The sequence below is a fragment of the Cajanus cajan genome, chromosome 1, assembly GCF_000230855.2.
Source record: "Cajanus cajan strain Asha chromosome 1, NIPB_CcT2T_4, whole genome shotgun sequence".
In the NCBI taxonomy this organism is placed as follows: Eukaryota; Viridiplantae; Streptophyta; class Magnoliopsida; order Fabales; family Fabaceae; genus Cajanus; species Cajanus cajan.
In genome coordinates this window covers 90,353,681-90,425,074 of record NC_138517.1, presented here as the reverse complement: position 1 = coordinate 90,425,074, position 71,394 = coordinate 90,353,681, and the positions used below count along the sequence as shown (strand labels likewise).

General features: G+C 35.6%; 6 protein-coding genes and 1 non-coding gene across 11 annotated transcripts in view; 5 read left to right on the top strand and 2 right to left on the bottom strand.

Moving 5' to 3' along the window:
- Positions 1-3,455, top strand: part of LOC145956187 (uncharacterized) — a 5,196-nt gene extending 1,741 nt beyond the window's left edge. Inside the window, exon 1 of the mRNA XM_083071755.1 lies at positions 1-3,455. This exon is cut by the window's left edge and continues 1,741 nt beyond it. Within this exon, the coding sequence (XP_082927881.1) occupies positions 1-3,455 (3,455 nt within the window).
- Positions 3,456-22,724: 19,269 nt separating this feature from the next.
- On the top strand, positions 22,725-28,656 carry LOC145953829 (uncharacterized). The gene is made up of 2 exons (XM_083067592.1): positions 22,725-25,399; positions 26,029-28,656. The coding sequence occupies exon 1, from the start codon at positions 22,753-22,755 to the stop codon at positions 23,641-23,643; it is 891 nt and encodes a 296-aa protein (XP_082923718.1). The 5' UTR covers positions 22,725-22,752; the 3' UTR covers positions 23,644-25,399; positions 26,029-28,656.
- LOC145956182 (uncharacterized) lies at positions 28,176-30,901 on the top strand. Its single transcript, XM_083071747.1, has 3 exons — positions 28,176-28,332; positions 30,129-30,442; positions 30,689-30,901. Exons 1-3 carry the CDS (start codon positions 28,176-28,178, stop codon positions 30,899-30,901), a joined length of 684 nt encoding a protein of 227 aa, XP_082927873.1.
- An 8,057-nt stretch (positions 30,902-38,958) lies between these two features.
- On the top strand, positions 38,959-46,390 carry LOC109793909 (BRASSINOSTEROID INSENSITIVE 1-associated receptor kinase 1). The gene is made up of 11 exons (XM_020353374.3): positions 38,959-39,476; positions 40,199-40,331; positions 40,411-40,482; positions 41,544-41,687; positions 43,003-43,074; positions 43,186-43,257; positions 43,343-43,422; positions 44,132-44,260; positions 44,353-44,694; positions 45,030-45,424; positions 45,784-46,390. Exons 1-11 carry the CDS (start codon positions 39,383-39,385, stop codon positions 46,099-46,101), a joined length of 1,851 nt encoding a protein of 616 aa, XP_020208963.1. The 5' UTR covers positions 38,959-39,382; the 3' UTR covers positions 46,102-46,390.
- Positions 46,391-48,759: 2,369 nt separating this feature from the next.
- On the bottom strand, positions 48,760-55,821 carry LOC109804893 (protein RAE1). 4 transcript variants are annotated; one of them, XM_020366811.3, is made up of 11 exons: positions 55,663-55,821; positions 55,506-55,592; positions 55,358-55,435; positions 55,015-55,208; positions 54,581-54,722; positions 53,288-53,368; positions 52,672-52,800; positions 51,340-51,417; positions 51,160-51,231; positions 49,153-49,233; positions 48,760-49,066 (listed from the first exon to the last, which is right to left on the bottom strand). In XM_020366811.3, exons 1-11 carry the CDS (start codon positions 55,711-55,713, stop codon positions 49,016-49,018), a joined length of 1,044 nt encoding a protein of 347 aa, XP_020222400.1. In that variant the 5' UTR covers positions 55,714-55,821; the 3' UTR covers positions 48,760-49,015. The 4 variants fall into 4 exon arrangements, 2 of the variants coding, with proteins under 2 accessions (XP_020222400.1, XP_082923717.1); XM_083067591.1 differs by lacking the exon at positions 48,760-49,066 and adding an exon at positions 50,937-50,986; XR_014431073.1 differs by lacking the exon at positions 48,760-49,066 and having other exon boundaries at positions 49,155-49,233; positions 52,652-52,800.
- An 8,791-nt stretch (positions 55,822-64,612) lies between these two features.
- On the top strand, positions 64,613-69,046 carry LOC109805257 (aminotransferase ALD1, chloroplastic). Of its 2 annotated transcripts, XM_020367277.3 has the most exons (10): positions 64,615-64,766; positions 64,909-64,955; positions 65,048-65,115; positions 65,713-65,829; positions 66,187-66,249; positions 66,475-66,579; positions 66,670-66,720; positions 66,939-67,259; positions 67,938-68,144; positions 68,566-69,046. In XM_020367277.3, exons 1-10 carry the CDS (start codon positions 64,693-64,695, stop codon positions 68,869-68,871), a joined length of 1,359 nt encoding a protein of 452 aa, XP_020222866.1. In that variant the 5' UTR covers positions 64,615-64,692; the 3' UTR covers positions 68,872-69,046. The 2 variants fall into 2 exon arrangements, with proteins under 2 accessions (XP_020222867.1, XP_020222866.1); XM_020367278.3 differs by lacking the exon at positions 65,713-65,829 and having other exon boundaries at positions 64,613-64,766.
- A 1,080-nt stretch (positions 69,047-70,126) lies between these two features.
- Positions 70,127-70,526, bottom strand: LOC109813017 (uncharacterized). The gene is made up of 2 exons (XR_014431072.1): positions 70,369-70,526; positions 70,127-70,218 (listed from the first exon to the last, which is right to left on the bottom strand). It is a non-coding gene; the product is annotated as an uncharacterized LOC109813017 (transcript).
- Between the last annotated feature and the right edge of the window lie 868 nt (positions 70,527-71,394).

Sequence of the window (71,394 nt, the reverse complement as noted above, 5' to 3'; positions counted from 1 at the left end):
CATCTTACAGCATACTAGTCGGTAGACCAACACTAAATAAGTTGGGAGCGGTCGTCTCCACGCCTCATTTGAAGCTGAAGTACCCTTTGCCCAGCGGAAAGGTGGGTGTCGTCTGCGTCGATCAAGATGTAGCGAGGAAATGCTACGAAGACAGTTTGAGGGCGAGGCGACAACTATATGTGACACAGGTTGATCGGGGTGTTCAGTCAATAGAGTTGGATCCGAGAATGAATCATTTCGATACCCGACCAGCCCCAGCGGAAGATGTAAAGGAGGTTACCCTGGCCGAGGGGAAAATCGTCAAGATTGGTGTATCTCTAAACAAGGAAGACGAGGAAGGTCTAGTCACCGTGCTAAAGAGAAACATATCGGCCTTCGCGTGGAGTGTCGGGGATATGCCGGGCATTGATCCCGATTTCTTATGTCACCACCTCATGGTCGACCCCAAGGCGAAGCCCGTGATCCAGAAAAGGCGAAAGTTTGGAGAGGACAAAAGGAAGGCCATAGTGGAGGAGACGAGAAAATTGATGGCAGCTGGTCATATTCGGGAAATCCAATACCCGACGTGGCTGGCGAACGTAGTGATGGTACGAAAGAGTAATGGAAGTTGGAGGATGTGTACCGACTTCACTGACCTAAACAAAGCTTGCCCGAAAGACTCATACCCACTCCCCAACATAGACTGCCTGGTCGACGGCGCCTCGGGGTACGAGCTGTTAAGTTTCATGGACGCCTACTCCGGTTACAATCAAATCCGAATGCACCCAGCTGATGAGGACAAAACGGCCTTCATAGCCGATCAGGCTACTTGTTGTTACAGGGTCATGCCTTTTGGTTTGAAGAACGCGGGAGCGACATACCAGCGGCTCATGGACAAGGTCCTGGCAAAGCAGCTGGGAAGGAACGTTGAGGCATACGTGGACGATATGGTGGTAAAGTCGGACAACTTCTCTCGGCATTACGCCGACTTGCAAGAGAGCTTCGACACTTTAGCGCGTTATCAACTCAAGTTGAATCCCGCGAAGTGCTCCTTCGGCGTCCAAGCAGGAAAGTTCCTCGGTTTCCTGCTGACCCATCGTGGTATTGAGGCAAATCCCGAGAAGTGTTCCGCGATCATCAATATGAGAAGTCCGGCGACGGTAAAAGAGGTCCAGCAGTTGACAGGAAGGATGGCTTCCCTCTCTCGGTTCCTCTCCAAGGCGGCGGATAAATCGCTGCCTTTGTTCCAGTGCTTGAGGAAGAACAACCGCTTTGCATGGACAGATGAATGTGAAAAAGCGTTCGGTGAACTCAAACAGTCTCTCACCTCGCCACCAATACTCTCTAAACCGCAAGCCGGTCTCCCTTTACTGATGTATTTGTCGGCATCTGATAGCGCCATCAGTGCAGTCTTAGTACAAGAAAGAGGTAGTTCTCAATTGCCTATTTATTTTATTAGCAGGGTGTTGCAAGGCGCGGAGACTCGTTACCAAAAGATGGAGAAGCTAGCCCTCGCGATACTGGTTACAGCACGCAAACTGAGACATTACTTCCAGAGTTACGAGGTGGTAGTTCGAACAGATCACCCGATTAGGCAAATATTGCAGAAGCCCGACCTGGCAGGAAGGATGATGAAGTGGTCCGTGGAGTTGTCGGAGCATTCCATCAAGTACGAACCGAGAGGAGCAATCAAAGCTCAGGCGCTGGCTGACTTCGTAATGGAACTAACCTCACCAGTGGGGGAAGTTCGAACTGAAGACACACAGTGGATCCTGTCGGTAGATGGAGCCTCGAACCTTGGAGGAAGTGGAGCGGGGATTGTCTTGGAAGGACCGGGAGGAATTTTGTTGGAACAGTCATTGCGATTTGAGTTCCGGGCAAGCAATAACCAGGCCGAGTATGAAGCATTGTTGGCCGGAATGACATTGGCGAAGGAAATGGGGGCGACAAGCTTATCAGCACGAAGTGACTCCCAATTAATCACAGGACAGGTAGCCGACACCTTCCAAGCAAAGGACCCTCAACTGGCCCAATACCTAGAGAAGGTTAAGCACCTTTCGGAAAATTTCCGAGAATTCACACTTAACCATGTACCACGAGAGCAAAACTCCAGGGCCGACCTGCTCTCCAAGCTTGCAAGCACAAAGAAACCAGGAGCTACTCGGTCAGTCATCCAAGAAACGCTGTCACGGCCGAGCATAAACGAGGCGCAAGGAAATATCCTATTCATCCAGGAAGAGCTAAATTCTTGGATGGCACCATACATTGCATATCTGACTCGGGGGGAACTACCGGAAGACAAAAAGGAGGCATCGTTAGTGCAAAGGGAGTCGGCCAGGTTCGTTGTCATCAACGAAAGGCTGTACCGAAGGGGCTTTAGCTCTCCTCTCCTGAGGTGTTTGACCACGTCGCAAGCGCAGAGGGTGATGGACGAGGTACATAGTGGTATGTGCGGCAGTCATATCGGAGGCCGAGCTCTAGTGTACAAGGTCGCCCGCGCAGGTTACTTCTGGCCATCTTTGAGAAATGACTGCGTCAACTGGGTCCAGAAATGTGATGGATGCCAAAGACATGCTACCCTGCACCATTCCCCCGCCGAGCGACTACATTCGATCCTGTCTCCTTGGCCTTTCCACAAATGGGGGATTGACATTCTCGGTCCATTTCCGATCGCTGTGAGGCAACTGAAATTTTTGATAGTAGCAGTAGACTACTTTAGCAAATGGATCGAGGCGGAACCGGTTGCAACCATCTCAGCAGAAAAGGTCAGAGCATTTCTTTGGAAGAATGTGGTGTGCAGATATGGAGTCCCTCAGATGCTTGTTTCCGATAACGGGACACAGTTTGCAAGCGCGAGAGTTCGTGATTTTTGTAAAGAGGTCGGAATCAGAATGGCATTCACGTCCGTCGAACACCCTCAATCTAACGGCCAGGCCGAGTCGGCCAACAAGGTAATCCTCTCAGGCTTGAAGAAACGTGTACAAGACTCAGGCGCTTCATGGGTGGAAGAGCTTCCCCGAGTACTTTGGTCGTACCACACGACTGTTCACTCAACGACCCAAGATACCCCCTTCAATCTGGTATACGGAACCGACGCCATGATCCCGATTGAAATTGCAGAGCCTTCAGTACGCACTACCGCTTTTTCTGAAGAAGAATCTGACCAGGGACGACGAATTGATTTAGACCTGATCGAAGAAACAAGAGAAAGAGCAAGAATAAATCAAGTAGCGGCGCAGAGAAGAGCAGCCTTCAAGTACAACACTAAGGTAAACCCAAGAGATTTTGTCGTAGGCGACCTAGTTTTGAGGCGCGCTCAACTTACACAGATGAAAAACAAACTATCGCCTAAATGGGTTGGCCCTTACAAGATTGATGATGTGGTCGGCAAAGGGGCCTACCGACTTAGAACTTTGGATGGAGGCAGGATACCGAGAACGTGGAATGCTGCAAACCTACGCTTCTATTATAGCTAGACTTTTCTCCCCCTTTGTATTAGGTGCACTCTTTTCCTAACTCAGTATTTTTTTCCCGTAAAAATATGAGGGGTTTTTGCTGAGGAGGTTTTTAATGAGGCACCACCCTCCCCAATTCTAATAAATGTCATCTGACTGTTTCCTTTTCATGAGCTTTTTCTCTTTACATGGATAAAAACTCGTGATTGTCGGCAAAAGTCCGACTGGGCGAGTATAAATAACTTGAAGAACTCGTGATTGTCGGCAAAAGTCCGACTGGACGAGTATAAATAACTTGAAGAACTCGTGATTGTCGGCAAAAGTCCGACTGGGCGAGTATAAATAACTCGATTGAAAAAACTCGTGATTGTCGGCAAAAGTCCGACTGGGCGAGTATAAATAACTCGATTGAAAAAACTCGTGATTGTCGGCAAAAGTCCGACTGGACGAGTATAAATAACTTGAAGAACTCGTGATTGTCGGCAAAAGTCCGGCTGGGCGGGTATAAATAACTCGATTGAAAAAACTCGTGATTGTCGTAGTCCGGCTGGGCGAGTATAAATAACTCGATTGAAAAAACTCGTGATTGTCGGCAATAGTCCGGCTGGGCGAGTATAAATAACTCGATTGAAAAAACTCGTGATTGTCGGCAAAAGTCCGACTGGGCGAGTATAAATAACTCGATTGAAAAAACTCGTGATTGTCGGCAAAAGTCCGACTGGACGAGTATAAATAACTCGATTGAAAAAACTCGTGATTGTCGGCAAAAGTCCGACTGGACGAGTATAAATAACTTGAAGAACTCGTGATTGTCGGCAAAAGTCCGGCTGGGCGAGTATAAATAACTCGATTGAAAAAACTCGTGATTGTCGGCAAAAGTCCGACGGGGCGAGTATAAATAACTTGAAGAACTCGTGATTGTCGGCAATAGTCCGGCTGGGCGAGTATAAATAACTCGATTGAAAAAACTCGTGATTGTTGGTTAAGTTCCGACTAGGCGAGTATAAATAACCCAGAACGAGCAGTTCACACAAATCAGTGACAACAATGAATCAGTGCTTAGTTGTAGGTTCAAATTACCACGACTACAGCTTAAAGTTTTTATAACAAGAAATGCTTTAGAAGTACTCCTACTTTGAAAATACTGATCGACCACCGATTGCAAGTCATCTGAATCCACGGACCAAGATTAACATCAACCTCGGCCCCCTCGCATGATTAGGGTGGTATATAGGAACGGGTAGTTCAATCAATACATTCAAGTTTAATACTTAGTTTAATTTCTGATGTTTATGGTCGGTATTTGGACGACCAGTATTCTCAACTGTGTTTTTCATTTAAGTAAATTATCGGCGTATTCAGTCGGTATTGGGACGACTAGATAGTTTGAAAGTTGATTCAAACTTGGAGTTTTCTACTTGGCATTTGGACGACTAGCTAATTTTACTCGGTATTTGGACGATTAAACTCGTTGAAATTCAATTTTTAACTTAGAAAAAATACTTGCATCTTTCCGAGTCGGTTTTTTGACGATTAGATAGTTTGAAAGTTGATTCAAACTTGGAGTTTTCTACTCGGCATTTGGACGACTAGGTAAATTTACTCGGTATTTGGACGACTCGGTGATTTTACAGTTATTTACCCTAGTCGGTTTGCTGGCGATTAGACGGAAAATTCAATTTTTAACTTAGAAAAATATTTGCATCTACCCTAGTCGGATTTTTGGCGATTAGATAATTTAGATAGTTGATTCAAACTCGAGGTTGTCTACTCGGCATTTGGACGACTAGGTAATTTTACTCGGTATTTGGACGATTAAACTCGTTGAAATTCAATTTTTAACTTAGAAAAAATACTTGCATCTTTCCGAGTCGGTTTTTTGACGATTAAACTCGTTGAAATTCAATTTTTAACTTAGAAAAAATACTTGCATCTTTCCGAGTCGGTTTTTTGACGATTAGATAGTTTGAAAGTTGATTCAAACTTGGAGTTTTCTACTCGGCATTTGGACGACTAGGTAAATTTACTCGGTATTTGGACGACTCGGTGATTTTACAGTTATTTACCCTAGTCGGTTTGCTGGCGATTAGACGGAAAATTCAATTTTTAACTTAGAAAAATATTTGCATCTACCCTAGTCGGATTTTTGGCGATTAGATAATTTAGATAGTTGATTCAAACTCGAGGTTGTCTACTCGGCATTTGGACGACTAGGTAATTTTACTCGGTATTTGGACGATTAAACTCGTTGAAATTCAATTTTTAACTTAGAAAAAATACTTGCATCTTTCCGAGTCGGTTTTTTTGACGATTAGATAGTTTGAAATTCAATTTTTAACTTAGAAAAAATACTTGCATCTTTCCAAGTCGGTTTTTTGGCGATTAAATTCGTTGAAATTCAATTTTTAACTTAGAAATTGTACACAGTATATAAAGAACGAAGCAAGTTCTTGAAACACGAAAGTCAAAATGGTTACACGTTTAAGAAACACGAAATTAAACAAGTGCAAAAAAGACAAGTGCAAAAAGCAGGAAAGTGCAACATAGACTTAATCATCCTCGGGAGGATCCACAAGTTGCCCATCGACAATCTCTTTGAAGTAGCCCATGCCCCCGATATCGAGATCGGTATACAGAATTTTTATTTGGGAAGTCGCCGCGTCGAAGCCTTGAACATATTTCTTCATAGAATCCACCTTTGCGGCTTCAAGGTCATTCTCGAGTTTCTCGACTTCCAGCTTCGCCAAAGACAAGTCGTTCTCGAAGACACTCGCGGCATCGGCTGATTTATCTCGAGCTAGGCGCGTCTCGGCCAACTCGTTCTCCAGCGCCACCTTCTCGGCGAGCCATGCTTGCTTCTCATCTTCGAACGTACGGCGACCTTCCAGTAACCTATCTCGCTCACTAGACACCCACTTGCACTCGGATTTGCTCTTGTTCAAATCATCCTCCAAGGATGTGATCCTTTTCCCCTGCAACTTAGTCTCCCTCACTAAGCCGCGAATTTTGTCCTCGTTGATCAACGAAAGAGCAGAGAGACGATTTGTAAGTGACTCGACCCCCTTGGCAATGGTAAAAGCACTCATTTTTTCCAAGTCGCCTCGGTCGCCCTCAAGCCAGTCGGTATTTCGAAGGTGCGCGCTATGATTAAACTTCTCATCCCAGAAAGAGGGGAGGTCGCTGCGACTAGCCCCATGGTCAACTGGTTCCCAATTTTCGCCAAGACATACACTCACGGTCCTCTCGGCAGATTGAACTTCCGTATCGCCCTTGTCCATCTCCGCGGCTACGACCGTCTCAAGGTTAACTACCGATATAGGTTTGTCGGCTTCGCGGCGACGCTTCTGCGGGTTCTCGCCAGCAGTTCTCGACTTCCCCACTGGACTATCGGTCTCCGCCACCTTCTCGGTCGCCGACTCATCCACCGCAGAAGCTTGGAGCCCCTTTTGTCGTTTCCAGAGTTTCATCATTTCCCGATTGCTCATGCTCGCCATTTTCGCTACAAGACATAAACAAATTATGATAAAAGTACAGGTTTAAACAGACAAAAGGAATTCTCAACATTCAAAGCGACATTATACCTATATATATTTTCAATTCTTGAGGCCTACTCTCTAGGTCTAGGAGTTTCCCAGTGTTGAAAAAGGTTTTCAAATCTTCAATTTTCTTAATGTCGGCCTGATCGCTCTCGGAAAGCTTCTTGGAATCTAGTCCACCAAATGCTATTGTTCCCCGATTCCAATACAAAGGAAACCCTTCGAACACACTCTCATGACCCGGTATACTACGCACTCGGAAAAATGATTTCTTGAAATCCTTGTAGGATGACTGAAACAATGACAACAAACCCCGACCTGACACTCCGCTAACGGACACCCAGCTCGTACGTTTGCTAACCCTACTCTCAAAAAAGTAGAAAAACTTATCTGCAGTCGGAATTATCCCGATCCCCTCACACAAAATCTCAAAACCCCGTACAAAAGCCCAACTATTTGGGTGTAGTTGGGTTGGGGCGACATTCAAAGCTCGAAGTACCCCTTTTTCACAGTCGGTTAGGGGCCATCTCACTCTAATCTTAGAAATGAGAGTGGTGTAACAAAAGGTAAATTTTTCGGTTGGGGGAGGACAAATGCATACTGGTTCCTTATCAACACAAGGCTCACACGCGACCACTTCATCCCCACCCCGGCAAACTACATAGTCTCTACAGAAGCTATCCATGGCTTCGCAGGAATTTATCAAAGATTCGCATTTCAATGCATCATCCTTAACCCATCCATATAATTCCCCATAAATCGCGTTAGCCATTGTGAATATAACCTTAGTTTTAACCTAAAACTTAAAGGCTTGCAAGAAAAATCCACTAAGAGGGTAAAATAAATACGAGCGTACCTAAAGGTTTCCTCTCACAACTCCACCTACCAAAAGAGGGGCACAAAACCACCGCCAGCCGCCGTAGATTAGAACGGAGGAGAAAGCCACCACCGGAGGAAGAAAAGCTATGGAAAGGGAAATGCAAAATTTTAACAACATAAGGGGCCACCCCTATTTATAGCAACGAAGGGCCGTGTGTGAGGAGGTACTCCCAAGAGTCACAACGCGCATGAAAAAATACGCTCAAGAGTCACGAAGCGCGTGGGACGTTTTGGCATTTAATATTTCGTGATAAATGCTGCCACGTGGCACCACCTTTACTAACGCCTCTGCAACGCCGGCTTCGCAATAAATGCATGTCCCACCTCGAGTAAGGTGAAGAGACATGACTTGTCAGACCATATGTACCGTCTCGGCTATTGGCCGAGACGTTCTCTCAATTTATGTTCGGAACGACTCAAGTGTGCCATCCAGGTAATGGCCCGACTTGATCTCTTTTGGATCGGATGCCGCTTGGCCCACGACCGAGTTCATCTCTCCGATCGACTCGCCCCTAACCCAACTCCACTCGCCTATAAGGAGGGTCACTCGGTTTTTTGCCTGATGGGATCTTTGGAAACATATGACAACTCGACTTCAAGCCCTCTCGCCTCATGAGGCTCAGAGCTGAAGGGCAAGTGGACCGTTCAGGTCGTTTTCCGACCTGATTCCCTTCTCGGTCATAGGACGTTAGCGACCCTTCTCTTGGCAAATAACCGACCAGGTGGCCATGTCTTGAGCCCTATCGCCTTTTAGGCTCAGGGCTGAAGGGCAAGTGGACTGCCCAGGTCGTAATCCGACTAGCACATCGTCTAGGCAAAAACCCGACTAGCACATCGTCTAGGCAAAAAACCACCGACTAGCACATCGTCTAGGTAAAAACCCGACCAGCACATTGTCTAGGTAAAGACCCGACTGGACCTTCTACTCGTCTAACTCCCGACTGGACCGTCACGGGGTGTGGCGACTCGGCTATAACGCCAAATTACATGCACCCGAGAGGGGATACGCCTTTTTTCCCGATAGGTCCTCTTGTAAAGGCATTCTCGGAAAAATACCGATTTGGAAAACAACCACTCACTCCCTTGGCTTCAGGATAAGAGCGGTTAAGGAGAATCCCGAAAATCGCGGGGTCCACGAAGCCCATAAACACAAAAGTATAAAACCTAGAACCCTAGAGCTAGGACGACAGATTACACTTTTGAATGCTCTGGCTTCGCGGCTTGACCTAGAGAAAACCCTAGTTCGTCCCGTGGCCGGAACAATATTATATATCACACTTTTCTATTTATATTTAACATAATTGATTTATTTTTAAAAAATTACAAGTAGATTTTTATTGAGAAATAGAAATATTTCATATCAATTGATTAATTTTTTTTTATAATAATATTCTTTATATAATTTAATTACATAATTAAAAATTATTTTTATATTTTCTATAAATTAAAAAAAAAGTTGGTGCCCTTTTAAAAATAAAGGCCTAAACGATTGCGTACCTTAATGGTGTTTAATGTCGTCATATTTATGTGTATTAAAAAGGAAGTGTTTGTGTTTGTATTTCCGAGGTTCGAATAATATTCAGACAATAAAGTTATCGACGTGCAATATATATGAAAGGGGGAGGGTTAGTTATCAAGTGTTTCAATGGTTATAATATTTACTGATTAACTTGTGAAGAAACCGATTTTATAAGTCTTTACTGCATAGGGTTAAAAGTCATTCCCTCTGCTTGCAATTCAGAAATTAATAGACTAAACCGACGTAATTGGTCAATCAGAAAACTGATGTACGACCCTACACATTTATATATATATTAGTCTCATTTTAAATCGATATAAATACTCTTAACTTTTTATATTTAATTATGAAAATGTCATCGTATTTTTTTTATTACGTTGTTTTTGTTAAAATCAATGTATAATTGTCATCATGGAATAGTATTAATTCTCTAGTTGTTTAAAGGTGGCAGGCAGTAGACTTATTGAGCCAGAGCAAATTAAGCATGTTCTTAAAGACCATTTCGAAAGGCATTTTCAAGATTGTAAATGGAATCGACCTTACTTTCAGGGGCTGGATTTCAAAACTTTAAATCCAACAGAATTTGAGATGTTGATAGAGCCATTTTCCTTACAAGAAGTCAAGGCAGCAGTGTGGGATTGTGAAAATACAAAGAGCCCAGGACCAGATGGCTTCAATTTTTATTTTATAAAAGATTTTTGGGACATAATGCAGGCTGATTTTATGTCTTTTTTTTACAGATTTTCATGATCATGGTAGATTAGTTAAAGGTGCGAACAACTCATTTATTGTCTTTATTCCAAAAAAGGACAGCCCACAACGTGTAGAAGACTATCGACCAATATCTCTCATTGGTTGTATGTATAAGGTTTTATCTAAGGTCTTGGCTAATAGGCTGCGAAAGGTGATTGGAAGTGTTATATCTGATTCTCAGTCTTCTTTCATCAAAGGCAGACATATTCTAGATAGTATCTTGGTGGCTAATGAAGTGGTGGAGGAAGTGAAGCAAAAGAAGAAAAAATGCTTGATGTTCAAAGTTGATTTTGCAAAAGCCTATGACTCGGTGAACTGGAATTTTTTACAACACATGATGCTCACTATGGGGTTTCCTCCTAAATGGTGCAATTGGATTGCAGAATGTTTACAAACATCTAGAGTATCAGTTTTGGTAAATGGAAGTCCTACAGAAGAATTCAGTATGTCAAAAGGATTGAGACAGGGAGACCCTTTAACACCGTTTCTCTTCCTAATTGTTGCCGAAGGATTGAATGTGCTCTTCAAAAAAGCTAGTTGTTGAGTGTCCTTTTTTGTAGTTTTGCACTCAATTTTTGGCAATCTTTATATATAATTGTAGATAATATATATGTATTTCACCCCTTTAATTTATAGAATTAAGTCATACTATAAGAGTAGAGGAGTAGTAGCAATCTTAATGAATTTTCTCATTTTGTGCAGGATCTTTTGGCTAGGCAGAGATCCACAGCCATAGCTGTGGATCTGGAGCTTGAGTTGTGGAAGTCTGGGAAGGATTTAGAGGTCCAGAGACTTGCAGCTATAGCTGTGGTTCTGCAGCTATAGCTGTGGAAATCTGGAGTGCTCATTTTTGGTTCCAGAGACTTGAAGCTACAGCTGCAGGGTCCAAGGCTTGAGCGTTGAGGCTTGGGAAATCAAGAGAAGCCACAGAGACTCACAGCCATGGCTGTGGTTCCACAACTACAGCTCAGGAAGTTGCTTAATAATGAAGGAGTCTCCACAGCCATGGCTGCAAAGCTACAGCTGCAGCGCTAGAAGTTACTTCACCTTGAAGGATTCTCCACAGCCATAGCTGTGGTTCTACAGCTGCAGCGGTGGAGTTAAAAATTTCACTTTTTGCCCAGTTTTAGAGCTGATATAAAAGGGAAAAAGGAGGAGAACCTAAGGAAGAATAGGGATCACGAATTTAACAGAGAAAAACAGGGGAAAAGCTTGGGAAGAAGGAAGAACGAAGGAAGAACAGAGACTTGGAAGCTGGATCCTTTGGGAACGAAGATCAACTCCATTTCTTCATCCTTTGCTTTGTAATTTCTTCTTTTCACTCTTTGATTCTGTAATGGCCATGGGTGGCTAAACTTCTTAAGGATTGGTTAGATGTAACTACTAACTCCTCTTCTTCTTAAATATATGCATTTTGATCTCATTATTTGTGTAATGATTCTTCGCTTAACGCTTATATCGGCTTGATCAACCGTTGTATGATTTTTGGCTTTTGAATCCAGTTGGAAAACGCTTTCGAAAACCCGAACTGAATCTTGCACCTAATCACCTCTTGTTCTAGGAATAGACTTGATTCGGTTAGTCACATTGTTCAAGTTATTGTTCTTAATGCGAAGTGTTAGACTCAAAACATTGAGGAATCATGTTTTGAGCTTAATGACTTTAGGATTCAACCTTGAGGAATCTTGTTGGATTATTTAATGAACGTGGAAATAATGAAATTAGAATTGCATTTATGCTAAGAAGATCTATGAGTTAGCAAGTGCATCTGAGCCAATCCTTGTTTCTTAATCATTATCTTTACTACATTTGCCTTATTGTGTTGTTTGAATCTGTTTTCACTCAATTGAATTTTTAAACTCATTCTCTTTTAAATCATTTGAGCGAGAGTTACTAAACACGCAAATCCCTGAGGACGATCTTTAAATACTACTTCGAAACTTGGTTCACTTGCCAAGTGATAGGTTTGCGAAAATCTTCATCAAGTTTCTGGCGCCGTTGTCGGGGATTTGGTGCTATTTAGTAATTCTTAATCTTGTGATTTTGTAATTGTGTAGATAATTCATTTTGTGAATATTTATAATATATAGATATTTGTCTTGTTGTGTTTTGTGGACTTACCTTGCTGTGCAGACTTCTTTAAAAGTGTATGCGAGGAAAAACTCCAGCCGAAGAATTGCATTTTGATCCCGAAATTGAAAGAACGGCAAGGAGAAACAACAGTAGAACAAGAAGGCTGAGACAGTTAGAGAGAATCCAAAAACAACAACAAGATCTTCTAAGTTCTTCTACTTCATCAAATCAACCTCACTTCGAAACAGAAATGGTTGAAGAGGGAACAGGTGGACCAGGTAGGCAGCCAAGAAGAACCCTAGGTGATTATGCACAACAACATGGTCCTAGGCATTTTTCTAGTATTGCAGCTCCAAATACTTCTAGAGCAATGGAGATGAAGCCTGCCTTCCTTACCTTGGTTAGCTCACAACAATTTGCTGGCCTTGATCATGAAGACCCATACTCACACCTTTCAAATTTCTATGAGTTATGTGGAACTATGGGAATTCCTGAAGGCGATGAGGAAGCTGTATATTTGAGGTTGTTTCCATTCTCTTTAACATGAAAAGCTAAAGTTTGGTTACAATCTCACCCAAATCAGAGTTTGACAAGCTGGGGTGATGTGGAAAACAAGTTTGTGAACAGATTCTATCCATCATCCAAGTATATTAAGGCCAAGTCAGAAATTACTACTTTCAGGCAAGGTGCAGATGAACCATTTTGTGAAGCCTGGGAAAGATTTAAGTCATTGCTTAGGAAATGTCCTAACCACGGGTTTGAAGATATAGCTCAACTCAATTTCTTTGTGAATGGAATCAAGCCTGAGGTGAAGATGTTATTGGATGTTGCAGCTGGTGGCACTATGATGACTGTGAGTCCAGAGGAAGCCACTCAAATCATAGAATCTCTGGCATCTTCTGATCACCAAGCAGAGCATGGGAGACACCAATCTCATAAAAGAGGAGTTCTTGATCTTAGCACTAATGATGCAATCCTTGCTCAGAATAAATTGCTGTCCCAACAGATTGAAGTATTGACTAAGCAGATGGCCAAGATTCCACAACAGCTTCATGCTATTGCTTCTTCTTCAAATCAACCAAATCCTTCTCTAAAATGTGATTTTTGTGGAGGAGATCATCCCAATGGTCACTGTGCAGAAATTCCAAATGAAGAAGAGGTCAACTATGTGGGGAACCAACAGAAAGGAGGTAATTTTAATTCCCATAATTATAATACTAACAATTATATGCAGGGGAATCAAGGTTGGAGAAACAACAATAACAACCAAGGATATGGATGGAGGAATGAAGCTAGACCATCCAATAGGCCACCACCACAACAACAACAACAACATCAGCCTGCTTATCCTTCTATGCATGAAAGAACCAGCAAGTTGGAGGATACTCTGAACCAGTTCATGCAGGTGTCTATGAACAATCAGAAGAACACAGAGGCATCTATCAAGAACTTGGAGGTGCAGGTGGGTCAGCTAGCTAAGCAATTAGCTGACATGTCTAAAGGCCCATTTTCAGCCAACACCAAGACCAACCCCAAGGAGTATTGCCAAGCCATAACAACAAGAAGTGGAAAGGTGGTTGTAGACCCCTAAAATTGTCCGGGTCGGAAATAAAACTCGAAGACCCTCAAAGATCGAAGGAAAGTCAGCCAGAAGGACTCCTAGAAGACCATAGGATGGCTATCTGTAGATTTAGAGGTCTTAGAGTAGCTTAAAATAAGGAAGTGGAGGGAATGAAGCCCAATACGGCCGTACTAAACTTAATACGGCCGTATTGAAGCTTCAACACGGCCGCAGTGAACTCAATACGGCGTATTGAAGTTTCTGAAACTTCAATACGGCCGTACTGAAATCAATACGGTCGTATTGAAGCTTCAATACAACCGCAGTGAACTCAATACGGGCGCATTGAAATTTCTGAATTTCAATACGGCCGTATTGAACTTCAATACGACCGTATTGAAGTTCAAAAATTTCAATACGGCCGTATTGATTCTGTAGCCCGTATTGCGCCTATTCCCTATAAATATGACGTCAATTGGACGTCATTCCACACTTTTACACACAGTTTTAACCCTCTTCTTGAGTATTCTGGGTTTTTTTGAGCAGTGCTCTGCCTAGAAATCACTCGGAGAGTTGATCCGACGAAGTTTTTGAGTTCTGAGCATTTTGCTTGAGTCTCAAACTAAGTCGAAGGGAAATCCATCGGATTTCCAAGTCAAAAATTATTTTTTAGGAAGGAGTGAGCGGGCTTGTAGAGCGAGGGAACGCCAAAAAGCTTCCCAGTTTTACGAAATATATAAAAGCACGCTTCAAGAGGTTTCTTTTCTAAAAATCCCTTCTTTTACTGCTTTCTGTGTGCATATTTAAACTATCATCATGTAGATAGTTAATTTATAATTGCTTAGAATAAATAGGGGTAATTTAGTAATTTTACACTGTTATTTTAGAAATAATCTGTCATAGGGAACCCGAAAGGGGCGCTGTGGGGTGCTAACACCTTCCCCACGCGTAACCGACTCCCTTACCCAACTCTGGTTGTAATGGCCAAAGTTGATTTATAAAATCAATTGCCTTATCCCTTTTTCCAATGTTTTGAGTAAAACATTGGTGGCGACTCCACGAACCCTCCTTTTGCGAAAACCACTAATCCATGGAGGGTCCCGCTTGGGATTAATATGGATTGGTGAGACATTTAATAAATAAATTGGATAAGATCGACAAGGTCTCAGTTTGAGAACAAGTCGTTCTAATAATCCAATACATTTTCAAAACTAAAATAAAAGCGAGCCCGACCGTCTTCGCGACCGCCGAGGCCCGTTTGGGCCGGTGGCGACAGATGGCGACTCCACTGGGGAAGCCTCGAGAGTCAGTCCCATTTAGTGACAGATTGTTTTTAACAAATAATAGTTAAAAATTACTTCGTTACCCCTTGCTTGTATGATAACATGATTTATTATATGGCTTTAAATAACTGTTGTATGTTTAAATTCCGCAATTGTTTGAAATACAAACTGTACACAAACCTTTGCACACAACAGTTCCCTCTATACCCGGGGGCATGAGTGATTAACCATAGGGAGTGGATGTTAGTACGGCCGGTTGTCGAATGGGTCTATAGGTGCCCGTAGACCGTTGTCGGAAAACATCACTCAAGGTGATAACCATGAACTTGAGTCCGACGGTGCGTTGGAGCTTTCCATCGACCTACGATGAGAGGAATTGGGTCCCTATAATGGGGGCACCTTGGGGGCCTTGGACTGGTGAGAACAGTTAGAACCACCTTGAATATGCACCATTTCTGCAGGATACCCCTACCTCGTGATTCGCTCGTGACTGTTCGTGGATGAGTGAATTGTGTGTGCATTTTTTATGTGACATTGTATGAGCATATATTTGCACCTTTTAAACATACAACATTCTTGTTTACAATAAAAAATAAGAATAAACAGAAATAAAGATTTTCTAGTACATGGTGTTAACATCTGCCTCCATTGCATTCATATAGGTAGTTTCCCTTTTCACCCAAAATATACAAAAAGAAAAAATACGTATTTATCCAAACCAAGCAATATCATGCATCATCTTAGGGACATCCCGAAAACATGATAATGCTTAGTTCAATAAACACAATGCATGCATATTCAACCTCATCATCTCATATCATGCATTCTCATCAAAGATCATGGAGGGATCTAGATTTGCATTTCATACATCCCTCCTAGTAATTCATTAATAAACGTTAATAAAAAGAAAGAAATAATCGATGCGTATGTTCAAGATGGATCGCACGCCATTTGTTATTAACTGTAAGCCAACAACCGTGCCAAGCGAGCGCACATCAACTCCGTTGTTGGTAATCAAGACGAATAAAGGGGAAGGTCCAACACCATTAAGGATCACTGCTCCAAGACCTTTCCCCTACGAATCGAATAAGGCTGTGCCGTGGATATACGACATCCATTTTTCTGCCGACAGCGATATCTCTAACATCGCTGGGCTTGGGGGCATGACTAGGAGTGGCAGGATCTACACTCCCGAAGATCTTCATGATAAAGCCCCCAAGAATAAAGAAAAAGAAGAAAAGAAAACCGAGGAAAAAGAATCCGAGGAGGAGACAGACGAGCTGTTAAAGTTTATCCGACAGAGCGAGTACTCCATCATGGATCAACTTCATAGGACGCCAGCAAAGATTACGCTGTTGTCGTTGATCCTAAGTTCCGAACCGCATCGGCAAGCTCTGTCGAAAGTCTTGAACGAGGCATATGTGTCGCACACTATCTCCCAAGACAAGTTTGAGGGGATTGTTAGTCACATCACGGCTAGTGATCACCTCACCTTCATCGATGAAGAAATCCCCGCCAAGGGATCAAACCACAACAAGCCCTTGCACATCTCTATAAAGTGCAAGGAGTATCACATCGCTAAAGTCTTGGTAGACAACGGATCTTCCTTGAATGTGATGCCAAAAAGAACGCTCAAGCAATTGGCAATCAAGGGAGTCCAAATGCGCCCGAGCAACATGATCGTTCGAGCTTTCGACGGATCTAAAAGAGAAGTGGTGGGAGAGATCAATCTTCCAATCCAAATTGGACCCACTATCTTCAACGTCGAATTTCAAGTGATGGACATCACTCCCGCATACAGCTGTCTCCTCGACCGACCTTGGATTCATGATGCGAAAGCTGTTCCTTCTACGCTCCACCAGAAAGTCAAGATGGGTGACAAGCTGGTGACCGTGCAAGCTGAAGATGACATACTCATCAGCAAGCCATCCACCATACCTTATGTGGATGCAGCAGAGGAAGCTTTGGAAACCGCCTTCCAAGCATTGGAAATTGCCAATGTTGAAACGTTTCCCCGAGAAATGAAGAAGGTAGCTCATATGCTCACAAAGAACGGATACTTGCCAGGACAAGGATTAGGCAAGGACTCCCAAGGAATCCCGGAGCTACCCATTATCAAGGACAATCCGGGAAAACAAGGGTTAGGATACAACCCTGTTAAAGATCAAAGAACGAAGAGGAATCAAGATCCTTCTCGACGTTCTTTAAGCCAGATCTTTAGGAAGGCCGGTTCACAAGCGTCAAGGCCGGTCGTCGTCGTCAAAATGTTTTTCTCCTTCCGATAGGGATGTATAGACTCAGTGACTATTAGAGATCACTCCTCGGGGACAGCCCGACCCCCGAGCCTCGATAGGGCACATGTTTCCGCTGCGATTATAATAAAATCATTCTTCATTAATTCTTTATTGCTTCTTTTCTTGCTTGCAATAAAATTCTAGACCACATTATTTTAACCCTGTTTGAATAAGCATAAATGAGGTTAAAATCATCTTGATAACAATAAACCCGCATCATTTTTATGTGGAAATGTGCATGACAGCTTGGAGCACCTTTTCTTGGCATCAATAAGTGCCATCATGGATAAAAGAAATCCTAAAGATAATAAGCTCGGCAGGAAACCCAAAAAGGGGACTGCGCAAAAATAAGAGCAAAAGACCCGCTAGGAATCCCACAAAAGGGTGACCTAGGCAAAAGTTAGGGTTACAAAATGAAGACAAAAACCCGCTAGGAATCCCACAAAAGGGTGACCTAGGCAAAAATTAGGGTTACAAAATAATGAACAAAAACAAAAGCCCGCTAAGACATCACAAATGGGTGTTTTAGGCAAAAGTTAGGGCCGTCAAAAAAAAAGAAAAACAAAATAAATCCATGATGGTACCATCAATTGAATTCAACAAGGGGCTCAAGAAAAGCTATCCAAGTTGTCAAAACACAATCATTAATAACAAAGATGTGCTTAACCTCATAAGTGTTTAATCGAACAAGCCTAAACACATAAGCCTACCATGGCCAGCCATTCTTACAAAAAACATTTTTCAAAAATAAAATAATCCCCTCTAAAACACAAACTTTTGAAAATATATCCTTTCCTTCTTTTCTCTCTTGTCCCAACGATTTTTGAATAATCTAGTGGAAACATGGAGATATAGTGGTCAATAGGAGGGTTGACACATCTTCTAAAGAAAGGGAAGAATCATTTGGTTGATGACACCAAAATCAAAATACGCATCATTCCTCGGTAACAGAAATCGGCAGAGCACAGTCCGTCTGGAGGAATGGCAAAATCCAAACAGAGAAACGCATCGGTTAATTCTTTTGAAAAAAGAATCAAATAGAATTAGGTGCATCATACCGCATACATGCATACAGATGATAGGTGTACTGGAAGATCACTTATTCTCTGTTTATTGAAAAAACAACAAAAAAAAATATATATATAAACTTCAGAAAAACAATACGCCCGTATCATGTTCAGTACGCCCGTACCAAAATTAGGGTTATGAACAAATTTTCAATTCAATACGGGCATACTGAAATGGATACGGCCGTATTGGCCATAAAGAAATTTTCAAAGACCTCGTCATGAGGCAACTACATAAATTAGAAAAAATAGGAAAAATTGCTTGTGTATGACAGCAGCAAACAAAATGCAAAGATTCAGAAAATCAACAGCGTCATACAGAATAACTAAGCCTGGAGAGGCTTGCCGAAAGAATACTCTCAGAATAACTGAGCCTGGAGAGGCTTGCCGAAATAATACTCTCGAAATAACTGAGCCTGGAGAGGCTTGCCGAAATAATACTCTCTCAGAATAACTAAGCCTGGAGAGGCTTGCCGAAAGAATACTCTCAGAATAACTGAGCCTGGAGAGGCTTGCCGAAACAATACTCTCAGAATAACTGAGCCTGGAGAGGCTTGCCGAAAGAATACTCTCAAAATAATTGAGCCTGGAGAGGCTTGCCGAAACAATACTCTCTCAAAATAATTGAGCCTGGAGAGGCTCGCCGAAATAATACTCTTTCAGAATAACTGAGCCTGGAGAGGCTCGCCGAAACAATACTCCCTCTTAGAATAATTGAGCCTGGAGAGGCTCGCCGAAATAATACTCTCTCAGAATAATTGAGCCTGGAGAGGCTTGCTGAAATAATACTCTTTCAGAATAATTGAGCCTGGAGAGGCTTGCAGAAATAATACTTCCTCAGAATAACTAAAGCCTGGAGAGGCTTGCAGAAATAATACTCCCCCAACTGTACAGAGTAAATAAGCCTGGAGAGGCTCGCAGAAATAATACTCCCCAGAGAAACCTCAACTCAAGCTCACGGAACAAATCCCCAGCGAGAGCTATCAAAGCAAAATCGTCAAAATCCCCAATGGAAGTACGATCGCCCAAGAAGAATATCCAAGTCAAAGGACTTTAAAACTTCCTCAGTGAAGATAGCTCTCTGACTCAAGCGCTGAGTGAGGCTAAGCCTGCAGAGGCTTCCTAAATAATACTCTGGGATACATAAGATCCCCAAATCCCCAATCGCCTACTCAAGAGGCATCCCTGCAAGAGGAGAAAAATCAAAAAAAATATATCAATAAATATTCCCCAAGCGGAATCCGGCACTCAGCCGAACACTGAACCCCATTCCCCAGTCGCCTACATAAGAGGCACTCCTTCAAAAGGAAAAATCATAAAAAACATCAATAACCATTCCCCAAGCGGAATTTGGCACTCAGCCGAACACTGAACTTCAAATCCCCAGTCGCCTACTCAAGAGGCACCCCTTCAAAAAGAGAAAAAAATCAAAAAATATCAATAAATATTCCCCAAGCGGAATCCGGCACTCAGCCGAACACTGAACCCCATTCCCCAGTCGCCTACATAAGAGGCACTCCTTCAAAAGGAAAAATCATAAAAAGATCAATAATCATTCCCCAAGTGGAATCTGGCTCTCAGCCAATCATTGAACATCAAGGTGATATGCCTAACAGAAGAGGCTAATCAAAATCAACGACAAAATCCCCCAGTGGATAACAGCCTACACAGAGGCAGCAAAATCAGAAAATCAAAAAGAGACACCCGAACAAGGATAACCGGGATACTCCACCAACGTCGAAAGGACGTCAGCCAATCATAAGGCACCGCTCACATCAGAAAGAGCATCTTTGTGTCTGCACCCCAAAGGAATCAGAAATTCCCCAGTGGGCACCAACTACGCAATGGAAAGTTGGGACACAAGAACCTATGAGTAACTGGATATCCCCTAGACGGATCCCTGCGTTATCCAGCCCTCAGTGGCACAAAAATCAAAAAACAACCGTCGAAGCAGCATCGTGGACTGTGGAGACAAAATCATCACAAATCCCTGGAAAGGAGATATTCACGCTACCCCGTCGTCACAAACACGGAGGTATGCAGCTTCCGGCTCGAGCAATGAGCGAAGCTATCTCTGGAAAGGAGGTACTCACTGCTTACCGTTGTCACAAGGGTACTTAGCTTCCGGCTCGAACAAAGAGTGAAGCTAAGCCTGGAGAGGCGGGTACTCACAGCTTCCAGCTTGGGCAGCAAGCAAAGCAAAGCCTGGAGAGGCGAAACTCACACTGCTCACCGTCGTCACAAAGGTGCTTAGTTTCCGGCTCGAACAAAGAGCGAGACTAAGCCTGGAGAGGCGAAACTCACACTGCTACCGTTGTCACAAGGGTACTTAGCTTCCGGCTCGAACAAAGAGTGAAGCTAAGCCTGGAGAGGCGGTACTCACAGCTTCCAGCTTGGGCAGCAAGCAAAGCAAAACCTGGAGAGGCTACTCGACAATTTTCCACCGGAAGACGCTACAAGTCAGAAGGTCGGCGCATCACCCGGACAATTGGGTCAACTCCTTTACTTGTCAGCCGGTACACCAAAAGGCCGTCCGACTAAGTAAAGGGGGGGCAGCTGTAGACCCCTAAAATTGTCCGGGTCGGAAATAAAACTCGAAGACCCTCAAAGATCGAAGGAAAGTCAGCCAGAAGGACTCCTAGAAGACTGGCTATCTGTAGATTTAGAGGTCTTAGAGTAGCTTAAAATAAGGAAGTGGAGGGAATGAAGCCCAATACGGCCGTACTAAACTTAATACGGCCGTATTGAAGCTTCAACACGGCCGCAGTGAACTCAATACGGCGTATTGAAGTTTCTGAAACTTCAATACGGCCGTACTGAAATCAATACGGTCGTATTGAAGCTTCAATACAACCGCAGTGAACTCAATACGGGCGCATTGAAATTTCTGAATTTCAATACGGCCGTATTGAACTTCAATACGACCGTATTGAAGTTCAAAAATTTCAATACGGCCGTATTGATTCTGTAGCCCGTATTGCGCCTATTCCCTATAAATATGACGTCAATTGGACGTCATTCCACACTTTTACACACAGTTTTAACCCTCTTCTTGAGTATTCTGGGTTTTTTTTGAGCAGTGCTCTGCCTAGAAATCACTCGGAGAGTTGATCCGACGAAGTTTTTGAGTTCTGAGCATTTTGCTTGAGTCTCAAACTAAGTCGAAGGGAAAATCCATCGGATTTCCAAGTCAAAAATTATTTTTTAGGAAGGAGTGAGCGGGCTTGTAGAGCGAGGGAACGCCAAAAAGCTTCCCAGTTTTACGAAATATATAAAAGCACGCTTCAAGAGGTTTCTTTTCTAAAAATCCCTTCTTTTACTGCTTTCTGTGTGCATATTTAAACTGTCATCATGTAGATAGTTAATTTATAATTGCTTAGAATAAATAGGGGTAATTTAGTAATTTTACACTGTTATTTTAGAAATAATCTGTCATAGGGAACCCGAAAGGGGCGCTGTGGGGTGCTAACACCTTCCCCACGCGTAATCGACTCCCTTACCCAACTCTGGTTGTAATGGCCAAAGTTGATTTATAAAATCAATTGCCTTATCCCTTTTTCCAATGTTTTGAGTAAAACATTGGTGGCGACTCCACGAACCCTCCTTTTGCGAAAACCACTAATCCATGGAGGGTCCCGCTTGGGATTAATATGGATTGGTGAGACATTTAATAAATAAATTGGATAAGATCGACAAGGTCTCAGTTTGAGAACAAGTCGTTCTAATAATCCAATACATTTTCAAAACTAAAATAAAAGCGAGCCCGACCGTCTTCGCGACCGCCGAGGCCCGTTTGGGCCGGTGGCGACAGTGGTAGGTAGTGATGTTGGGGTAAGTGAGAAAAATGAAAAGAAAGAAAATGTTGAATTGAGGGGGGTTGAGGAAGAGATTGAGAAGAATGAGGAAGGAAGCAATAAAAATGAGGGTGTAGATAGTGAGAAAATAAAAGAGAAGAATGGAGTAAAGAAGGAGAAAAATAAAAAGAAGGGCAAGGAAGTCATTTCCACTGTTCCTATTAAAGACTTACCTTACCCTCATGCCCCATCTAAGAAAGAGAAGGAAAGACAATTTGCAAGGTTTCTGGATATCATCAAGAAGCTCCAGATAAATATTCCCTTCACTGAAGCCATGGAACAAATGCCTACTTATGCTCGGTTCATGAAGGATCTCTTGACTAAGAAGAGAAGAATTCTTGAAAAAAAAACTGTGGAGCTTGAGGCTGGGTGTAGTGCCATCATACAAAAATCTTTGCCTCAAATATCCAGAGATCCGGGTAGTTTCACTCTCCTTGTATCAATTGGTAATCTTTTAGTGGGTAAGGCACTATTAGATCTTGGAGCCAGTATCAATTTAATGCCATTATCTATGCTGAAGAAGATTGGAGATGTAGAGGTACGACCCACAAGGATGACCTTGCAATTGGCAGATAGATCCATCAAGCTTCCATATGGTATAGTGGAAGATATGATCATGAAGGTTGATAAGTTCATGTTTCCAGTTGACTTTGTAGTGATGGACATAGAAGAGGATGTAGAGGTTCCATTGATATTGGGCAGACCCTTTATGAAGACAGCTCGAGTTATCATTGACATGGATGAAGGAAAGCTGAAGGTGAGGGTCCAAGATGAGGAAGTGAGTTTCAATGTATTTGAAACAACGAAGTTTCCAAAAGGCAACAAAGAATGTTTTAGAATTGATGCATTAGCTGATGCGTACTTGGAAACTCAAAATGATTTCAAGAGCTCATCGCCACTAGAGAAGACTTTGCCTATCTCTAACAAAGAATTGGAAAAGGTCATGGGTAAAGCCTATCATCTGCCAGTGGAATTGGAACACAAAGCATTTTGGGCTTTGAAGGCCTTAAATTATGATTTGAAGGCAGCAGGGGAGAAAAGACAACTTCAATTGCATGAATGGGAAGAAAGGAGATTGAAAGCTTATGAGTCTTCTAAGTCCTACAAGCACAAAGCCAAGATATACCATGACAAGAAGATTCTGAATAGGAATTTCCAACCTGGCCAGCAGGTATTATTGTTCAATTCCAGGTTGAAACTCTTCCCTGGGAAGCTCAAATCTAAGTGGTCAGGTCCTTTCTCAATTAAGTCTGTCACATCCTATGGAGCCATTGAACTTGAAGATCCTGCTTCTGGAAGGACTTGGTTGGTTAATGGTCAGAGGCTCGAGCACTATTTGGGTGGTGAAGTTGAGAGATTCACTGCCAGCACACATTTGAAGGAGCCATGAACAAACCAAATTGTCAAGCTAAAGACATTAAATTAGCACGTTTTTGTTTTAATTTCTGTTTTAAATTCTTCTTCAGAGAGTTGCTTAATTTTAGACTGATTGTGCTTGATGATTTGCATGTGTGGAATATGTTAACATTTCTGGTTTAGTTTAAGTTTTGTTTATGTGTTGTGTACTAGGATTTTGGATGTTATGTTGTTTGATAGTGGTGTAGTTTGATAGTGGATGATGGGTTTGTGAGTAGTTTGATAAATTGTAGTGTGGAGTGGAAGGTGGTGTTTATGGGGATGCTTGATATCATGCTTGCTGTTGATGTTTAAAGTGTTTCATGATTCTTCTGAAAATTGATTATCATGATGACTTCATTTTTGATGCATGGTATGGAGTAAGACATGTTTGTCATTTGGTGTGTTTGATTTAATGTTCATGTCTTACAATTGATGCTTGTGTTTACTTCATGATTGATATGTTGCTATAAAACACTGGTGGATGTACATTTTATAGGTTGTGGTGACTGTGGTGCTAGGAAGTTCAAGAGAGATGTGATTGTTAATTTTGTTCCTAAGGAGGGTGTTATGTGTAGATGTTTAGAAAGTTCATATGGTTTAAACTTGAAGTGATCTTGTTAGTGACATGGAGTTCTATGGGTACCTGATGTTTAATATACTGAATCAAGAGCTGGGAATGTTAACTGGAAGGAGACGTGTTGTGTGTGATGTATGCAAACATAGAATTTTATTCCAGCGCTGCAGCTTCAAATCTGACGCTATGGCTGTACCTTTCTGTCTTGTTCTCTTTGTGTAATTGAAACTCCAGCGCTCCAGCGCCATAATCTCAGCCATAGCGCCAACTCTCTGTTGGTGTTTAGAGTCATTATTTTTCTCAGCGCTGTAGCGCCAAACCACGCCACTCAAGCGCTAGCCCTCTGGAGCTAATTTCCTAGTTTAAAAATTCCACAGCTCAAGCGCCAGGCTCCACAACCATGGCGCCCACTCTCTGTTCAAGCCAAATTGCATTGTTAATGTCCACAGCTGAAGCCCCAGGACCACGGCCATAGCGCCAACTCTCTGGTCCAGTTTTTGATATATTCTAATGCCACAGCTCTAGCGCTGGCTTCACAGCCATAGCGCCAAGTCTCTGGAGATCACCCTTGATCTCAAAATTCCACAGCTGCAGCGCCAAATTCTACAGCTAAGGCGCCAATTCTCGGGTTGATCAAATTGTATAACCAGTTCCAACGCTCAAGCGCCACAATCTGCAGCTAAAGCGCCAAGTCTCTGCCAAGCTTTTTATGTGATTTAAATTCCCAGCGCTGGAGCGCCAGTTTCCACGGCCTTAGCGCCAACTTTCTAGTTGAATGTTGACTATCCAGCGCTCAAGCGCCCAATTCCAGCGCTATAGCGCCACCTCTCTGGATTCCTTGAGCTTAAAAACTTCACAGCTGGAGCGCCAAGCTCACAGCCATGGCGCTAACTCTCTGGTAGCATATGCAATCCCCAGCGCTCAAGCGCCAAAACCACAGCCTTAGCGCCAATTTTCTGGCGCCAATTTAAGACCAGGGAACTCCACCATTTGGTTCAGTTTTAAAACTGAACCCCTCTATCCACTCCTTTGTTTCTCTTCCTCTCCCACTCACGAAACTCATTAACCTCCTCACGTTTCATCTCTTCTCTTCATAATCTCCATAAATCCTTTGTTCTTCATCATCCATTTTGCACATAAACACGAAAGGATACATTTTTATTAGCATTACAAGGTACAATCTTCATCTTTCTAACTTCCGTGTGTAATGCATGAAACCTTTGCTTGCTCACTTCAACTTTTTGGAACCTTAAGCATGATTTTGTTATCTTTTTGAGTTCTTTAAAGCATGATGATGGCATCAGTTGTGATGTAGTTCACTTGTGGAATGCAATGCTTGAATTTGGGTGTTTGATTCTTCAATATTGCACATGCATGATCCTTCTCATTTTCTGCCTATTTTGTGTTTGAAGAATTTCCTGAATGAGAAAAGTATTTGATTTGAACATAATGAAAGCTTTGAAAAAGGTGATCACTGAAATGTTTCATTTTTGTGAAGAAATGTAAACCTTGCATGGCAAGAATTCACATGCATTTTGCTTTTCTTTCTCATGTACACCACGTGTTTGGTTAAATGCTTGAGTGAATTTGTGTTCTTTATTTAAAGTGTAAAATCATTGTGGTTGATTGATCATGGGAGCTAGTAGGAAATATTTGCTTGTTCATTGGTGGCTTTGAAATAACTTTAGTGTTTCACATGTTAGAATGTTTATTGATCATTCCTTATGCCCCATGAAGAATTGTGTTTTGTTTGATCAACTTGTAGACTAACTTGGTTGCAAGAATTGGTTGTAAAATTTTCAGATAGTTGTTCAAGAGGTGGCGGTTCAAGCGGAAGCTCTAACGCCACTCATAAAATCCCAGATGCACCAACCTCACCACCACCATCTGAAGTGGCCTGGGGACAGTCCTATATTTTCTGGAGGGGGTAGAGATCAAGGAGATCAAGGTGAACAACTTCATGGTGGAGAGCAGGAGCATGAGCAAGCAATGATGAAAAGGAGAGAATGGAGGGTCGCTGTCACCCTCGTTTTGAGGAAGAGAAGTTCCACTTTAATTTTATGCCATTTTAAATTCCAGTCATTTTAAATTCCAGTTGTTTTAGGTTCTGTTTTGTTAATTGTTTGAACTATGTGGTAGTTTATATACTTATTGTGAAAAAAAAAAATTGGAAAAATTGAAAATCATTTTTGAAAGGTAGTAAATGAGATGGCTTTTAGATCAACAAGAGTGAAAACACATCTTTTGATTCACCTTAAAATGGTTGTTTTGAGACTTGTTTTGAGGTTGCACTCACCCAACTTTGTTTGATCATGAAATTGTGAGTTATTTGATTAGCATGGCATGAAAGATCAATAATTGAACATTTAGCCAAGCTGGTGAGTGAGAGAGACCAAACAGTGCATATATCATATATTTCCACTTTTGAGAGCCATCATCATAATATATGTGTTTGCATTGGTTGAATCTTGAATGATTGTTCTTGTGAGAAAGTTTTGGACAGGATCAAGGCATTCCATTGTAAATAATTGAAATCTTTTTAAGCCTAGAGCTAAACAGTTAGCCATAATTGAATCCATCCTTTAAAACCTGTTTGAGCCTTAACCTTCAAATCACCTTAAACCTTTCCCAAATACCAACTCATCACCCTGACCAAACTCTTGAGAGTAAATGAAAATGAATTGGGGATTAAGTTGGGGTAGTTGGTAAGAATTGCCAAGTGGAAAGAAAATGGGGAAAGTAAGCCAATGCAAGTTGAAGGGAAGAGTCACCCCTCCATCATTTTTCTCTGTTCACATTCAAGTGTGCTTGTTATTTTCATTCTGTCATTATTTTGATCTCAAAAAAAAAAACAAAACAAAAAACAAAAAAAAAACAAAAAAAAAAACAAAAAAAAATAAATAAATAAATCAAATCAAATCAAGAGCAAAATAAGCAAGCACCTGTATAAAGAGTCTTAAAAGAGAGAGGGAGCTCTTGAAATCTAGGCAAAGAACCTTACGGAAAAAGGGTATGTAATTAGAGGAAGATTTTGGGCTGAGAGATTTGGTTGGAGTTGAATATTAAGAGTGAGCAAAGTGGAGTGTTTGGTTCATGTTCATTTTACTCTCTTGAGTTTAAACCCTGTTAATCTGAAAAACCACATTCCTTTGTTAACCAAGCCTCAGTCAACCCTCAACTTTCCAAAAAAAGTCCTTGTGATCCTTAATTTCTCTCAAAGAGTAGTACTGAAGAGATGATATCAATGCTTATGTTCATAGAAATGATGAATGGACTTGAGAGAAACACTCACCCTGGAGAGCCATTGTTGAGAGAGTATGTTCAGATATTGGTTTGTAATGTTCATGCTATGATTTGCCTTGCAATTTTTGTGTTTGGGCATGGTTGTTGTTGTGGGCACCTCAGTGAGTAGAAATTGGTTTTTGATGGTGAATTGATTGAGTGTTTATCTATTGTTGATCCAGAAGAAATCTCATGATGGGAAATATCTTTTTGGTTTTGATTGGTATCTTGTTGGGGACCAACAAGAGATTAAGTTGGGGTAGTTGTTGAGTGTCCTTTTTTGTAGTTTTGCACTCAATTTTTGGCAATCTTTATATATAATTGTAGATAATATATATGTATTTCACCCCTTTAATTTATAGAATTAAGTCATACTATAAGAGTAGAGGAGTAGTAGCAATCTTAATGAATTTTCTCATTTTGTGCAGGATCTTTTGGCTAGGCAGAGATCCACAGCCATAGCTGTGGATCTGGAGCTTGAGCTGTGGAAGTCTGGGAAGGATTTAGAGGTCCAGAGACTTGCAGCTATAGCTGTGGTTCTGCAGCTATAGCTGTGGAAATCTGGAGTGCTCATTTTTGGTTCCAGAGACTTGAAGCTACAGCTGCAGGGTCCAAGGCTTGAGCGTTGAGGCTTGGGAAATCAAGAGAAGCCACAGAGACTCACAGCCATGGCTGTGGTTCCACAGCTACAGCTCAGGAAGTTGCTTAACAATGAAGGAGTCTCCACAGCCATGGCTGCAAAGCTACAGCTGCAGCGCCAGAAGTTACTTCACCTTGAAGGATTCTCCACAGCCATAGCTGTGGTTCTACAGCTGCAGCGGTGGAGTTAAAAATTTCACTTTTTGCCCAGTTTTAGAGCTGATATAAAAGGGAAAAAGGAGGAGAACCTAAGGAAGAATAGGGATCACGAATTTAACAGAGAAAAACAGGGGAAAAGCTTGGGAAGAAGGAAGAACGAAGGAAGAACAGAGACTTGGAAGCTGGATCCTTTGGGAACGAAGATCAACTCCATTTCTTCATCCTTTGCTTTGTAATTTCTTCTTTTCACTCTTTGATTCTGTAATGGCCATGGGTGGCTAAACTTCTTAAGGATTGGTTAGATGTAACTACTAACTCCTCTTCTTCTTAAATATATGCATTTTGATCTCATTATTTGTGTAATGATTCTTCGCTTAACGCTTATATCGGCTTGATCAACCGTTGTATGATTTTTGGCTTTTGAATCCAGTTGGAAAACGCTTTCGAAAACCCGAACTGAATCTTGCACCTAATCACCTCTTGTTCTAGGAATAGACTTGATTTGGTTAGTCACATTGTTCAAGTTATTGTTCTTAATGCGAAGTGTTAGACTCAAAACATTAAGGAATCATGTTTTGAGCTTAATGACTTTAGGATTCAACCTTGAGGAATCTTGTTGGATTATTTAATGAACGTGGAAATAATGAAATTAGAATTGCATTTATGCTAAGAAGATCTATGAGTTAGCAAGTGCATCTGAGCCAATCCTTGTTTCTTAATCATTGTCTTTACTACATTTGCCTTATTGTGTTGTTTGAATCTGTTTTCACTCAATTGAATTTTTAAACTCATTCTCTTTTAAATCATTTGAGCGAGAGTTACTAAACACGCAAATCCCTGAGGACGATCTTTAAATACTACTTCGAAACTTGGTTCACTTGCCAAGTGATAGGTTTGCGAAAATCTTCATCACTAGTCAGTTGGGCACTTTCACGGGATATGAAGTCGGGAGAAACCAACAGGTGGATGTTCTACAGTATGCAGATGACACTATCATCTTGGCAAAAGCAAAAGAGTCAAACAATTGGGCTATCAAATCCATCTTAAGACTTTTTGAACTTGCATCTGGGTTAAAAATCAATTTTTTAAAAATTCAATTACTCGGATTTCATGTGGATACTCTTTGGCTACAATCAATGGCAATGTTTTTGCATTGTCAGAGATAGGGAGTCTACCTTTTACTTATCTTGGGCTACCAATCGGCGCCAATCCGAAACGATTAGATACGTGGCAACCTGTAATTGAGAAGATCCAAAAGAGATTATCTAGTTGGAAGCGTGATTCCCTGTCCTTTGGTGGTAGAATTACTCTCCTAAAGTCTGTACTACATTCAATTCCGATTTACTTCCTCTCCTTCTTCAAGGCTCCGAGAGGAATAATTTTGCAACTTGAATCTTTATTTAAATCTTTTTTATGGGGTGGGGATGCTGATCATAAAAAAATATATTGGGTAGCATGGGATGATGTATGTAGAGAGAAGAACAAAGGAGGTCTAGGGATTAGAGATCTAACTGCTTTCAATTTGGCATTACTGGGAAAGTGGAAATGGAGGATGTTAGTGGAGACTAATAGTTTGTGGGTAAAGGTAATTAATTCCTTGTATGGAGACCATTTGTCCCTTTCAAGTGGGTCAAGGGTGAAAGGTTCTAGATGGTGGGCTGACTTGTGTAGCATTGAAAATGATAATATGGTTACCAACAATTGGATGACAAATAGGTGTAGAAAGGTGGTTGGGAATGGGAAAAATACATATTTCTAGGAGGAAGATTGGTTGCAAGGAGGTAGGTTGTCACAAAGGTATAATAGATTGTATCTCATTGCAGAAAATAAGAAAGCTAAAATCTCAGATTTGTTAGTTTGGAGGAATGGAGGCCCTGAGTGGTGTTGGAGATGGCGTAGAGAGTTATTTCAGTGGGAAAAAGATCTATTGAATTCTATTACAACAGAAATCAGTGAGCTAAATCTGAAGGTTGAAGTAGAAGACTGTTGGAGTTGGACTGCTGATCCTAGTGGCATTTACTCTGTCAAGTCTGCATATAAGGAGATTAGAAATGAAAGGATTTTTGCGTCCAATAAAATCTTTTCAAAAGTATGGTCGCAAGTAGTCCCAACAAAGGTTACAGCTTTCGCTTTGAAGGTAATTCTTAACCGAGTTGCTACTAAACAAAATTTGTTTATTAGAGGCATCTTGAACAGTTCACAGGTCGAATGCTCTCGCTGCACGGGCCACATGGAGACTAGATCACATATGTTTTTTGAGTGTCATGAATCTTATCGAGTTTGGATGGAATATTTTAACTGGTTAGGTGTTAGCACAGTTATGCATAACAATTGTGCAATGCACTTGGAACAATTCTCTGGTCTTTCTTTTTGTAACTCTTAGAAAAAGGATTGTTGGATATCTATTTGGTTAGCCATCATATGGACAGTGTGGTTGGCTAGGAATGAAGTGGTCTTTTCTTCCACTCAAATATCTGCAATGGAGATGGTAGATTTGGTTAAAATTAGAACCTGGAACTGGTTAAAGACAAGGCATAAAAATTTTAGGTACGACTTTACTTCTTGGTCCATGAATCCAGCAGCTTGCCTCACCTAGATAAATGTATTCAGGTGGTAAACGAGTTTATTAGAGAAATCTGATTCTGCAATTTTTATTTCAATGTTGTGGGCTGGTTGTGATGGTCTAGCTTAGGTTCCTTGTTATGGAACGGTAATTTTAGTTCACATGTAGTATTTTATAATGGATTGGAGTACCTCTTGTACTTCCTTTATTTTTAATTATTTGGCTTATAAAAAAAAATTAAAGTGAAACTTCATAGTACTTTATTATAATATAGTATTTTGTGTTCTCACATTTAATATGATTAGATGAATAATTAGAATTGACCAAATAATTAATGAAGAAATATGATGATTTAGATTTGATTTTTATGATTGTGGTAAATTTTTTTATAAATTTTTATATTAAAAATAATCATGTTTAAGTTGGATAGGATTATGGACAAAAAAATTTACTTTTTTAGTTTTTAACATAACTACATATTTAATACCAATCACTATAAATTATTGTTGTGATTAAATCACCTTTTGTAAATCAAATTTTAAAAAAATAATTGAGAAAATTTATAAAATATGATTATTTTAATAATAATGTGTAATGATTTATCAGATTGCTACACTTGTTACGATTTAACTACTATGTAGCAGAAAATTAAACATATCTAGGTAATCATGTAACAGCTATGTAATTAACATGTAAGTTATATCTATATAAGGTAGAAGAATAAACTATTAAAAATAAAAACTCTCATGGGTTATATACATATCATGTATAAACACAAGTATAACTATATAAATACATATACATGTATAAACCCTAAACCCTAAAATACCAATCAAACACCTATATATACTCAACCTGACTACATCAGAGTAACCATCAACAAAATGGAGCCATCGCCAACATGACTTACCAATAACCACACAAATTGTTCTACTAATCATGTCCTACTTCCATGAAGAATCATGATCATTACAATCTCGGCCACAAGAAAAACACATGGTAAGCTTATGAAAAGATATCAACATAAGATTACAGCTTCAACTTCAACATGTAACTTTAAAATTAAGATTACATCATACTGCATTTCAATCAACATTCATTTCAACAAGCATCACATCATAACACATCAATGAACAACTCACAACTTAAAACAACATATCATCATCACTTAAGCAACATTGATAACATCACATCCAACATGTCAACAATACTACTCATACCACTTAATGCACAACTTGACATTTTCGTCTCAACAACATAGTCATGAATACAATAATATACAACTAATATATCGTCGCACATATCAACTTATGGAGATCTCTTACAATTGACGTGAGCAGTTTAAGTGATTAAACCCTACTAAATCACATCGTTTGACCTACCTTAACCAAGTCAGGTATAGACAATGTTAAGTCTCATAGATTGTTGGTATAGACAACTTAATTTGACTTCTCAAGTTTTATCACTTAAACTATAAAGTTTAGTAATATTGTCAAGGTAGAATAGTTGGGTATGAACCTACCACAACATTAATATGCAACACTAAACCACACTTATGAGATTAGTTCATTAACTATCCTCTAATTATTATGCTCCTCTGATACTAGGTTAGAAACTAAGTCTTTAACTCAATATTTTACTCGATTAGTCATCTTATACATGTGTGTCGCGACCTTGCTCATACATGGATACCACATAAAACCTAAAGGGGGCAACTGAAAATAACTTATACACAATGGGATATTATAGTTTTTAAAAACAATTTTACTCCCTCTAATTTTTATGTATCTTAATTAAGACATATATATCTAACTCGCATGCCTATAGCATAATAACTTAACAACTTTAACATACATCTTATATAACGTTGAACTTTCAACTTTATAACATATTAGCTTGAACAACTTAAACATCGCACATTTGTACAACACGAGCAACTTTCATCAATCAACAACTACAAAACAATTATAAACAAGTTTTCAACATGCAACTCACACTTGGGGCCACTCATAGGACACATGGTTCCAAGTGCTTGACTGACTTATGCCTAGTGTCACTCCATTAGTGCTTGGCATGAATCCAGTTAGAGACGAGTTTTTCTCCTCACGTCCAATGTCATTCAAATCACATCTAACATGATTTTAACCTAAGATAATTCTCTCCCCTCACACTTTCGCAACCGATCCTATGTCCGGTGTGAGCAAGAGAGAGACTCCTCTTTGGAGTCACGCTTAATGTGATATCATTTTTGCACTTAAGCAGAATATGAATTCAACCAAAACACCTAAAATTTCAACACATAACAACATGCAACCAACAACACAATATATATAATTTTATTTTTAAATTTATAATTTTTCACGTGTACCTATTTATTTTTCTTCAATTCTCTACTTATTTCGGTAAATTGTGATTTTAATATTTGTAAAACTATAATCATTAATTTCTTTTATTTTTTTTTATGTTAAGACTTATTTTATTGTCCAAATATCAACATTTTTAAAAGCAATTATACTTATTTATTTTTTCATTTTACAATGATTTTTTTATCCAAAATATTAGATTTTATTTCATGAATAGAAAAGATTATTATAATTACAACATAATTTAATTATTTGTACTACTTAACTTTTCACTACTCGTAGAATGTATGAAATACTTGTTGATAACTTGCATTTGTTTTTTTTTATGGTTGTTATAAAAACTTAGAAGTATTTAAAATTGTTGGTGAAATAATAAAAGGCAAACAGGTAGACTCATTAAATAGATTTTAGATGAAGCAATTTATGAGATGGCAGAGGAACAATGTGGTAATATGAGTGATCAAGGATCTCGATTAGCTACAATTCATAAAGAACTATACTGCTATTCAAAATACTCTTTTTTTTTTTGGCGAGAATCAATGCAGCTGAATTTTTTTTTGTTTTGGGTCAATTTAGCTGAAACTTCCACGGTAGCTCAGCCCACGGCTTATTAAATAACATATTTGACAATGGTCCAGAGATGGATCGTCCAACAGGCCGGCCCAATAAAAACAATAACTCTAAAGGTGTGCAATTGAAGCCTGATATATATTTTTTAAAATATTTTTTTATCAACATTTTTTAAAAATAATTTGAAACCTGGTATTTTGAATGAAATTCAATTGTTGGGGTTTAATATCCGTCTCCCTTAGCAAAACACTGTGTATGAATGGAATGGCTAGGTGATTGTTCATAATCTGACACTAGGATTTATCTACTTTTATAGAAACCAACATGTTATTCATTAGGGTTTGCCCTCAACTCCATTTCCCACAAGTTCATGGTTTCCCTGATACATTTATATTTAGTTATTACTTCTATTTATTTTCAGTGTATTTAAGTTTATTTCTTACTAAATTACGTATTTTTATATTTCTAGTTCATATTACCATTTTTATTTATTTGTTTTCTTTGGGAAGGAGAAATATCAATCTTTGGAGGAAAAGAAAAGTACGTGCAATCAAGGAGATTTTTTTTCTTCAGCAAATGTTAGTAAATTAGTGAAGACAAAACTTAGTATAATTTTTTTAAATATAATTGGTGTTGTTCTTTGATTAGAATTAAAAATTTACTTTAATAATATATATAAATATATATTAATGAGATTTATATTAAATACAAGTATATATTATCAAGGTAAATCTTCAAAAATTGAAGAATAACACTAACCATATATAAAAAATTATATTGATAAGATTTGAAGTCACTTTTTTTTTTATCACTTAAGTTTTATGTTTCTCCTCACATCACCTACACCATCTTATAACTTCTAAATAAAATAAAAAGAGAAAACAAAAAGTTAGGTATAAGTGTATCTTTATCTCTATTGTATTTTGGGTCTTTTTGATATTAATTCATTTTATTGTTATTATGTTTAGACTTGGTTTAGAAACATTACTCATAAATATGATTTTAAAACATTTAGAGAAACTTTTGTCACTCATCTTCACATACAGGGGTCAGAGTGTCTTCCTCTTGCTCTTGTCCGGCAGTTATTATTTAATTATTATTATCATTATTTTTATTTTTATTTTTATCTTTATTTTTATTTTTATTTTTATTTTTACGACTCTTATGAAGAGGTAAACTCTTCCACTAGTGCGAGATTAATCAAGACTATGTTTTTAAAGGCTTGTGAAGTCTTTTTTTTTTTTTTTTCTAGCGTTGATTAAAAAAATTTATTTTGTTAATTGTGTAAAAGAGTTTGTTGTATAATTAATAAAGTAGTATAAAATCAATAAGAATAGTAAGTCTATAACCCTCTATCAATCAAAATAACTAATTAATGCAAACCAACAATTACGGTGGTGTAATTGGTTAAGTAAAGAATCAATTAACTTTTTTCCCTTTTTTTCTTTACTAAAGAAGTAAGAAGACGTTGATTGTTAACATAACTAGAACTAAGTTTAAAAGGAAAAGGAGATATCATTGAACTAATCAATGATTCATCTGAAAAATTATTTTTGACAGTTGATTCATTCCAGTTTGTTATATATTTATTTATAAAACAACATACTTAGTAAGTAAGAATAACGAGGTTGATATATAATTGGCAAAAATAAGTCAAGCAAAAAGTGCGTCTAAATTTTAAAATATAATTATCTTAATTACACTTAACACCTACAATGTAATTGTCTACTTTTAGTTGGGAACAATTATATTAAAGGAATAAAAACAGTATCATGGCTTCGTTTGGCGTATAAAAAATTGGACTCAAAACAAAATGCATGAGTTTCTATTAATGAAAATGTTACACTTTCTAATATACATATATTTTTATATTTTCTGTTCTAATAGTTGAAAATTATAATTTTGATGGATGTTAATTATTAAATTAGAAAAAAAATTATTAAATAAGATGAGGGACTCACAAAATATATAATATTTTTATATAAATTTAACTATTATTAAAAAAGGTCAGAAAATGAATGTTAAAAGTAATGTAAAGAACATTTATCTTATATTAATTTTGCATTTGAAGGTAAAATGAGAGAGTGTGACATAAATGGAGTGGTTGGTAAGTGGTTGGTAACCCCAAGCGTGTGGTTCAGCGGTAGGGGTTGATTCACGCTTAAGCAAGGTCAGGGGTTCAAATCCTGCTTTGTGTATGCAGCCGTGTTAAATCTTGGGGCCAGCTATCCCACCTTTTGAGGTGTCTCCGAATTAGTCACTGCTGTCGGCGGTTCAGGGATGAAAAAAAAAATAAAAATGGAGTGGTTGGTTTACTCATGTTGTGGGTCAACAATGTATTGTATGACTTGGTCAGTTTAATAAACCGTTAAAAAATGAATGTAGGAATATAATATTAGCTGGTCTAATGGTTTACTCAAATTTGGAGTGGAATATGGAACAATCCTCGACAAATTGTTATGCCCATTAATAATGAGAAGAATGCGACCATAGAGTAAAGACTAATACCTATTTCTCAGTCAAGAATTTGGTTTAATCCACTGTTGTGTCTCCACTTTTTTCCTCTCACATTAATTTATCAATTTCTTCTGTATAGAACGACCACGGTTATGCCCAATAATTTGTCTTTTTTTTTTTCCTCTCGAGAATGAGAAAATGATTATTTTTTTTTTTGTAAATACATTAATGTGTTTTATGCATCTCAATTTCATTTATATTACTATCTCTATTCCAATCAATCATCTAATTCACTAAGATCTAAAAAAAATAATTAATTTGGTTAATAGCAATAATATATCTTATTTATAATTTTTTTATTCAAAAATTATCTTTATATACTTCTTTACTTATACTATTTATTTCTTCTAATTAATATTCATCTTTCTACTAACCAATTAAATAATATGTTCTTTAAAAAATTATAATTAATAAATTAAAAAGATATATTTTAATTAAGAGTATTCTAGTTTAAAAATAATATATATATATATATATATATATATATATATATATATGTGTGTGTGTGTGTGATAATATAAATTGGGTCTTATATAAAATAAATAAATAAATATGTTAAGATGGATCTTATAAGTAAAAATGAGACAATATAAATTAGATCTTATATAAATAAATAAATAAATATGTTAATAAGGATCTTATAAATAAAAATGAAAGTAATATTTTTTTTTACTTAATTTATACAATTAATACAACTTCCCTATAGTAATATTTTTTTAAAGACAAATCACTAGTAAACCTGACAGATTATATCTCACTTTTATATTTTAACTTTTTTTTTCTTCTTAATTTTTCGTTTGCTGTATTTTGTAAAGGCTACACAACAATTTGAACTCATTTTTTTTAACAGGATACGGTGTCTTATATAAGAAATTATTTACAGAGGCTCCTTAGGAAGTTAACATGAACTTGATTCTTTGGAATTGTTTTTGAGTATTTTGAATTTGGATAAAATTTAAAATATGAATTAAAAAGTATTTAATATTATAAAATATGTATACTTAGGAAATGTTTAAAAATTATAAAAACATGTTTAATAATATAAAAAAAATGTACTAAAAGCCAAAATTTAAAACTAAATAACAATATCATATTACCATTATCATGTGTTATTATTAAAAAAAGTTATTAGTTTCCTTTGAATATATTATAATTCAACATATTTATAAGAATAATTCTTATAAAAAAAATGATCCATAAACCAAACTTGTCATGAGGGAATAAATAAGTAATCAAGTATTGCATATTCTATTGTAAGAGCCTTTCCATTTTGGGACAAATAAGAGATTCTTCTATATGCCATGTTATAAATAAGAGATAAGAGATTCTTCTATATTCAACAAAAAAAAAAGGAAAGATTTTTCTATATACCTACCTTGTACACACATGTTTTTGTAGATATTAATTTTCTCATTAATATTATTCACATCAAATATAAATTTAATATAAATATGATTCACATGAATCACTTTTAATATCAAAGAATTACAACAATTTACACCATGTTCAATCATATGAATAATTAACTAGATTATCTTGACAATTTAATACAAACATTTTCATTTTTTCCAAAGAGTAAAAAATATAAAATTTCCGAAAATTATCATAATTCTTTAAAAAACATTTATACATGATAACAACTATATTAATAATTATGTGATTAATAAAAGTTACAAACCAGATGAATACAAATACAAAGAATATATACTGCACCATTTCCCCCCTTAATTTTGACGGTTTGATTGATTAGTTAACAAAGATTTAAGTGAAAACAGGATTTTCCCCTCAAAAAATATAATTGATCCATACTAATTATTGTCTAACGGTTTTGATATTAAGATCTGTCAATGTCAACTTATATTTTAGGATAAAAGAATGATTCCTTGGCAATGTATGATAGTATCAATCTTTACTTGCTATCTTAAGAAGAAGAAAAATATTATCATACACAACAATGAATGTTGAGATATCCATAAATTCATACATGCAAGACATGTAAGTTTTCAGCATCACAAGATAAAGATATTAATTAATAGAAATTTAAAAGCAGAGTTACTAACAAAAGAAACGTCACTAAGAAAACTCGACACTTGAGACAAATTTATTAATTGTTGTCGTTGAATAAAAATGAGAAGGAAAAAAGAAACAAAAAAGAAAAACTGAACAACAACGTGACTGTCACATGGTTATGAATATTATTCAAAGTTGAGACAAGCTTGAAACAGCTAGCTACGTAACAAACCAGAACCTGAAAAGAAGAAAAAAGAAAAACAGAACAAGGAAAAAGCAACAACAATTAGTCGACTAATGTTCAATTAAAAAGTGATTAAGCCGAATTCTAAATCTTCCATATAAAATTTTAACACTCTAAAATATGTTTGTTTTCCTTAATATTAGTAATTTTTATAAATGATATTTGCTCATAAATTTTGATAAAAACGTGTTGTTTCATTTTATGTTTGAAGTTTGAACATTGAAAGCTTCATCGGGCACAGTGTGGGGACAGTCACAGGCGTGCAAGCGTGCGTCTTTGACCCAACTTTCTTATTTCTTACCGCTCCAAACACCAAACACACACTTTCTCTCTCTTATTATTTTTTTTCTCAGAATTTTACTTTCTAATCACAGTTCATGCTCCATAATTCATATTCATATAAATAAAACAAAGAAAAACCAGAATAGTGTGATTATTTAAAATTAAAAAGAAGAAAAAAGCACAATCGGAATACAAGGAGAAATTTCTCAACAAAGGATGCAACATTCGTTGACTTGGGCTCTTTCTCTTTTCCTCAACCCTTCCCTCTGAACCCTTCTCTGCATTTTCAGCTAAACCTGCCTATACCCAATTGGGGTTTTAGCTTCAGATTCCAAGGTGAGAGCAGAAAGAGGGGTAAAAAAGGGAACTTGGAGCTACCCAGAATTCGATTTTGGGAATCACAGCAATTTTGGGTTGGTCAACAAGGTCAAGATGGTTCTGAGTTTGATGGGTATGATGTAGATCAAGAGGGGTATGTGGATTAGGGAAGCAATTGTTTGTGAATGGTTATTGTGAAGTTGAAGAAACATGAAGAGAGTGACTTCATCTTTTATGGGTTCCTTTTTTGTTTGGGCAATTTTGGTGCTTGATTTGGTACATAAGGCTTCTGGCAATCAGGAAGGTGGGTGGTTACCTAACTGTTGAGGTTTTAATCGTTCCATAAATGTCTCTTCTTCTCAAAAGCAGGTGCTTTAAATGACCAGGATTAGGAAAATTCATTCAATTGCGTTTTTGTTACTTTTTCCCTTTACCCTTTTATGATCTGGTTTGTAGCTTGCCCTTTAGCTTAATAATAACTAGTTCATGTGTTTGATTGTCAAATAGAACCGGAGAAGTTAATGTTAGACTTAGAGTAGTTTTTTGTGATAGTTCAATTTAAATGCTTCTGTAGCTGTAATTTTAGTAAGCAGAATATGATCATATGATTTACAGGTTTTAACTGTGTTCATAGCATGTTGGTTGTTTGTTAGTTGTGAAGTGGCAATTGTTTAATCCTAAACTTAGAGAATTCACCAGAACTTTTTATCGTAATGCTCTGCGAGATAACAATGGCCTGGGTGTGTCTGTTTATAGGACTTCATTATCTCATAGTGGCTTGTCAAAATGGTTTTCTTATAGCATAAAGTGTTTCTTTCCATTTGCTTTCATTTTTCAGTAGTTGGCATAGTATTTAGGGAGTGTGCTTCTAAGGCTGATTAATGGAAGTTGGGCTTCATGTTTCTGATTACCGAATCTTACTATTTCAAATTGCACTCTTGATATATTAACACAAACGTGATATCCTACTGCATAGAATTTAATGCGGGGATGATTGCACCTGAATATTGCTTCTTTCTATAACAGGTGATGCTCTAAATGCATTGAAGAGCAACTTGCTTGATCCTAACAATGTTCTTCAAAGTTGGGATGCTACCCTTGTCAATCCCTGCACGTGGTTTCATGTCACATGCAATAGTGATAACAGTGTGACCCGTGTGTAAGTTAATATTTGATTTTTCCCTTTAGTTTTATAGCAGTTTGTCCATATGCTAAGTTATTTATTTGTGTTTGGTCAGTGATCTCGGAAATGCAGACCTTTCTGGTCAATTGGTTCCACAACTTGGTCAGCTCACAAATTTACAGTACTTGTAAGTTATGAATCAGATATGATGTTGTTGAGTAAACTTGACTCTTTTTATGCAGATCATGCTTAACCTCTTGATTCATCTTTTTGTATTTCGTTCTTGTTGCTTTCTTTAAAGGATCTTATAAGCAGTATCTCTACATTGAGTGGCCAGGCATCAAATTATTTTTTTTTGTTCTCTCCCCACTCGTGCATGCACACCCTTCCTCATTTCCCTATCCCCCAAAATAAGTTAGATAGATTGCACTTCTTTTAGAGTGTTGACACCCTTCTCATTCCCTTATCCCCCAAAATGAAGTAAATAAGCTGCTCTTCTTTGTTCTTTTATTTTTTAGACTAATTTCTTGTTTATTCATGATAAAATATTTGGGCTGTTATTCATTGACCATTGAATAAGAAAGGGATTTAAAGGATCTAAGAAAGGTATTTAGATAATCTTTTATTTTTTTTTATTTCCCAACCATACAAAATAGCTATTGTATACCGGCTTCTCAAATCAAAACTGTGAGAATTAACCCCTTATTTGTAACACCAGCTGGACATGACAGAAAGTCATTTGAATCAGAGGGACATGCGCTTAATTTTGTAAATTAAAGGGATACGAGAAAGTAATCGATAAATAAGGGTGGCATATTGCAATTGACTCCTTAATGTACCTACTTAGTTATAGGGTCTATCTGAATAAATTTCTTCAGAAGCACTTTTAGGAGAAAAAAATAAGAAGAAAAATTGAAATAGGCTTCTCCATTAGGTAAAACTAGCTTATGTATAAGCTAAAACTAAGATTTTGGAGAAGCTAATAGGAAAAAACTTCTACAAATTAGCTCAGGCAAAAGCTAATTTTGGCTTATGGTGAATTTTTTTTTTATTTTTCCTTCATATTTTTCTTTCCCATAATTACTTCTAAAGAAGTTTACTTAAACATATACATATTGTACATAACTGCCAATATTGATTTGTTTGGTTCCACTCTCAAATCATGTGAACAATTTCTGTTACCTGTTAATTTTTTTTTTTGAATGACTTTGCCTACACAAATCTGATTTTTTCCCTTTTTAATGACAGGGAACTTTATAGTAACAATATAACTGGAAAAATTCCAGATGAGCTTGGGAACTTAACAAACTTGGTGAGCTTGGATCTTTACTTGAACACTTTAACTGGTCCCATACCGACTACGTTGGGCAACCTTGCAAAACTACGTTTCCTGTATGACACACTTTCCTTATTCTCATATCTTTGATGTGCAAAATTTATTTAATTTGGTTCCTTTTTGTTCCTTCCTTCAGCTTTTCATCCTTACTTTTCACTTTCCCATGCAATGGGGGTAGATTTTGTAGCCTATGATATGCCCATTTAATTTACAATAATGCCTTTGATATACATGTGCAGATGCCTATATAAGTATCGATCCTATTTTTACTATTGAAGCTATTGCTATTGTTATTATTACTTGATACAATATCATGTCTATTTGTGCAACAAGTGAAATACTTGAGGTTGCTCTAGTTAAAAGTAGTCTTAATTGCACTTTTGGTCCCTCTAGCTTGGACGGTGTGATTTTGGTCCCTCAAGTGTTTTTATATGCGAATTAAGTCTCTCTATTATCCATATATTTTGGGGGGTTTATGATGAATTTGGGATATGAAATGATTTTAAATGTGTAGAAGTAAGAAACTTAGAGATTAGGTAAGAAACTTGATAAAATTTGAAGGATTTTATATGATGTGAGATTAGGGTTTGAAGAAGGGAAATTAGAGATTAGGTAAGAAACTTGATAAAATTTGAAGGATTTTATATGATGTGAATTTATGGTTTGAAGAAGGGAAATTTTGAGATTTTTTTTTGGGTTGAAGTTTGGTGTTTTGATTGGCAAGAGTTAAGTAGAAGATAATTTAATTTATAAAGTAAAAAATTGATAAGTTACGGATTTTAGATAGAAGAAGTTTGCCAGGGGATCAAATTTACTTGATTTTAAAACTAGAGGGATTTAATTGATTTGAAAAAAAAGAAATTGGGGACCAAAATCTCATAGGCCAGACAAGAGGGGGGAAATGCAAATTAACCTTGAAAGTAAACACTTAAGGCTATTGGCCAGGTTGTCAGAGTTTGGACATGAGTTTTGGTGACAATTTTTTTTTGGGGGCAGCCTATTTGTACAATTTTTCCATTTTAAGCTGATGAAAGAAATAGTGTTTGTTACATGTTTACATTGATCAATTTATTGTGTCAAAGATGCAACAAATTTAATGTAATAATTCATTTATATCCACACTGAGGGGAGGGATGGTGACTGGTGATGTTCAAAATGGATCATTATGAGTGTGTTAGTTGTTCTTGTTCCTGGAGTTGGACATACTCTTCATTTTTTACCAATTCACTTTGCAATGTGGAGCTTTTGTTATTGACTCTCGTGCCAATAAACACGCTTGAATATTTGATAATTGTTTGCTATTATGTCTTATTACTCTACTATATCAGCAGCTTATTACTGCAAACTGATTCATTTTGTTCTCCCAAATAGGCGTCTCAATAATAATAGTTTGACAGGAGGCATACCCATGTCTTTGACAAATGTTTCTTCACTACAAGTTCTGTGAGTGTTACTCCTACATTTACATTTTCCACAAGTTAATGCCAAAGTACGTTCCTATTTGCAGTATTGTGTTATAATTTTATAGGTTTAACCTGTCATTCTGGAATGTAGTGATCTGTCGAACAATCAACTAAAAGGGGTAATCCCTGTGAATGGTTCATTTTCATTATTTACCCCCATCAGGTTGGTGCAAATAATTAAGTTTTTATCTCTGGTTATTGTTAAGGGACAACCTGAAGTTTTGCTTATCCTGTGTTCCACTTTACAGTTATCAAAATAATTCTGGCTTGATACCACCAAAAAATGTGCCAACTCCACCAGTTTCTACACCGCCACCAGCTTCTTCAGGTTTGTTGATGTCTGTTTATTATTGGCAATGATTTTATGTTGTTAGATAATAAGCTTCAATTCTAAATATAACTCTAGCATGCTAACGGCTATCTTGAATTGAAACTGAACTCAACTTCGTTTTGAAATTTTGATTAAGATCTGGGGTAGCAGAAACCAAACTCCACACTATTTGCTCAACTAGATTTTGATAGAATGTTAAATATAACGACTTGGCTCTAAAGTTTATGCTGCTAAGCCAATGCCAATAACGGTTCTTTTGATAATTCTATTAATGCTATGTGAAGCAGCTATTCTATTTTTCTTTTACTTTACCTTTATTTCTTTTGTAAGCTGCCTCCAACCTTTCCCTTACCTACTGATATTACATTTACCCCTTTTCCCTCTAAAGGATAAGGAGAAAGGTAAGAGTAGATAATTGATAGGCACAAACCATGTAGGTTTTTTGTAGATCTTTATTCTGTAGTAGTGGGAAAGGATGGAATGTTTTTTAACTGTGATCTCACGAAGACAAAAATAGCTTAAGCTTAGCTTCTTTAGGTCAGCTTCATGATGCCTCATAATGTGTCACTTCTTGAGGTTGGTGTCTTGTGGTTGAACTTAACTGTGGAAAATATAATTATATTGAATCTTGGGATTCTTATTCCATTTAATCACAAACAATTCTTATTTGAATGGAGTTATAGTTTCTTATTTGTCCTTTTTTCAGGTAACAGCAATACTGGAGCTATTGCTGGAGGAGTTGCTGCTGGTGCTGCTCTGTTGTTTGCAGCCCCTGCAATTGCACTTGCTTATTTTCGAAGAAGGAAACCTCAGGATCATTTCTTTGATGTTCCTGGTTAGTTGAATAACAGAAAAAATGATATACATGCTGAAACATATAATAGTTATCACTGATTTAGTGACATTTTGTCTGTCTTTTACTGGCAGCTGAGGAGGATCCTGAAGTTCACCTTGGTCAGCTTAAAAGGTTTTCTCTGCGTGAGCTGCAAGTTGCAACAGATAACTTTAGTAACAAAAACATTTTGGGTAGAGGTGGGTTTGGAAAGGTTTATAAAGGACGCTTGGCTGATGGAACTCTTGTAGCAGTAAAAAGACTTAAAGAGGAACGCACACAGGGTGGGGAGTTGCAATTTCAAACTGAAGTGGAAATGATCAGCATGGCTGTTCATCGAAATTTGCTTCGGCTTCGTGGTTTTTGTATGACACCTACTGAACGGGTGCTTGTGTATCCTTTCATGGTTAATGGAAGTGTAGCATCATGTTTGCGAGGTACCCCTATTAACTCGACATTTGAATAGCTTTTATTCATACATGTATATTAGAGAATAGAATAATAAATCTTCTCTCATGTGTTCTTTTTCTGGTAGAAATATTAGTTAGTGTTCAATGTCAAAATTATTTTTGGTGTATTTTAATTTACTATTTAAGAAATAAGAATTGTGTTTCCCATATGTTTATCTAGCAACAACTTCAAACACAAAAAATGTGGGAATTTCTTAATAGCTCAAATTTTCAAATGCAAACGGATGCTCTACCTGTTGAATTTCAGACTTCCCAGTATTATATTAAAAATGTGTTTATGTATATTGATTGTGTTGTTGTAGAACGTCAAGAATCCCAACCTCCACTTGGCTGGCCAATCCGAAAGCGTATTGCACTGGGATCTGCAAGGGGGCTTGCTTATTTGCATGATCATTGTGACCCTAAGATTATTCATCGTGATGTGAAAGCTGCAAATATTTTGTTGGATGAGGAATTTGAAGCGGTGGTAGGAGATTTTGGCTTAGCAAAACTTATGGATTATAAAGATACTCATGTTACTACTGCTGTACGTGGAACAATTGGGCATATAGCACCAGAATACCTCTCAACCGGAAAGTCTTCAGAGAAGACTGATGTTTTTGGATACGGTGTGATGCTTCTTGAACTAATAACTGGACAAAGGGCTTTTGATCTAGCTCGACTTGCCAATGATGATGATGTGATGTTGCTTGATTGGGTAGGTGTTCAGTTTACTCTACATATGTCATTAGTACTTGAACAACTTATGCCAACCGTACTATCTATTAATCTCTTCACATGGTTCCTTATGCTCAAGAAATTATCTAGCTTACAAATTCCCGACTGAAGTTTTGTAACCTCATTTTGTTGCCTCTTGTGATTATTAATTGATATAGGACTAACATTTGTTTTCAAAGTTATTATGCAACAAATTGATTTGGTTTTCTGTATCTGTCACTAATTCTTGAATCTCTTTTCCTGTCTGTTCATTAGGTCAGTGCTCATGTTATATGTAATATAAACACCAATTAATGCTAATCATTGTTGGAAACTGACATTGTTTTGATTTGAGTCCAGGTTAAAGGACTACTCAAAGACAGGAAATTGGAAACATTGGTAGATGCAGATTTAGAGGGCAATTATAATGATGAGGAGGTAGAGCAGTTAATCCAAGTGGCCTTACTATGCACACAAGGGTCTCCTATGGAAAGACCAAAGATGTCTGAGGTGGTCAGAATGCTAGAAGGTGATGGTTTGGCAGAGAAATGGGAGCAGTGGCAGAAAGACGAGACATTCCGGCAAGATTTTAACAATAACATGCATCATCCTAATGCAAATTGGATAGTAGATTCAACTTCCCATATCCAGCCAGATGAACTATCTGGTCCTAGATGATCCCTTAAGATTCTATGGACAAGTGAATACACAATCCTGCCTTCTATTGGAAAGGGATATACTTCAGATTTGTGCATATGATTTTCACCACTCCTACCTTTTTCTTTTGTTTTGATCCTTTTGAAATTATCTTCTATGCCCATTGATCAGGTTGTGATTATTAAAGAAAGGAGTCTGTAAGTTGCAGGATGAAGTGTATGTTACAAGCAACTTTTGTCATTGTATGTACGAGAAATTAGTATAGAGCTTTATGGCAATAAATGCAATTCTATTAACATTTTCAGATTCACTAGTTATTTTTCTGGGGGTTTAGAAATCAGTACTACTTGAGTGGTTTGCTAGTTGATTGCTCTCAATGGTTTCAGCATTTGTTAATTATGTGTGGATGGCCATGCAATCGGTTTTTCAACTTCTCTTTGGAATCTCTCATTAGCCAATTGTGGGTGATGTTGCTCCAAATACTAATCGTCTGTTTGGTTTACATTCCGGTAGCTTAAATCATGTGTGGTGTCAAAATTAATTAATCCATCCATTAAGCTGGGACGGTAGGTAGAATAGGTAGAACCTACTTTGATAGCATGATATCCAGTAATTTTCCTAGATGTCTTCATAAGTTACCCTTCAAATATTATTCACTATGATCAATAATTTATTGTGGGATTTGTTAACTTAAGCAAATTTGTATTTTAAAAAGCATAAATAAGTCATTTTTTTACACCAAAACAAGTCATATTGTCAACATCTCAACTCTCGTGACACATTATTTGTCATTGTTGTATTTTAGATTTTTAGTTGAATCCATACTCCTTTAATTCTCTCAAGTCATCTATCTTCTTCTTTACCTTTGCATTCATTCTTACCGTTAATGTAATAACTTTGAAACTTCTTTCTCCCTTATAAACTTGTCACGTTACTCCTTAGAAGCCTATTGCATTTAAGATGACATATTTCTGTTTTCTTAAACCTATCCTTTAACTTAATCTGTTTTTTTTCCCCCGACATTTTAACTTGTTTTTCTTAACAAACATGGGAATTTTATTTCACTAAAGATACAAACCTTTTGTTTAAATTTTATTTTACTCATGGATCTTATCATTTGGCTTCACGATAATATTCACCCAAGTTATTTATACTTTTTTTGTTAGAGCATCTAAATATCATTTAAATTTTTTAGATAGAATTATCATAAAAATAATAATAATTATATCTATGCATGTTACTATTTAATCTCTACATACTCTTAATATAAATTAGAATAACCATATTAATTAAGAGCGCTTTTAGAAAAACAAATTTCTTAATGATAGTACTTTTAAGAAATTTCTTAATCTTTAGTCTCTTCCATTCTACCTTTTTCATCTTCACTTCTAAATTTAATTTCTTTTTTACAAAATATCAATAGTTAAAAATAATTTTATATCACTATAATTGTTTATCATAAATTAAAAATATAATTTACATGTTAAAAATATTCATTTAATACAAAATTTAGTAATAATATGATTTATATATTTAATAAATTTTCGTTATATAAAATGAATATCTATACTATTAACACAAATTAAAATAATAGTTATCATTATTTAAAAAAAAAAAACAAAAAGAAACCTGAGCATTCTGTAGGGTAGTGTTTAGTTGTTAAAATTGGACAACAGCTTGATCCTAGCAACGACTTTCCAAAAAGTGAATAAAAACTCTCCCTCACTTTTAACAACAGAAGAAAGAATTATTCTAGTACCATCTGAAGATTGCACTCGATTAACAGCCAAGCTCGTCACGGAATGGAAACAAAATACATTTTGCCTACTATCTTGCATTACATGTATCCCCTTCTTCCATTAACTTAGTAAATACAAGAAGATAAAGTGCGTCATATAAACATGCAAGAAAAGAGGCATATAAACAAGTTATACAAGCACATTGATCGTCGAAGTTATTGACTTGGTAACAACTTTTCTCTATGGAAACACTCTGCATGATTGACATAAAACTTTCCGTGCCAAAGTATAAGAGATGAGTTGTTTCCTAATTTTGCCTTGATGACTGTTAGACAACTAGAGAAGGATAGGAAGTTAAAAGTGTATTATAGGAAGAAGGGTACAAATAAGAATTAAACTTATTTGACCTTTTGACCTTTTAGAGTGAGGGACGGTAATAATTAGTTAGTGAGGCCCTCTTTAAATAGGACTGGTTTAGGTGGGGAAGGGGATGGATATTGTTTGGGTAGTATTTCCAACTGGACAGATTCCGGTGTGAAAGGAGTAGTTTCCTTTGTGTACTTTTTTCCTTACAATCAATAAAGTTCCAGGGACGAATAATTCCCTTTCTCTCTCAGTCCTCTTCGGAGCTCTAACAATGACTGAACTTGTACATCTTTCAGATACACGCTCTTTCTCTTTTGATGTTGCCTTCATTATCTTATAAAATCAAATTATCTGGAAAACATGGGGCACTTAACATAAATGAATGCAAAGAATGTTGAAAATCGCAAATAAAGACGCGGGAAGGATTAAGGGTTCATACTCCTTAATTTAATTGCTATTTTCTAAATCCTACAGTTGATAATTTGACAACTGAATCGACATTTACCCCTAAAGGCTAAAAGTCATACGCTACAAACCTCCAATGTATTAGAGTCACGAAGGAACCAACTTTCAGTTGCATCACTGAATAAGCCAACCATCCTTGATCTTAAAACAGGAAAATACAAACCACACTCACACATCATATTATATATACATACATACATTGGAGATAGAATTTTCAATAAGAATTTGTTGATAATTTCTTCCAAGATCGACCAGCCCATTCAACTTCTATATTTTGTTATCAATCACAAAACCTTGCCTCCATGATATACAAATATTAGCCAACTATATACATGATAAAACAGTATTCCGTAGCAGAATCATCTCTACTTTCTACCAGTAGCACCAATGCGTGGTTTGCCCTTAACCTCAGATTCCTGCATTTCATATGAATATAATTTTGCATGTCATCCACATAAGATTAAAGGATTTTCTTTTAGCCGTGGATAGCCAGAGCAAATACCTGAGGCAAGTGCAAGAAAATGTAGGTCTTTGCTGTTGCAGGATTATGATTTTCTGCCCCTTTACTCCAGTCATAGCAGACCTACATGCAGGATGTAAATATATCAATTTGACATTTGTTTGAACCATACATATCATACGAAATACCTCTATTAACGTAATCGATAAGACCAGATTGAATACCTAGCTTTTTGAATTCAAAATCCTTTTATCAACAAATTATGAACAATATCGAGAAATGAATTGCCAAATAGAAAGTAATATAATACAGAAATTTCCATCACAAGATTAAGATCACAAAAGAGAAGAAACTAATATTCTATGCATTTTTATGACAAAAGAAGCATCGCAAAGTCAATTTACATCTGGATAAAATGAGAAGAAAAAAATTTCATTTCCCCTCAAATAACACAGTCTAATAATAATCATCTTCAGAAGATGGAAGGCATAAAGATTGATTATACGAGAATTATTCAATCATACAAATTTTTAGAGGTAAATAATTTATCATAAGCATGGTTTACAATAGAACATTATGACATTGTTTAATCGATGCAGCTGACTTCGCCTAGTGAAAAGGCTTAGTTGTCATATAAACAATGGTATGATAAACAAATTTATAGCTTATGGCATAGCCAGTAACAATATAATAATCACAAGTCAGAACATATTTATCTGTTAAATGTCAGAATATATATTGAGATCGAAGTTTCCTTGAGATTGATAGTCACAGGGTTAAAACCCAATGGTGTTGATCGTTCCATCTGTTTAACAACCAAGTGGTTACAAGGCTAGGTGGTCGTTGTAGATAAATTTATTGTATTTATTATTATTATGTATCTTAATCTCTCATCTCCCAAATTAGCTTCTATCAATTATAGCAAGTAAAATGATGTTTGGTCCACACCCACCCTCCAATCCTCAAGAAAAATAAAGAGAAAAAAAACTGTATCTTATTAAGATACATCTCAAGATTGCGGCCTTTTGGCCAGAATTAATTAAAAAAATTAAATTTTCTTTGAAATAAATTATTTAAAAACAATTTACCAAAATAAAATATTTTAGCCACGCGGATACTCAAAAAACGTCACAAGGTTTGACGTTTTGCATGTAAGGGTAAAAAAATGAAAAAAAACGTCAATACAAGTGACATTTTAATGCATGCAGAAAACGCAGAACTCAACTGGAAATGTCACATGCATTAACGTTTTCCATGCAAGCAAAACAAAACCGAAACATGAAAAACGTCACACATATTGACGTCTTTAGTGGCAACCATGGTGAACCAGAAAACATCATACATTTTGACGTTTTTGAAGCCACCACAAACGTCACAATGGGTTCTGGAGGTGCCAGTCCAGGGAGACGCCGACGGCAAGCTCCAGCGTGCAGGACTGGAGGCACGGCGAGAAGGAAGGGGAGTGCCAGCAGGGCAGAGACAGTGTGGAGCGAGGTGGTTTGCGCGTGACTTCAGCTGCGCACCATGGCTACCCCATCGTTGAGCGCATGCGCTGCCTCATCTGTCAAGCATTGCCTCACTATACTGACAAAACGTCACTTGTATCGACGTTTTCTTCATTTTTTTAACCTTACATGCAAAACATCGAACCCTATGACATTTTTTGAGTATCCACATGGCCAAAATAATTTATTTCAAAAACTATGCTTCTCAAAAGCAAGCCCATTAACAAAATTGAGATATCCTCCCTTGCAAATTCTTTACAAATACAGATCACTTTTTGCTTTCCTCTTTACTAATATATTTTAAAAGATCCGTACAATTACCTTGCATTTTAACATGCTCTCATACATAATGTTGTGCTCAAGTCAAGGGTCTTTTCAACGTATCATCATAAAAAAATGAAAGAAGAAAATAAATAAATAAAGAGGTAGAAGAAAGAAATCCCAATTTCCATCACTTAAAGAAGTAAATGTGTATGACTGAAAAAAGGAGCAAAACTTATTTAACAATGCTGCAAACTAAAGCAGAATAGTAAGGTGGCCATACCGAGTATGCAAATATTGAACCATCATTGTTGAATGTACTGCAAGGAATAGGTTGGCTGCATCTTAACATGGCCTGAAATAAGATAGGTTTGCATTAGATAAGCATGTAAATATACCATAAATATCACTACAATTTGAGTCGGTTAGGAATTGAATGGGGAGTGTTCATAGATGGAATAACCTTGAGCCTTTGTTTACTATCCTTATCCCAAAAATTGAAAGCACCATCAGAACCAGAAGTTGCAAATGTGTGGTGTACCTAAAAATCGTAGAAAAATGTGAAAAATGATTATAAACTAGCTATACACTTTGTTGGTGATTTCTGATGTCCATTGGGTCAAGAGATAAACATAAATTGTGGATAAATGTGAAATAGCATGAAAAATAATTTTGTACTTGAACACAATTGTAGGGAGACTGACAAATAATAGATACGCAGAAGTCAGCAGTGCATTTGTAAAAAATAGAATTGACTAGTATCTGAAATCCCATAACTAGAGAATATAGGATACTGAAGATGTTTATAGTTTACACAAAAATGTATTTGATAAAATGTCAATATACCACAACCATAGTCTAAGTATTTGTCAAATATGTCAATGTCAATACACCAACATCTAAATTCTGTAAATTAACAAGATTCAAGAACCAAAATATAGGGAAAAAATTTCAACTAATTCACCAGATTATTAATTTACATTGTCATTGTCAATGACACTTTTCTTCAGCTATTTGAAATCACGGGATTCAGTGTTAAAACCAAAAGAACAAAATGTGTTAAATGCATAGAATTTACACTGTTAATGTGCTTCATGAGAATTCATTTGCGAAAAAATTATTTTCAACACAGTAATTTCATGCATGATAGATTTTTCTTTTTCATGATTCAATTTTAGGAAAAAAATGAATTTCCTTGAATGATCATAGCATCTTTTAGTTCAATATTTACAGGGCCATCAGAAAATAGGCACTGCCCTAGAAATAAAATAGAAATATAATTTGTCAGAAATCAAATATTTAGAAGCATGTTATGTTCCACTAATACTTGCGATTTGTAGTTTCTTTCAAGAGCAGTGTAAAGTCTGCTTCAGCAGCTTCACTAGAGATAGCATGAATATATTTTCAACATAGCCATTGACAACAATATTCCATTGCATATAGCGCGTTACTTCAAATTGGTTAACAAAAATGAGAAAGTGACAAGGTGAATTAAATTCTATCACTAAATTCACCACATTAAAATTCAAAGGGGCAGTATGGCTGCAAGAATAAATGGTACAAAAATTCTAAGCTGGAGAAAAGATTGTTCTTGGCTACTTTATTATCCTCATCATCATCATCATTATAATCCGAAATAAGAAAGTCACAACCAGGAGTAATTTAACACCAACTACTTGTTAAAAAAAGGCGAAATGATTCTACTGAAATTCAAAGATTGCAGTGCAACTTCAACAATTAAAAATAAACCAAATTAAATCAGAAAAATAAGGCACCTGAGGAACAAATATCTTACAGGATGGAAGTTTAAAGAGTTGACCGAGTATATTTCATTCCCCTCTCTGTGGCATTTAAAAGTGAAGTTTTTACCCTGCTGACTATCATCCAAATGGTGCACACCAACTCTTCCTTCTATTGATCCAACCTACAGAAAGCATATTGTCAGTTTTAACAGCCCAAAATTAATTAATCTAGACTTCCAACTTACAAATTGATAATTGCAATGAAACAAGAATCCAGTAGACAGATATTTTGTATATTCTTATTCTTATAAATCAGAAATGTAGGATAGCTAAGTTAGGGAAACAAACATTAGTTGGTATCAAAAAATTAATGAAAAAGGACAGAAAGTGGAGTATACTTCTCGTTCTTAGCTGGAATGGATAGGGAAAAACATATTTTTTTGTCTTTTCATGATTACCATCAGACTTATATTTTGATGAAAAAATAGATAAATAAAACCAACCTAAATATTGGTTACAGAAAATAAGTCTTTACATAGATACCAAATAGGAACACACTGCTGGGAAACACTTGAATATTGCTTTTACACTGATAAAATGAAGGAAAATAAGAATACCCAAATATAGAAAAGGATCAAATATATAAAAGGAGTGGGGAATGATGCATACCAAGAAACCTTGTTGATCAGGGAATGCAGCAAGGCACCTTGTTTGATACTTTAATGGTGAAACGATTCTCTTGAATTCAACCTGTAGCAAATGAACAATAGTCAAAGCTAGGAGACACTTGCAAAAACTGAAATGAAAGCAAAAGAAGAATAATCAACAGAATGAATAGTGAACACATTGATCTAATCATGATATACAAATGAACACAATGCAAAACAAAATTTACGGCAAACAGCCAACAACCTTGGATATTCAACTAAGAAATCAATAAAGACAATATCTGTCATTAAGTTAACAAGGTATGATGCTCCAAAGCACACCCAGTATCTAAAGCACCACTATATGTGCGTTTGCTTTACCATTTACATATATTTCGACAGACAATGAACCCAATCCATGGCTCTTGTATAATTGAGTTGAAAGGACGTTTAACATTTTGAACATCATACCAAACACATAATATATAGTTAATTGATTATCCTATAATGAAGCAAAAAGCAGAAGAGATTAAAGAACTGCATCTTTGAAACAGAATTGTGGCTATACTTCTGCTATATTGTTCCAATAAGAAAGAAATGCTTGATGCCTGGACGAAAGTACTTATAGGGTAAACTTCTGTTAAATGGTCTAATAAACAAGAAACTGATACTGTAGAGGAATAAAGAAGTACTTGAGGCAAAAGTCCAGTTAAATGAAAGATATACAGGGAATGCCTGATACCTGACCAAATGTAATAGGGAGTTGGGGCTAATCTTCTGTTAATAAGTTCTCCTAATTTTGCTTAGTATGATTCCAAATATGAGATGTGTGCTTGACCATTGAACCAAATAAGTTTTTTTGAAATCCTTTTATTATTTTTATTATTCCAAAAATAATGTCAAACATGCTTATTCATATTGATATAATTTCCATGCACTCTAAGTTAGTGGTTTAAGAATGCCTTTCTTAGCAGATAAACTCATTCCTTCCTTTCTACTATTTTCAGAACATGCTCATTAACTGCACCTTCAAACTCGTTGCACTTAATATCCCCAGCACGTCACAGACCTAGAAATTGGGTGTTGCTTCTCTTTCTTTTAGATGACTTATTATTCTCATGTAACTCTTTGCTTCTTCCCCTTAATAATAAAGTTACTTTATAGTCAAATTATGCAATAAAAAGAAACACAACCCCTTTATGAAATCTTGGGATAAAATAGGCATGATATGACAAGTGAATACACGACACAGGTAATACAAATATTGGAAAATACAATTAATTTGAGATTAACTAGATTAGAATAAAACCATTACCTGAGGATTTTGTAGGTTGTAAACAATAAGATTTCTATCAGCAGTGCCAACGACCATCAGAGGATGTTTCACTGTCATAGCATAGCAGCGCTCTGGGAGTTGTTGTGTGTGCACTGGATTTGACTGCCTTGTATCCCAGTATCTAAAAGTAGCCAGAAGGAGTCATGAGTTGAGGACGGAAGCATCAGATCAAGCAAAATAGTACAAGCTTCATACTCATACCATATGTAATCAGATCTGAATAATATTTCTTTGGGTAAAATGACATGATAAATGTGATGCAAAACCCTATTTATACTCATAGTAAATTGTAAATTGAAATTAAAAAAGAAAAGAAATGAAAAACTATAATGAGATATGGAAAGCAATCCTATGAGAAAGTTTTGATATATTATAATAAAGGTACAATAATTGCAGTAAAGGTAGCACATTACTTGACAGTCCTGTCCCAGCTTGCTGTGACCAAAAGGTTCATCTCAGGAATCCAAGCAAGTTCTTTGATGGGTGCATCATGCATGGCAACAGTCACTGGTTGGCCTCCCGATAATAGAGGCCACATCTTAACTTGCTTGTCACATCCACCAGAGAAGACAGTTGTGCCATCATCCTTCCACGTAGAGCACAAAACCTATGCAAAGAATGAATTTGTAACATGTAACTATTAAGAGGACAGAAAAGTAGTAATAATGTATCAAGAAAACACATAGATGCATACATACATAGATACATGACATGGTAAGGTAATGAGTGATGAATGATAAAAGTAGAATGGATTACCGGATGATCGTGCGTTATAGAAGCCTTGGGGACAGTGGCGACATTTACTCCATTCCGCGCAACCTCCCAGCAACGAACCTGCAAAAGTTGGTTGGAAGTGAAATGGTTGAAGAATGAAGTGAAAAAAGAGGGAAACGAAGAGAAAGACCTGATTGTCCCATGAAGTGGCGACCAGAAAGTTGGCTTTGGGACTGAAACAGAGACTGGAGACGGAGTCAGTGGGAGGCTCATTCACCTGCAACCAAAATTCATCAATCAACCGCGAAAACTCGCACTGCTTCTCGCAAACTGGAACTTTGAGGTACCTCGAATGACTTGTTAGGGTTCGGATTAGTGTTGCTCAGGAAATTCGACATTTGCAGAGACACTGTTTCTAGTTTGGACTTTGGTTGTGAAAAGAGAGGGTTTTGTGTGGGTGAGGGCAGGTGTAGGAATTAAATACTACGTCGCGTTATTACAACGCTTGCCGGCCTCACCATCATCCCTCCTTCACTTCCTCAATCAACTAAGCCCAAAATAATGACATGTATCAAAGATTAACACTACTCACTACTCGGCCCTTTTAGGTGTGTGGCCCAAAATCTAAAATTGGACCACGATACCAACATTGGAGAGTTATGACCTAACCCTTCCTAATAATTCAATTTGATTTGATATTCTATATTTTAATTATATATATATTACATAAGTCTTAAAATAGTTTTCGTTTTTAATATATAGTTATAATTCATTCATCAAATTAATTAATTAGTTTATATTAATCATTTATATCGGAAGACTTAGAGGGTGTATTGGTTTAGGATTTCGTAGGATTTTAAAAGACTTTTTTTGAGTAAAAAAGTCCATTGGTATTCAATCAGGATTTTAATGTCACTTAAAAATAATTCAGTGATATTCAATCTGGATTTTCAAGATTTTTTAAAGAGTCCATTAAAATCCACTGGTATTCATTTGAGATTTTTTACAACTTAAAAACAATCCATTAGTATTCAAAAATATAAGGATTTTAAAGGATTGTTGTGTGAGAGGGATTTTGAAGGACTTTCTAGTGTTATCTATAAATACTAGATTCATAAAACAATCCCATCCAAACCCATCGGATTTTGAAGGATTGTTTGAAGTAATTTTTCGAGTGTTTCAAGAATTTTCAAGTGAGTTTTTCATCTTTTTTTTTCTATGCTCCTGTCTTCTCAATTTTTTATCTACTAATAATACTACATCATTATTCATTGCTCATATATAATATTGTAGTACTGTTCTCATCTCATTCCCCTATTTTGTGAAACTCTGATACGTAAATGATAGTGTCATTGACTTGCTCTATTTTTCTGTTTGTTCTCTTTAATTGACTTGCTTTATTTTATTCTATGTAGTTGAATTTGTTCCTTTATATAACACAAAAAAATGCTTGAAATTTTAACTTTTAAGTGGTAACTTTTTTTATAACACACGTCAAGAAAAGAAAAAGGTGAAAGATGAAATTGATATCATAATCTCTACAATATATATATATATATATATATATATATATAAGATGAATTTGTTAGGATTTCTATGAGTAGAATGAGATGAAAATGAATCTTAGTTGAGAAAGAACCCTCTCAGCATAAAAACTACGAACTCTCTCCTTCCCTTGAATTTGTTACTCTTATCTCTCCTCCTTTTATGACTCAACAATTATTTTATTTTTTTTACTATGAATTTTTCTTTTTATTTTTATATTGTGAAATTAAGATTTTTTATATTTTAAAAAAAGAAAATTAACATAAGACATTGCAGTATCTAACTTTTTAGGGTTTAGGATTTATGCCTTCATTAGCTTATTTTTTAAAAAAGGAAATATTGTTATAATATTTGTTAGAATAATTTACATTTATAAATATCGTTAAAAATTATCATATAATATATAACTAAAATAATATATATATATATATATATATATATATATATTATATATATATATATATATATTTAAATACTTCCGTTTATATAAAAAAAATTATATATCTAAATATTTTCTTAGTATCGAATATACTGATTTTTTTATATAAAAAATTATCTTATGTTTCTATATTTTCATTTTTACATGTTTTTTTTTTATAATGACTGAGGTATTTGATCCATTTGGATAGCTAAGATATATTCGATCTTGTATGATTGGTGTGCTTCTAAAAATAATAATATAATTTTATTGATTTTGTCTCTTATCCATAATTATTTATATAACTAGTTTTCAACATATATTGTTTTAGTAATTCAAATGGGAGATTCACAAGGAAATAATAAAGAAAACGGAAAAGAGAAAGAAAATTATGAAACTTGGACCAAGGAGGATTCCGATGAATTGTTACAATTGATAGTGGATGTTATAAAAAGAGGATAGGATATTATGGAGAATTATTATTATTATTTATCTATACATTGTTGTTTTTTTTATTATTTTTGTCTTTGACTCTTTTTAAATTTGAATGTATGAATTTTTTTTAAATCTTATCAAATGTCAAAACTCCACAAAATCCCACAGAATCTATTAAAATCCTGATTTAAAAGTCTTGCAGAATCCATTAAAATCCTGATTTTAAGTCTTGTAAAATCCTGCAAAATCTTAAAAGTCATGAAAATTCTGCAAAGTCTTTTAAAATCTGCAGGATTTTTTTTAACTAAAAAAGTCCTTTAAAATCCTAATCCAATATACCCCACTTATATTACTTGTATTCATATATAAATAAATATATATGATTGTAACAATTCATTCGAGTAGAATAGTGAAAATAATAGAATTTGATCCTTAAAGAGTATTATGAGAGACAAATATTTCATTGAAATTTCTTCTTTGTAATTTTGTTCTCTTCTTAATAATAGATATTATTCTTAGTGTCAATTATGTTTTGTATAATTATATTTCTTCATCAAATATGATTTTACCATAATAAAATTGATATCAAAGTTATGACATCTGCGAAGTTTGAGGTTGAGAAATTTATAGACAAAAATAATTTCAATGTGTGGGGGTGAAGATGTTTGCTCTCCTCGCACAAAAATGTAAGTTGGCATTAAAAGAAGAAACAAAATTGCCAATTGTTTCTACATTTGCACAAAAGAATACGATAATGAAAAAAATGTATGGCATAATATTGTTATCATTAGGTGATGAAGTTTTGGGAGAAGTCTCCGGAGAAAAGATTACCGACAAGCTTTGGGTAAAGCTTGAAAGTCAATATATGATAAAGTCTTTCCATAATCATTTATGCTTAAATAAACAACTATATATCATACAAATGCAAAAAGGTGGGCCCATTCAAAGACATATTGATAATTTCAACCAAGTTGTTGTTAGTTTAAAAATTATTGATGTTGTGATTGATGATGAAGCCCAAGTCGTTCTTTTCCTTAGTTCTTTGCCAAGAGTTTATGAAAATTTTGTAAACACAATAATTTTTGTATAAGTTCACCCTAGATGGAGTAAGTTAAAACAACTTTGTGGTTTTGAGAATTGAAAAAACATATTACTCATTCATGTAATGGGACCAACTCAAGTGAAGCTTTAATGGTAAAAGGAAGAAACAGTGAAAAGGAATAAGAGTTTCCGAAGGATATAGTCTAAATCATGCAACAAAAATAATAATAGCAGTAGGTGTCATAATTGTCAAAGAGAAGGGCGCTAGAAAAGAAATTGTCTCAAGTTCAAGAAAAATAAAGTAAGTACTTCAAAATATGGTGGAGCAGCTATGGCCTTGGAAGAATTGAATGGTTGAAATGTTCTTTTTGTCTCATCTAATGTAAATGACGATGACTAGATTCTTGATTCAAGGAGTACTTTTCACATGATACCTAACAAAGATTAGTTTGTCATGTACAAAGAGATTGACAGTGATAAAGTTTTAATTGGGAATGATGGTGCTTATAATATAGTTGGTAACAGTATAATGTAAATTAGGATGATTGATGATATTTTGAGAACATTAACCGATGTGAAGTATGTGTTTGAACTTCGAAAGAATTTAATTTCTTTGAGCATGCTAGATTCTCTTGGTTGTTCATATCCAGTTAAAGAAAGAGTCTTAAGAGTTTCTTAAGGTGCCATGGTAGTTATGAAAGGAAAGCTGAAAAATGGACTGTGTCTTGTAACATAGCACGATGGTAGGTGTAGTTGCAATTTCTTCAATTTCAGATATTGACCAAACTCATTTATGACACGAGGTTAGAAGTGAACATGTAATGGATGAACTTAGTAAGAGAGGCTTTCTTGGTGGACAAAGAATTGGAAAACTAGATTTTTATGAGCATTGTGTTTATGAAAAATAATGTAGAGTAAAATTTAGCCCTGAAGTTCATAAAATGTGAGAAACTCTTGATTATATCTATTTAAACTTGTGGAATTTGTCAAGTATTCCTTCTCACAAGAGAGCAAGATATATGTTAACTATCATCAATGATTATTCACGAAAAATTTGGATTTATGTCCTGAAATAAAATAATAATGTGTTTTCTCAAGTTCAAACATTAAAAATCTCTAATGGAGAAACAAATGAAAAAAAAAAAAAGTTAAACGACTCAAAACAGATAATGAATTTAAAGTATTTGGAACAATGATATTTTGTTGCTCATAATTGTTGTTTAGTAATTGATTAATTTTTTTTGAAATATTGAAGGGGTTGAGCAACAATATTAGATATAAGTTGAGCTTTATTTATATTTCTTTTGTTGATTTCATAGAAATCTTAGCACTTATGTTTTTTTTTTTTTGTTGTGAAAAATTTGGTCTGTAATGAAAAGTTGGAAATTTCACTTACGTATTATGGATTAGTTGTAGGTGTAATTTTACCATATGAATGATGACATATTTGGGGGGTTTTATACATTCATGATATTTGGTGCAAACCATTTTAATTAAATAACCAATATAATCGTATTAGATTTGGTAAGCCTGCAACTTTACGAATTTTAATATGTGAATTAATTTTATATTTTTTTTGTTTAGTTTGTACCTTGTGGATTCGGACTCGATTTAGGGAAATCTCATTTTTATTTTTTTAAATCAGAATGACGAATTTAAAGTTAAAATAACATGTTGAAGTAAAGAAATTTGTAAATGTGAAAATGGATTATAAAATAATAAGCTAACATTAACATTTACAAATTTTGTCCAATTTTTTTTAATTTAATATAAATTTATCGAAGATAATGTTTACAATTTTGTATCTTTGATATAACAATACTAGCTAAAAACATATGAAAACATTTTAGACTACAATTTTCTTTGCATTTGATAGTTAATACTATTCGTCAATTTATTTTTGTCCTTATATAATTGATATATTGACAAGTTTTAACAGGGATAATGATCATAAATCGGAATGTTTAAAAGGAGATTTTCAATTGTAGTATATTTTAAATCTATTTATAAAATATTTTGATATAGTAATAAAAAAAGTTCAATATATAATAAAATTTTGTGATTTAGAAGAAACGTCTGATTGTGATATTATTTACAACTCTATATCGTTGATATATTTTTAAAAAATTAAAATAAATTATGAACGTTATATTAAAGCGAACAAAAAAGTTTCTTAATTATTATATTTATAAATTATTAGAAGAAAAAAATTATCCTTATCGACTAATTTTTATTTGTTTAAATAATTATAAGAGATATTATTTGTCAACTTATTTGTATCACTTTATAATTGATATATTACGAAGTTTAAAAAAAAATAATGAATAATAAATTATAATACTTAAAAGATATTTATAATTATAATATTTACTTTTAATTTTTTTAATAAATATTCTGATACTTTTATTAAAAAAATTATATATTGTAAATTTGGTGAATAAGAAAAATTTCTTAATTATAATTTTTTTTTGTAATTTATATCTCTAATATATTTAAAATATTTTAAAAATAAATTGTAAATAATTTTCTTAATTATAATTTATAATTCTAATCATTTGTGCCACGCATATATATATATTTTTACATTCACTGACTTGACTTCTGTATATACCATCCAAATTCAAGGAACTGCATAATCAATCTGAACTGAAGATGGTTTCACTACTTTTCATTTAAATAATCAATGTTATACTGCCATCATTCTACCCAAAATGTTATAATAAGTTGATGTGGCCGTAACCATTTAAGAAAATATAACTAATTAAGAACATATGATATCTTTGACTCGTTCTCTCATTTTGCTTTTGACTTCAATCCCTTAGCCCACCCTTATTTATTTTTATTTCTTTAATGGCTTTCAGTTAGCTAAATTTGTATTTGAGTCCTCCTACTTCATTATAATTCATCAACTTTTATTTTATTTCCAACTTTTTCGATCGAATATTTAAAGTTTTAGGATAATATAATTTCAACATTTCACTATATAGTATATATTATTAATTCATTTAATTGATCTCAAATTGGATTAGTTTTTTTAAAATATTATTTTAGCAATAAAAATAATTACAATATTATTAATTAATATTTAATCTTTAACAATATTTTAAAAATTAATATTGTTTAATACTTTTAATAAGACATTAAGTTTCTTTAGTAGTTTATTTTGGCACCTTTAATTTAGAGAAAAAAAAAGTCAAATCCACTAATACCAAATTATTAAAACTTAAATTTGTTTCATGAGTAATGCAATTTTTTTTTTCATTCACGCTCTTTTAAAATTTCCAGCCATTGATTTTCATATTAAAAAGTCAAAAGTCAATGTATAAAAAAAAACAAGAGTGATTTCATATTTTTTTAAATAAGGTATTAATAAAAGGCAATAATTGATATGACGTGTATCTACACTATTTAAAACCAAAAGAATTATTTTTTTTACACCAAGAATATATTAATTTTTTTTATAAGAACCAAAAGAACTATTCTTAATCAACTGAATATGTGATCTCATTACTAATATTTTTATCAAAATGATTTTTATGGATTATACTATTTTTATGAAATTTAATCTCTATATTAATTTTGATGTCTTTTTTAATTCGAGTTTAAAACAAATGTAAAATCATTTTCTCTGTACAAATTTTTAGTTAATCGGCTTCGGTACAAATCTTGAAACATTTCAATGATTTTAATTAATTTCTGTTCACACATGTCTTTCTATTGAAATGTCACTTTATTAGTTAATAATTTCCATAGCTTTGTATCATTCCATTGTCTTTGTGTGTGGAAAAAGACATTTTCCATGTAGGTTCTAGTGTAACTTATTTTCCATATAAAGTTGAACTACAATCTATAATAGTCAAAAGTGGGTTTACATTTTCCACCGAGGTTTGGAATTGTCTGTGTAGATATATTGCATGCAAAAATAATGTTTGTCAGATTCAGTGTTCTAAGAAGATTAAATTGACTACCATTCTTAATTTGCATGCTTTTCTTCTTTCCATAGTCATTTCTGATTAGTCTTTTGCAAACCTAACCTAAACTCCTTTATGTATAGTCGTATAGATATTATATAATGATTTATTAATGACCTATTCATTTTGACACGAGGCAAGAAGTAAAGGAAGCTTGACTTTTCAAAGGGATAATGAGAATATCCAAATCTTAATCACGAAATTTGCACCCAGCTTAGTGTCAGATGCATATATTTCTAGATTCAGGTTAAGGTGTATTTCTTCACCCCATGTTGATGAATGAAATTATTACAATAATGTATGTAAGTGGAGAATAATTTTTTTAATGATATTTTGTTGATTTTTAATTACTTTGAAATCTAATTTATTATATTCCATCAAAACTTATTAAAGGTTTAAATTTAATTAAACAATTAAACTAACTATATATAATTAATAATATTTGTTGACTATTCTACAATTGCTTTTGTTGAGCACCGGGGAGAGGTTACCAAACATACACACATGTCTCCACATTGGTAAAATATTGTCCGCTTTGAGTCCAAGCCCTCACGATGAACATGAGTTTATATACACACAATTGTCTCCATTGGTTGAGAGGCCTTTTGGGTGATGTCCAAAAACAAAACTTGGGCCCAAAGCGGACAATATCTCACCAATGTGGAGACATGTGTGTATGTGTGGTAACCCCCGATACACAACAAGTGGTATCAGAGCCGATGGTCTGATCAGGTGATTGATTCGACGAGTATGATGACTATGTGTGTATGTGTGGTAACCTCCGATGCACAACAAGTGGTATCAGAGTCGATGGTCTGATCAAGGGACTGACTCAATGAGTATGATGGCTGGAAGATGGATCTAAATTTGGGATCCCTTGTGCCGAAAGTCTTCCTAACGGTGGGTCCATGTGGAAGAGAGGTTTTCTAATAACATGGAGGGGTAGGAGGCGGGAGGTCATGATGGAGCGACGGTGCAAGCACTCTGAGCGTGAGTGAGCTCTATAGGACCACCATTGGATAATACTCGTTGTTTCCACTGCAGGAGATGGGATAAACCGTGGTCCTTTGTTTGAGGGGAGAATTGTTGGGATGCAAGCAAAGTTCCACATCGTTCAAACAAGATGATGGACATGGGTTTATATACATATAATTTTCTCTATTGGTTAAGAGGCCTTTTGGGTGATGTCCAAAAGCAAAATCGACATATGTGTGTGGAGACATATGTATATGTGTGGTAACCCCCGATGTGGAAACATGTGTGGTAACCCTCGATGCACAACAACTTTGAATTCTAATGGTAACATCATAATGTGACGGTGATAACTGATAAATGTATCCCTATGCTGAAGGAAAAATTCCATTCCATCGGAAATTAATGTGACGCATGTAGAATAATGATGCTAGCTAGTGATAGCTACTCCTTACATTTATCAAAGAGGAATGTTAGTTGCACTAACACTTGTTTTTTATTAATACTCTTCTGATTTAAAATTTATTAAAAATCATAAGTTTTTGATCAATTTCAGTACTATATTATGAAAGAGACTCTTTGGATAAAACTTACCAAAATTTGTAATCTCTTATAAATTTTAGCTTATAATAGAGAAATCATACTTCACATTTCCATATTTTGAATTTGGAAGAAGATATATACTATGCAAGTATATAATCTAAAGAGGTAAAAATGAATGATACTCAATCTATTTTCCAAAAATTATAATCAAATATGAGAACCGTCATAATGGAGACATAATGGATATATATAAATATAAAATTAGGTGAGGTGTGAAAATGAATTGCATTGAAATTGACCAACGGGAACTGACTTTCTCGAATTGAGAGAGTCTAGGTGTGTATTATTATTCTTTAATAGATAACTAGCATAGGTTATGTGTATAAATATGTCATTGTGGATAACTGGTAGAAGAAGGAGTTTGTGGTTGAAGCTAGAGAAATTAGCCCTAAATGTACAACTCAACAATTTGCAGTTTTATGCTTAGTGCTGATTATATTTTGCAGCCTAGGATGGTAGTTGTAAGGTAAAAAAGAACCGAACAATCTTAACTTATACATTATCAATAAACTTCACTCATCTTCTGTTTTCTTGCATTTCAACATCTTATATTCTCATATAGATCAACATTAAATAGTTGGCTAATGTATTAAAAATTATATTCACAGGCAGTCATCAGTATCATGCACATTGAAGAATCAAAGTGTGAGAATCGGTATGCATATATATAATTCATGCTTGATTGGTTATTTTTATTTTTCTTATGGATTTACTATCTCTGTCCCCCTAATTATATATCATGTGCAGGACACTGCACGAAGGTACCAAGGAATGAAAACTTGGAGAAACTGCAACATGGTTATTTATTTCCTGAGGTGCTTTTCCCCAGTTTTCCCTTTTCATGATTGTTATTAATCTTATTTATCTCCTCCAAAATATTTGTTTACTTACCTTCCGGCTACTTGAACATATTGTGCTTAGATGAATAATATAAATTCTGTGAACTTTTTCTTCTTTGCAATAATGTTAAAAGGTTTTCTTACCAAATTAAATGACATTGAGACTATATGCTAATTTGAATCGATGGAATTTGATGAAAATTAAGAGGAATAATATATATATATATATATATATATATATATATATATATATATATTCTATTGTTTTAAATGGTGAAAGGAGGATACAGAATATCATCAAACATATATATTCCATCCTATTTTATTGACATTCATTTTATTTTTCTTATGATTTGAGAAGAATGGGATGAAAAGAGAGTTTTATTTCATTTTATCCTCTAAAGACTTGCTATATAAGCAATAAGCCTTTTAAAAAAAACTTATTTAATATATTATATTATAATATTTATTTAATAACAGGCTTGAATTTGACTGTTTTCGGTAAATAATATTTGATGATGCATGTGAATGTGCTAAAGGCTAATTACTAAGTCACTATCCTGATTGCATCAGATTGAAAGACACGAGCTTAGGCACTTAAGGATGTATCCAAATGCAAATGTGATAGACCTCGGAATTGGTGATACCACACAACCCATACCAACACTTGTAACATCTAGCATGGTTGATGTAAGTTATGATATGAAGGTTCTTTATGCTGAATTAGCAGAAGAAAGTAATTGTAAATAAATGACTTTGAGAATTAATTTGTTACCTCGTAGGGCAATCGTCAACAAATTAACTACATCTATACACTCTTTCTTATATAAATTATAAGCCATGCAAGCCATAATGTCATATGTTAATTATACCAGTAAAGTATTTGGAAATATCAGCAATAAAGTATTTGTTAAGTTATTTGAACCATTCTCTTTAGCCCTTCTTGCTTAATATATTTAAAGAGAAAGGATTTGAGTTAATTCTTGAATTGAGATAACTAGAAGAGAGATGTCCCTGATTTGGTTGCACTCACATGGTGTTTTGCAGTTCGTGCGTGGCCTTTCAACAGTAACAGGTTATAAAGGATATGGACCTGAGCAAGGTGAAAAGGTATTTTGGGCCTCAAAAACAAAAATTGTCATTTAAAAAAGTTCATGTATGAGTTTGGCCCCAATATATTATGTAGTTCTTAGGTTGCTTCTGTATTGGAAGTACATGCTATTAACCTGGAGTCTAGCAATTTATCTTTTATCTACTCATTTGTGTTATAGTAGATCACTATAATATGTCATTCAAGTAATAATATGTATATATTTTTCCAAATTGACATTGCAGGCCTTGAGGAAGGCAATTACCGTTGCATTTTACAAAGATTTTGGAATAAAACCTTCAGAGGTTTTTGTTTCAGATGGTGCACAATGTGATATTACACGTCTTCAGGTATTCCATCATATTCTATTTCATTATCATATTTGCTAAGTGCTCACATTAATGTAAAGTGCTGAATGTGATTTGTCTCAATGTGCGTAGCTGCTTATGGGTCTCAATCAGAAGATAGCTGTGCAGGATCCATCCTTTCCGGTATTGTAATTAATTATTGTGTCATTCATCTATCTAATCAATATTTGTTGGCAATATTGTTCTAATTCCTTGATTGCATTTGAATTGCATGAACTTGCTTATTCTATGTTTTCACTATAATATGCAACTTGTTTAAATGTCCTCTTAGACTTAATGCATGAATCATGTCATCGAATTACAAAAAGTGTTTTTAATCATTGCAAATTGTTCTTAGGCAGGCCTACATAGACTCGAGTGTCATTATTGGTCAATCTGGCAAGTTTGTGGATGAAACTGGAAAGTATAAAAACATAGAATACATGACATGTGGGCCTCAGAGTGACTTTTTTCCTGATCTGCCTACCATTTCAAGGACACAACTTATTTTCTTTAATTCTCCAAACAATCCCACGGGTCATGCAGCAACAAGGAAGCAATTAGAGCAGCTTGTGGATTTTGCCAAAGTGAATGGATCAATCATTATTTTTGACTCTGCATATTCAGCATATATAACTGATGATAGTCCTAAATCAATCTATGAAATTCCTGGAGCCAGAGAGGTATGCTTGGCTCGTTTATCTAGCCAAGTCCCGTTTTGTTTTATGTTGTTTTCACTAACATCTTCTAGAACTATTCTTTCGATCATGACTCATGACTGGAGCATCAAAATTTATATGAATCATTTAGTTCCACCTTTAAATCTTCTTTTTAAGGGCATTTTTAATAAACTTCTTCTCCACGAGTACTTAACTTTCATAGAAGCTATTTTCATTTAACTTCTCTTAAAGTTGAGTTTTTTTTCCCTTTCAAGTATCTATGAAGAAGTTTATCCGATCTAATGTCACTTACATTTTTAACTCCTAGCAGCTAAACAGTTTTCCAAATTTTCATAGCTGTTCTAAACAAAAGTTTGTGACCTGTTTGCAGAATTCCCCCTCCCCTAAAACTAGTTATTTTATTTTGTCAATGTTCATTTCTGGCCTTTTATGAAGGGAAATTGTAAATATTTTTCCTAGTGACACATGCAACATTGTTTTTGCATGACATTTGTTTTAGTTAATTTCTAGCATATATTATTGTCCATAGTGGCAACTTAAAACCTGTTTGGATATAAGTTTAGAAACTTTTTAAAGAGTTTTTCTACTTAAAAATGCTTTTTATTTCCAATAGAGAAGTTTTAAAAGCGCTTTTATCTTGTAAGTTTAACTTTAAATCTCTTTCTTTCCTTGTGCTTTCAGGTTGCAATTGAAGTGTCATCCTTTTCGAAATTTGCTGGCTTCACAGGTGTACGCCTTGGTTGGACAGTGGTTCCTGAAGAACTCTTATATTCAAATGGCTTCCCTGTTGTGCATGATTTCAACCGCATAATGTGCACATGTTTTAATGGAGCATCCAACATTGTTCAAGCTGGTGGACTAGCATGCCTTTCACTAGAGGGTTTAAGGGTAAAGTTCTAGTTCCTAAGAATCTGTATGACTGGTCAAAATTCTTGATATTATGTTTCATTTAAACTATCGTAAATTATACTAACACCCTCAAGTTTTGTGAGATTGCATATATATCCTCTACTTTTTCTAGTCCTGCACCAACTCCTTTTAATTGTTTGAAAAACATATACCGACACTCCTTAGATATCACATTAACTCATTTAATTGTTTGAAAAACATTATTGGATGTTTCCCTATAAAGGATGCTGCTATAAATGTTAAAAGCACCAGAGTTACTTGCAATCTTAACGAAACATTATATGATGTTAGCATAATTTACTCTTGAAAATATAGTTCCTAGATTTATTTCAAAATATTGCATTGTATGAAATTGCTTTGCCATCGGTGTGATTGTTGCATGTTGTTGAAAAATTCTCAGGCTGTGCGGTCTCTTGTTGACTACTACATGGAGAATGCAAGGATACTGGTTGATGCTTTGACTTCTCTTGGTCTGACAGTGTACGGTGGTAAAAATGCACCCTATGTTTGGGTCCATTTTCCTGGTTCAAAATCTTGGAATGTTTTTGCTGAAATTCTTGAGAAGACACACATAATTACTGTCCCTGGCAGTGGTTTTGGTCCAGGTGGTGAAGAGTATATAAGAATTAGTGCTTTCGGTCAGAGAGATTCCGTCATTGAAGCCTCACAGAGACTCAAATACCTTCTCTATCTCCAGGAAAACTAATGCTATAGTTCTATCAGTTTTATGAATCTATGCATTAAATTAATAAAGCAAAATGTCAAAACTGAGTGTTAACTACTTCTAGTTATAAGAGGATTCCCGTAAGAACTACACTTATAATATAATTATTACATCTTTGTAGTTATATAAATATATGATAATGTTATTTAATAACAAATATGTCATTAGTATAAAATATTTAAAAAAATTTTTTCTATAAACAAGATTCAAATCCAATATCTTGTTTAGGAATAACTCTTAAATAACATTAAAAAAAAAAACTATCAAATACGTCAATGGCTTGTAAGAGTGTTGGCTCATACATTCTCTCTCTCTCTAATGATCGTTGTGATGATGGTCTTTGTTGGATAGGACCAAGTTCTAACTGTTGGCCCAAGTCAGTCTATTGGACGTAAATCTGTCCACGGGCTTCACTTTCCAACTGTTTAGTGGGTCGGTGTCCTTTGGGCTCAGTCTCTTACACTTAATTTTGTATAGGCAGATGATAAACACACCTCCACTCTCATATAAACACACCTCCTTTTTAAAAAAATATATATAAAATATCTAAATTACCCTTAAAAAAAAAAAAAATTTCTAAATTTACACCCCTTTTCCTTCCCCTTCCCCATCCCCGCACCCCGACCCCCCTTCCCCTTCCCCTTTCCCTTTCCCTTTCCCTTTCCCTTTCCCTTCGCCTTCCCCTTCCCCGCACCCCGCAACCTCGTTAAGGAAAATAGATCCTCATCATACCCCTACTTTCTTCTCTCTTCGATCTCACTTCTACCCCTTTTTTCCAATATCTCTTCTTTTTCTATCACATCAATCACAGGTTCTATTACTTTCTCTCTCTACCCTCTCTCCTTTCTCTCTGTCTGTTATTTCCACTCCCAATTTTGAGTGGATGAATATCATTACTCCAATACAAACAAGCTACAGCTGTCATCGCATCTACTTTTCCAAAAATCATTTCCCATCAATGTTCACTACTTCGGTAAATCCGATGATAATGCGTTTCCTGGGAACAGCACAATATAAAGCCTACTCTTTATTTTCCATAATTTGATTTTGTTTCTTTCATCAAAAATTCATGTCAACGTTTTCAAAAACAAAAAAAATGAACAAAACTCCACCACGCACTATTTTTCACAAGAAGAAAACAGATCAAATGCATGCAATAATAACAACTAAAAATAATTCGAAGTCCCGAGACTGAGACCTCAACAAACGCACACGAAGGAAAATAGAAATAAATGAGTGGAAGAAAAAAAAAATCTATTACGGCGTAACGTTTGGAATAATGAAGGAAAGAGAGTGGTCCACCAAATAATAATATGATGAGAAAAATATCTGATTGGAGGAAATCAAGAGACAAGACACAACAAACAGAAAGATAAAAATTAGAGAAATGATAAGAGATGAAATGTGAAAGAAAAAAAGTAATAAGAAAGTGAAGAAATGGAAGGAGAAGAGATCAGATCGGAGAGGGAAGAAACGGACCGTCCATCTCGACGATGGGGTTGGCGACGGTGATCTTGTGGAAGGTCATGGCGGGCGGAGGAAGAGAAGGTTAGGTGAGAAGTAATATTGTGGGGGAAGGGGAGTGTGGGGTGCGGGGAAGGGGGTGCGGGGAAGGGGAAGGGGTGTAAATTTAAAAATTTTATTTTTTTTAAGGGTAATTTAGACATTTTTTATATTTTTTTTAAAAAAGGGGTGTGTTTATACGAGAGTGGAGGTGTGTTTATCATCTCCCTTTTGTATATCTGGCGTGGCCAAATTGTGTAGCATTATGAAATGTCAAAGTTCGCCCATAACTGATTAATCACAACCGGATATTTTGGTAATAATAGATTAATACAAAACCCATAAGATTGCATTATAATAAATCATTACCATGGTATATAGTGACTATACACTAGGCAAACTAATTAAACCGAGAAAATCAGAAAATCCAATATGAGATTGCAAAACCAGTGCAGACCATGGTTATCTGTAGCTGTTGTATAGAGCCAAAAGCCACACAGTGCACTATAAGATGGTACATAGTCATAATAAGGCTGTTCAAAGATTAAAAAACCTTAAGAGTGCTTAGATATGGGAGATTTTAAAGGATTAACTTGGTTTTTTTTGAAGAATTTTAAACAATTTGGTGTAAAATGTTTTGTTTAGATGGATAATTTATAAAGAATTTGAAATTCGAGTATTTGTTTCTTGGAGATTGCTTGCATAATGAATTATAAATTGAGATTCAAGTAATAAGGCTTCAAAATCAAATTATCAAGTTTCTGGCAATAGCAGCGCATTAAAAGTCATCCTAGGTCTGCGTATGTCACTGATATTACAGTTCAACTCATTCAGTTCTGTCAATTATTGTTCATCCTAACAATAATTGCATTGCATGTATAGAACCGCAATTTTCCTGAAATGTGATTGAGGATAACTGGTAGTTTGATACAGATAATGAAATCTGATTTGAAAAATTAAATGGCATAACTGCATAAGTGAGTTGATCTTCAGTTAGTCACT

Excerpts from the sequence above, each read along its gene's own strand:
- LOC145953829 (XM_083067592.1), top strand. The coding sequence starts at position 22,753 with ATGCCATTATCTATGCTGAAGAAGATTGGAGATGTAGAGGTACGACCC.
- LOC145956182 (XM_083071747.1), top strand. The coding sequence starts at position 28,176 with ATGGCTGTGGTTCCACAGCTACAGCTCAGGAAGTTGCTTAACAATGAA. Across the intron at positions 28,333-30,128 it reads TCTACAGCTGCAGCGGTGGA|AAAATAAGAAAGCTAAAATC; the intron begins GTTAAAAATTTC and ends ATCTCATTGCAG. Across the intron at positions 30,443-30,688 it reads TTACAGCTTTCGCTTTGAAG|AAAAAGGATTGTTGGATATC; the intron begins GTAATTCTTAAC and ends TGTAACTCTTAG.
- LOC109793909 (XM_020353374.3), top strand. The coding sequence starts at position 39,383 with ATGAAGAGAGTGACTTCATCTTTTATGGGTTCCTTTTTTGTTTGGGCA. Across the intron at positions 39,477-40,198 it reads GGCTTCTGGCAATCAGGAAG|GTGATGCTCTAAATGCATTG; the intron begins GTGGGTGGTTAC and ends TTTCTATAACAG. Across the intron at positions 45,425-45,783 it reads ATGTGATGTTGCTTGATTGG|GTTAAAGGACTACTCAAAGA; the intron begins GTAGGTGTTCAG and ends ATTTGAGTCCAG.
- LOC109804893 (XM_020366811.3), bottom strand. The coding sequence starts at position 55,713 with ATGTCGAATTTCCTGAGCAACACTAATCCGAACCCTAACAAGTCATTC. Across the intron at positions 55,593-55,662 it reads ACCCTAACAAGTCATTCGAG|GTGAATGAGCCTCCCACTGA; the intron begins GTACCTCAAAGT and ends TTTTGGTTGCAG. Across the intron at positions 53,369-54,580 it reads ACAACCTACAAAATCCTCAG|GTTGAATTCAAGAGAATCGT; the intron begins GTAATGGTTTTA and ends CATTTGCTACAG.
- LOC109805257 (XM_020367277.3), top strand. The coding sequence starts at position 64,693 with ATGTACAACTCAACAATTTGCAGTTTTATGCTTAGTGCTGATTATATT. Across the intron at positions 66,721-66,938 it reads TGCAGGATCCATCCTTTCCG|GCCTACATAGACTCGAGTGT; the intron begins GTATTGTAATTA and ends GTTCTTAGGCAG. Across the intron at positions 68,145-68,565 it reads TTTCACTAGAGGGTTTAAGG|GCTGTGCGGTCTCTTGTTGA; the intron begins GTAAAGTTCTAG and ends AAAAATTCTCAG.